Source organism: Lytechinus pictus, chromosome 3 (genome assembly GCF_037042905.1).
Source record: "Lytechinus pictus isolate F3 Inbred chromosome 3, Lp3.0, whole genome shotgun sequence".
NCBI classification, from domain to species: Eukaryota; Metazoa; Echinodermata; class Echinoidea; order Temnopleuroida; family Toxopneustidae; genus Lytechinus; species Lytechinus pictus.
Genome location: NC_087247.1, coordinates 76,391,084 through 76,460,128, shown reverse-complemented (window position 1 = coordinate 76,460,128; position 69,045 = coordinate 76,391,084). Strand labels below are relative to the sequence as shown.

The 69,045-nt window shown below is 36.9% G+C and overlaps 2 long non-coding RNA genes across 3 annotated transcripts; both read left to right on the top strand.

The window, feature by feature from the left end:
• Window positions 1-6,664: 6,664 nt before the first annotated feature.
• On the top strand, window positions 6,665-15,124 carry LOC135153696 (uncharacterized). 2 transcript variants are annotated; one of them, XR_010293209.1, is made up of 4 exons: window positions 6,665-6,783; window positions 9,192-9,377; window positions 10,718-10,814; window positions 11,446-15,124. It is a non-coding gene; the product is annotated as an uncharacterized LOC135153696 (long non-coding RNA). The 2 variants fall into 2 exon arrangements; XR_010293208.1 differs by having other exon boundaries at window positions 6,666-6,783; window positions 9,192-9,367.
• Window positions 15,125-40,679: 25,555 nt separating this feature from the next.
• On the top strand, window positions 40,680-57,771 carry LOC129256677 (uncharacterized). Its single transcript, XR_010293207.1, has 3 exons — window positions 40,680-41,115; window positions 44,915-45,064; window positions 53,383-57,771. It is a non-coding gene; the product is annotated as an uncharacterized LOC129256677 (long non-coding RNA).
• The last annotated feature ends 11,274 nt before the right edge of the window (window positions 57,772-69,045 follow it).

The window sequence follows — 69,045 nt, the reverse complement described above, 5'->3', positions numbered from 1 at the left end:
TTCAGTAACGACCACCTCCTGCAGCAATAACGGCTTCACAGCGCTGTCTCATGGAGCTGATGAGGCGATTGATGTCTCTGACGTCCAGTGCATCCCATGCAGCCTCCAGAGCCACACCCAGCTGCTGCAGTCCAAGTGGATGGGCTTCGAGCTGCTCGAGACTCCTCCCCATCATGTCCCAGACGTGCTCTATCGGGTTTAAGTCCGGGGACCTCGCTGGCCACTCCATACGCTCAATCCCCTGGCCCTCAAGGAACTCGGTCACCACCCTACCTCGGTGGGCACGGGCATTGTCATCCATGAAAATGATGTTTTGTCCCACATTTTCTGCAAATGGCACCACTATAGGTTCAAGGATCGACCTCATCCCTGTACCTCACTCCTGTCATTGCTCCCCCTGGGACCACGTAGAGACGAGTACGGTTGGCGTAGGTGATGCCTCCCCACACCATGACGCTGCCTCCCCCATAACGGTCATGTTCTGCAATACAGGGGTCTGCAAATCTCTCTCCTGGTCGCCTCCAGACTCTCGAACGTCCATCATTGTGGTCAAGGGAAAATCTGCTCTCATCTGTGAACAGAACTCTACGCCATTGCTGTCTGGTCCATCTGACATGCTCCCGGGTCCAGTTGAGACGAATTCTTCTGTGAGCAGGGGTGAGTGGGACACACTGAGCTGGCCGTCTGGCATGCATATTGGCTCTGTGAAGTCGGTTACGGATTGTTTGAGTGGAAACAATCACTCCAGTTGCTGCAGCGAAGTCATTGTTGAGGCGGCGTGCACTGTGAAAGCGGTTGCGTAGGCTGAGATTCGTCAAGTAGCGATCATCTCTAGGGGTTGTCGAAACTGGTCGGCCACTGCGGGGTCTCTCGGAGTATAGCCCTGTCTCTCGGTGTCTTTGATTTGCTCTGCTAATGACACTGTGTGACACGCCCATCATTCTGGCTACTCTTCGCTGACTGAGGCCAGCTTCCAGCATCCCTAGGGCTCTGGCTACATCTGTTTCACTTAGGTGGTGTCTTGGCATTGCTGTTGTAGGCAAGTTGTTGATTGTACAGACTAAAGACGGAAAATGCTTTGGAAGACACTTGTCTTATGGCCCACTGCAATGATGCCAGAGACATCATGAAAGAACTGCATGTGTGAAATTGATTTCATTGTGTTTGATGGCATCCTGGACAGCTGTATCTTGGCATTGCTGTTGTCAGCAATTTGTTGATTGTAGAGACTAAAGACAGAAAATGCATTTGAATCCACATTTGTACCACTTCACAATGGGCCCACTTTTCAGGATATGCAATAATGCGAGAGACATCATGCAACAACTGAAACCACCCATGTGTGAAATTGTTACAGGGTGTTTGAGGAGATTCAAGACAGCCATATTCGGGTATTTCTAGAAATACAACAACCGGTTTGAAAATTGTATACACACATTAAAAAGTGGTCCTTAACTTTTTTTGAGTAGTGTATATGGCATATAACCCTGTCAATTTAAATGGTCCAATCTATCATTCTTAAGCCTTCCAAATTCAATTTCTAGATATAGGCCTATCAAGTCATCAAAGTATTTGCAAAAGATCCATTGCCATGGTAACGGCTTATCTTTCCCGCATAAAGTACAATTGTCTTGATTGCCTGCAGAGACAGGACGCCGCTTTTTCCGACGGCGCCGCGCGGGCGGCGTCGTAAACATTGAAATCTTAAAACAGGATAAGTTTGTGAAATGTAATCATAAGTTTGAAATAGGCCTATAGGTTTTTATAGCTATCATGAAACTTATAAATAAGGGAGTCAGTGAAAATCCTATAGTGAGTTTCAGGTCATGCCACGGTCAAAGGTAATTTAAGGTCAATGAACTTTGGCCATGTACGTTGGGGGCATTAATTGAATTGCCATCATAATTCAACATTATGGTGGGAAAAGATGAATGGTGGAAAATGACAATGAAAATGCCAAAATCTATATAGGTTCGACCAACTCATTTAAATTAAATTTCGAAAACAACAGAGTGTTCTGCATGGATAAGTTCATTTAAATGCATGTTAATGGTATATTGCCATGGTAACGCCTGATTACTCTACTAATTCAACTCGTGAATTTAATATGAGATGAAAATTAAAAGTAAACAATGTAGGAATGTCTGAATTTATTTCAGGTCATAATTCAGTATAGGCCTACCTCATAACAAACATCGCTTCAATAAGAATAGTGGTAATATTTGCTTGTACCGACAATAAATGAATAAAGGATGAGTAGCCAGTTACAGTAATAATACAGTTTATTAAGCCAACATCATCGGGCTTTACCTCACAGAACAGCGCCGGCCGAACAAGGGGCGACTTAACAACAAACCGTCACAGAGGGCGACATTACACAAACAAACATATTGGCGCAACCACTTTTCTTCTTCCCTCGTCTGGTAACAAAACCTTAAATAAACCGATAACATTCAATTCAATCTATATCCTCAGAACAAACATATCTGACAATATAAAAATCAATAGTAAGCATATAATTAAAACCTTTGTCAAACTAATGCCCTATGAAAGCATAAATTGTACAATTTCACATAACAAGCCATTAGTAAAAAGGCTACTAAAAAAGTAAACTGATAAAGGAGTGCACAAACTTTAACAACCTGCAGTGGATACCAGTGAAAATCAATCACCAAAAGCAAGTAGATTTAAAAATACCCAATAATGAAGTCAAGTAAAAATAAAACAATTGAGCAATAAAAGTCATATATACACAAAATACTGTTAAATGCATAATATCAACTACTTTAAACAGCTGTAGAAAGGTGAATACATCATTACAAAATATCTGACATATAAAGCAATAAGTCATGTATCAGCATAAAGACCATGTATAAAACATAGAAAGGAAAGGAAAAAACGAGGGAGGGTAAAGTAAAGTAAAGTAAAGTAAAGTGAAGGGAAAAGTTGAAAAGACATCGCAAAATACAGCATAATATATTTCGAAAAGCCTGTATTTGGAAAATTAGTGAAAAAGTCAAATTTAGTCACCATGGGCACACAAGCTGTACATGAAGGTGCATGCATTCCACACTAGGCAGATCACTCACAAAAGTGCACATGAATGATAGTCCTTTTTTCTCAGCTTAATAAAACAGTCTGTATCTGCTATAGGGAAGTTCAATAGTACAAGTGAACGATGAAATACAATGTACTAGAAATGAGTCCTTTTTCTCAGTGTAGTCACACAGTCTTTATCTGCTAGTGAAGTGACGTCATCAAGTAAGCATTTCATCCTGATAAGAGAGATGTAACAGTCAGTTTGGTCTGGGGGACGACCTGGAGGCAGTCCAGTGCGATCACCACTAGGATGGAAGGGGCGACTCTGCAAAAGCGGAGAGACAGTCAACCTCGAAGGGGAATCATGTGACAAGCTCTGATGACTGGTAGGAGTCCCGAGAGATGATTCCGGGGGTCGACAAGGGGGGTCTTCAATCTTCAGGGTGTAAGGGTGGTGAGCCACATCATAAAACAGGATATCTTCAGTGGAGCTGTTGGGACTGGTACAGCCAGCACCAGTCATGGGAGGTGCAACTGGGAGAGCATCACGAGAGCACTTGGTGTTCTCAAACACAGAAGAAATGGGTGGCCTATGCAAAGACTGATGTGACTGAGACTGAAGATGAAGCGGGGGATTGCTGTCCTCAACGTGGCTGACAGGATGTCTCTCTAGACTGAGAAACTGGCTTTGCTGAGACTCAAGCACGTCCTCATTGTCCAAGGGATACAGCTCCGAGCATGTAGCAAGTGTGGTGTTGTCGCCAGGGCATTCGACCGCAGATGTTCGTAGGCTCGAGACTGTCGAAGGATGGCCCGATGTACCTAAGTCTGGGGATGCCGGGGTGTAAGGTTCCTGTTTTAAGACACAGTTAGACAAATTAGGCGAGCATGCAGCAGGCGTGTTAACGGTCGTAGGGTTAGAGCGAACCGAAGGACCAAGTACGGACGATGGTCCATCACTGAACGTGGCGTGCTCTGGAGACGTAGCAGGGTGAGGCTGCTGTTCAACGATTTCGGAAAACGAGGCAGGCGAACGTGCAGCAGGTGCGTTGACAATGGGAGGACTAATCTGAAGCGAAGGACCGTATACGTACGATGGTCCATCACTAAACGTGACGACGCGCCTAGCGGGACGAACGAACACATCGTACAATTCCATGAATGGAATACCAGCTCGCACACTGAGGCTCGAAGACTCGACAACAAATCCTTTAAAAAGAAAGTCCCTGCCATCTCGAGAAAATGTGAGACAAGTCTCGCCTACAATGACAAAAGGTGACGTTGAATGGCCGGTTGGGTAAGCAGAGTGGGAAGTGGCAATAATGTCACCTCTAAGACACTTAACCAATGAATGACTGATCAAATTCTCTGCAGACCCACTGTCGAGATCAACATGGACACAGTGGTCACCATGGAAAAGGTCTACATAAGGAGTTAGGGCCTGATTAGGCACAACAGATTCACTAGCCACAGCACAATGTGGCGTATTATCTTGGGTCTCATCTGACTCTGATGAGCTTTCATAACAGAAAGTATCTTCATGAATAACTGACTCTGACTCCGAGTCATCAAAACAACCAAAACTCACACTAGGATCGTCAGAGGAGCGATCCACAGCACTTGACGCATGGTTAACACACTCCGCAGGAATACGACCGGGAACCATATCATGACCAAGGTCATGATAGACAAAATCATCACAAGAATCACTGCAACTCTCGAAAACATTAGCATAGCCAAGAATGTTAGCGGCATTTCGAGCTTGGGATATAATGCGTTTCTCATGTATGGGAAGGAAGGGGCAATCGCCTATATGGTGATAACTACTGCGACAAGCCTCAAGACATAGAGGGCACTCACGATCTAAACTCTTATGTTGGAATAAAGGGGGTTCAGACTGTCTACTATAAATAGTGGGACTATCAATAGACCTATGCTTATAGTCAGGTGATAATATGGTAGCGTGTAATGCCTGAATAGGCCTGTCGTGAGACTGATCAAATGAATCTAGCTGTGCATCTTTCTTTGGATGAACTTTTGATGCATCATTACAACACTCATACTCGTCTTCTGAAACATAACCCTCACATTTATCATGTCTAAGTCTTGTAATTGTATTGTCATGTTGCATATGTTCTACACCTACATGTAAGATGGGCCTACTATATCTATGCAAGATTCTACTTGGGATCTGACTCTGGGGACATACATGTATTTTGTGAGGCATATCCTTTCCCACATGTTCACACTGGTCAAAATCAAAACCATCTTCATGATTCCAATCAACACCGGCACTGATTGATTCATCATTTTCATTCCTTCCAAGAACATGACATCGATAAACATCTTCATTATAATTACAATCAATATCTAACAACTCACAGTCATCATTATCACAATTATATTCATCAAAATTCTCATCCTCACAGGAGTTACAATCAAAACTGGCACTGGTTGATTCATCTATCTTATAAATGCCGGTCATACTGTGATTCAATGTCAAATGATTATGTGAATTAAAAATTTGATTTGAACAAGTAGCATGCGATTCTGAAAACGACGAACATGTCTTTTCTGTACTTAGTCTAAGGTGGCCTCTCTCTCGGGCCTGGGGGCGAGGATGGGAATTGCCCTTACGAAAATGTCGTGTGGTATATATGTGTGGTACCCGGCTTTACCACACGAATTACCACATGAATGTAGGTTACCACATGGTTACCACATGAACATCTGTGGTAATTTTCCATATCCTTGTGTGGTAACGTCAGCTGGTAGCTGTGGTAATTTGTTGTCTATGTGGTACTTCTGTGGTAAATCAAAATTACCACATGAATGCATGTTACCTCATGATGCCATTGTGGTAATGTAAATTCAAATATGTGGTATTTGTGTGGTATTGTTATATTTCTGTGGTAAATCAAAATTACCACAGGAATGCATGTTACCTCATGATGCCATTGTGTGGTAATGTAAATTCAAATATGTGGTATTTGTGTGGTATTGTATACTTCTGTGGTAAATCAAAATTACCACACGAATGCATTTACCTCACGATGCCATTGTGTGGTAATGTAAATTCAAATATGTGGTATTTGTGTGGTATTGTATACTTCTGTGGTAAATCAAAATTACCACACGAATGCATTTACCTCATGATGCCATTGTGTGGTAATTAATGTAAATTCAAATATGTGGTATTTGTGTGGTATTGTTATACTTCTGTGGTAAATCAAACTTACCGCATGAATGCAATACCACATGATGCCATTGTGTGGTAATGTCAATTCAAATATGTGGTATTTGTGCAAGTGGTATTGTTATACTGCTGTACGTGGTAAATCAAAATTACCACATGGAAGCATGCATGTTACCACATTAGCCCATTGTGTAGTAATGTCAATTCAAATATGTGGTATTTGTGTGTTATTGCCCTTCTGTTGAAAATCAGAAATACCACACAAAAAAAGTTATCACACCCCATAACTTAGACCCCCCTCAGCTCACCCCCTATATATCAAAATTAAAAATTGATTCGCCGGGGAGAAGGGGGGGGGGTGGGCGGCGACAGGCTTGCGCATGCGCACTTACCGCCAACATTTGAAAAGAATTCCGTTTGCGTTGCGTTGCAGTTTATTGAGCTCGATCGAGAAGTGTGACGAAGAAGGCCGTTAATAATTCAACTACTTAAAGAATACGGGTTAGATATGGACAACGACTTCGAAGACATTTGCAGTAGGCTAAACAGTAAGTTAGATAACCATTTTCTATGATTTTCTTTTCGTAGTTTGTTAAATGCCCCGGCTTGCAACTAGCTAAAGATTTCGTTAATGAAAATGACATGACACTGGCAATCCCATCCTGTCTAACCGGGCGCTCGCCCGGCCCCGAGCGCCTGCTCGCCGCTGTGATGTGGACCACTGGCTGGTGGTCTCAAGTCTGCACACAGCACACCTAAAGGCTAAACGATTTGAGTTTAGATTTAACGTGAATTTCCTGTTATTTTACAAAATCTTTCAATTGATGATGTTCCTTGTATTCTTATGAGTAAGTGTGCAAAAAGTCTCATAAAAAAATTAAGAGAAATAATTGATTTTCTTGGGAAAATATCTCGGCCAGTCATGCCTCATGGTCATGATGCCTATGATGGTGGGCCCCAAGTCTGCGCACCTAACAATTTGAGTTAAGATTTAACATGAATTTCGTCTTATTTCACAAAATCTTTTGGTTAATAGTGTTCCTTATATTATTAAGAGTAAGTGTACCAAATTTCTCATTAAAAATGAAAGAAAATATAAGATTTTCTTGAAAAAACCTCGGGCAGTCATTCTCAATCTCAGATTGAAAAAAAAAATGGTATCCCATGTCTGCGCACTCATTCACTTTGCACACGATTCGGGGATTTTGATGACAAAGGCTGCATTTTGAGGCCGTCACATGAAATGCCCTGAATTCATTATTTTTCCACCATTTTGAGTCAGATTTTTTTATGAATACCTGTCTATGTATTGCATGTGTAAAGTTTGTGCTCGTTGCGTATCTTCTTTTACTAGAATCGCGCAGATACGCGGGTGCGCAGACTTGGGAGACCGCGCAGACATGGGGGAACTGACCATACTTACATTTTAATTGAACAAAATTATTAAGTTAGTGGTACTGGTAGGATGGGGGTCGGGTGTCCGGACAGTTTATCTTTTTGAAGCCTTCTTTTTATCTTTGGATTACACTAAAAATGTGAATTCAATACTTGTTATCATCTTCTATTTTGTTCTTTATAATATTTCCTAATATTTTGTACTAAAAATTGATGGAACTTTGCTTGTAATTTTTTTCCAAATGACTTTCTAAAATTGATCGTCCGGACACACAACAACTGGGTAATACTAATAGTGGCCGATGTCTGCGCACCTATTCACTTTACACAGACCTATTACACATGATGCGAAGATTTCGATAAGAAAGCACAGTCACAGAGGCTGCATTTTGAGGACGTCACATGAAATGCCCTGGAAAGAGTTCCATATGCCATTCCAATGTACCCCCCACCAACATGATAAAAAATAAGATTGTTGAGACTTAATTCCATTCCAGTTCGTTCACTTCAGATTTTTCTATAATTTTTTTACCCTTGTGCTTGTGTTGGCACCTTAGTTGGGACTTGAGATCACCTCGTTTTATTTGCAGTCAAGACCTGTTCCTGCTATGCTAGCGAGAAGTGCTGATGCTGGAAGGGGTATTTTAACGATTATCAGCCAATAATTCGACTAGACTTGACTCACAGACCCTTGAGTAAATAAACCGATGTCTATGGACAATTCCCGGGGGGGGGGGCCACTTACATTGACGAGTGGATACCATGCGCGACCAAGAAAACACGTAAAAAGGATGTCTTTTTCAAGATAGGGCACGTTACGTACGTAACGTGATAAGGGTGTCAAAAACAAAAAAATAATGAAAAAAGGGTATCTATTTCGCTAGGAAAGCTACGTGTTTAGGGTCACATTTGCGGGGATGATAAAACAAAATTAAAATGTTGTATAAAGGATGTCCTTTTTGCCCCAACACTCCGTGTTTAGAGTCCGATTTGCGCGAGGTGAGGAAGGTGGGACCTTACTAAACCAAATGGTGTGTAAATTAGGTAAAACCGACGACCGACGGACCCGTGACACAACAATAAAATATACTTGTTTAGGGGTTCATTTCAAGGAATACTTGCCAAGAGTATAGTTTTGTTTCCAATACTTGTTAAGGGTAGGGTTTCAGACGCCAATACTTGTTAAGGGGTGCATTTTCAGAACATGGAAAATACGTGTTTAGGGTGCTTTTCGAGACCCCGTGGTCGCGCATGGTATCCACTCGTCAATGGAAGTGGCCCCCCCGGGGGACAATTACACACACTAGATACATCCATACATGCTCGAAATTTGACGGAATAAAGCCATATTTTAGTATGTATTTCCACTCCTAGTACTATCCACTCCCCCATCATATATGTTCTATGTTGTGCTAGATATATTATTCTGAACCTTCTTCATGTTTTTATTTTCAATTTTAGTGGGGGTGCATATGGAACTCTTGCCAATGCCCTAAATTCATTATTTTCCCACCATTTTAAGTCAGATTTTTGATGAATAGATCTGTTTATGACATTTCAGGAGAAAGAGAGGGAGACCCAAAACTACCTGTCCTGGCATCACATTTGAGGAGGAGATGAAGTCGGTGAATATGACCTAGCCCGGGGGAGTTTCCAGGAGACGGCCCAGAACCACTGGCCGCCAGGAGTGGAGGTCCTTTGTTGTTGCTCTACATGTCAGGAGGCATCGGGCAGTAGGTAAGACTAAGTAAGTACAGTAGGCTCTTTCAGGTGTAAAGTTTATTTTTTGTTTGGAGTCATTGCGTATCTTCCATTATCAGAATCGCGCAGATTCGGATGTGCGCAATATTGGGGCACCTTATCTGTCAATGGTCCTAACTGTACTTAGAGGACTCTGTGATGATATTTTTATCATTTTTACATTGTACAAAGGGTATTTTCATTCACGGAGCCTAGACAAGTCTCTGTTGCCTGTAGAACTTGGTACACAAAGATGGATTTCCCTTAAAAAATCCACCTTTCCCACAATAATTTTTGGGCAAACATTTAATTTTTCCAATTTGTAAGCCTTTGTAATCTAAATATACAAAATTAAGGCTTAAGAAATGTTAATTTTAAGCAGGTAAACATTTCGAAGGATCACTTGCTTGCAATTTCCAAGCTATATAACACAATGACATGACCTTTAAGTCGAGAGACGTCCATATGCAAGAAAATACAGAGGGAATTGGTGCAAATGCATAGCTGATTGTGCTAGTACTAGATTCCAGGCCGACGTGTATCGGTTTGGACGTTCTAATGACAAGTTTAGAGTGTAATTTGGCGCTAATAGAGTTTCACAACGGTTGATCTGGCGATTCCAGAAAACTAATTTTACCTAAAAATTTGTTAGATTTTTTTGTCAAATATCTATTCAATTTAATGTGTTCTAAAACTGCTAAAGATAAAGTATAAGAATAATAATATATTCATAGGCCTACGCCCTACCGATAGTAAAATAAAATAAAAATAATGTAAGGCCTAAACTTAACCACATTTAGGGCCTATTACTATTGAATATTTAAAGCTTTTATACAGATTGTCTTTAATTTGTGGAAGTTAAAAATCAAGATGATGATTAGATATAGAATTCTCAGATCTGAAAGTTAGACCATAACTTACCTGAAAAATCCTACAGAGTTTTCTAAATGCCTCATTTTGCCAGCCATATTTGAAAGGGTTCCTGCCCATTAGGAAAGCTATGCACTTTAAAAGATTCATATTATTATTGTTAAAAAGACAAAAATTGAAGTGACATAAAGTAAGCTGCAGACAGTTGCTGGATACTCTTTGCATTAATATGTTCCTCACACTGACACTGCTGTCACAGTTCCATGTAAAAATTGAACATTGAAATTGCATGCACATTAATGAGTGGCACATGCAAAAAATTATTTGTAGGACCCTTAGGGCTTAGGCTTACTTCACCATATATTTTACGCCTTACCTACTGTGCATGTGCCATGGCTGGGACATGTACTTGTACATTTTGCAATTTCTTGGCATGATTGAGGTTAACATTTTATTATTTTTTTCTCTCTTTTGCAGCCCTGGTAGAAGCACCATCTTGATACCATCATTCAAACTCTCATCAGCTGTATCATTATAGGTGGACTAAAAGAACAATATTCATGCAGATATAATGGTGAGTACAAATTTATCCTTTTTGGAAGGTATTTTTTCATAATTATTGTGTTATTTTGATTATTTACATGAACATGAGATGCAGTTGAATAATTTTGATTTTGTAACCACTCTGATACAAAGCTTGTCTAATAATTAATGCTCTTACAAGGTTCATGCTGTTGTCAATTCAAACGTAATAGATAGGCATAAGTGAAACATCAACACCTAACATGCATTTATTATCACATCAGAATTGATCTTCGTTATGTGAAATTGGCAACTTGTAATTTCTTATTCAAACTGATGGAATTATCCCATAACCATTTAAAACACATTTAAAAAAAGCATGAATTAAAATCATGTTTAATTAATATAAATATTAAAAATAAAAAAGTTTCTTTAAAATGTCCTTCCCTATACAGAGATGGTTTGGAGGTGCAGCAGATCTTGAGGGCATCAAGCCCCCATCCCCCGACTTGAATTTACATGTTAATATTTGAAGTATAAATATGTAGCAAACCCCACATTGTTTTTTAATCATTTTTTAAAAAAGTTTGGAAATTGATATTGAAACATGTAGTTTTTAATGAATATTAAATAGTTAATGCAGGAAAGGCTTTTATGTTGATCTTCTTCTGTTATTTTTGCAGATGCCTTAAGTTGAAATGGAAGGTGTCCTGAATCTGCACCCATTCATCTGGTTTCGTAACTCCTTTCATAGTGCTATTGGAACCTGCTCCCTACCAGTATAACATCAAACAGATTGGAAGAATAAAGGCCAATGGGAAGTGCCTTTTATATTTCTACTTGCCACAAAGCAGTCCATGGTTTAGCGCAATCTAAACTGGACTATTGTAATGCTCTTCGTGCTTGAATTAGGGCGATCTGGACTGACTGCAGATAGTACAGAATGCTGCATCTATTGTGCCATTTGCCATACGCCAACTTCGCTGGCTGCAAGTCAAGGAAAGGATATACATGTACATGAACATCAGTGTCCGTCTCCTGATTTTCAAAGTCAATGACAGAGATCCAGATTACATGTATTATAAGGAATCCCTTGTGGGTCATTTTCATTCTAGGCGCACTTGCCTTTTTATTTTTGTGATCATTACGCACCTACAAATTAGCTACTGGTGATGCAACTTTCTCCACTACTGCTCCAAGGCCATGGAATTAGCTCCTTCCTCTCCTCCAGTTGTCAACAACCTTGGATCAATCCAAATACAATTTGAGAAGACCTACCATATTCCTGATCTTTGCTCTGTACTTACAACAATACTGTCACTGCCTGGTAATTTGAATTTTTTAAAATCTCACGGATGGCATCTCAAAGTGCTTTGTATCTCGCAAAATAATGTGTTGTGTAAAAGCGAACACGCATTGAGGTCAAGCATAAGGGTAACCATGGATATTGCCTTTTATTACTTTTCAACAAAAGTGAAAAATTCATCCAAATTAGACAAGGGATAATAAAGTAATGTATGACATTCTAACCTCTGCATTATTTTGGTGAAAGAGCTCTAAGCATATGCAAGTAGCAAGCTGATGATGTCATACTGACGTACATTTTACGTGTACACGTATCCCCAGCTTATTATTTTGTATATAAAATTGTGCATTTAATTTTGTTTACCAAGAATGAAACAAATCGGATTGTAAACTGTATTGATGTGACTTACCTGTATTGATTATTGCTGGAAGTTCTTTTGCTACATGGGATTGGAAGACATACTTATTACACACATGAAGTAAATAATTATTTTATCTGGTAACATGAGAACAATAAAAATGTGGGCATGATATCATAAACTTACATGTATCTACTTGCATGTGTTGATGACCAATATTTTTGTAAATATTATTTTTTTAATATTATCTGATTTTGATAAAATTTTCACTATTTTGCATGGTAAAAATTACTTTATTTTAGATTATGTTGAGCCCGTATCATATACAAGTACACCTTTAAAGATAAATTACCAGTTGTAGTAACAATCTTAAAATGAGTTCGAACAGAATCCAATAGAATTACCAGCAAAATATAAAAGATATGTGCCATAATTATAGCTCGGGAAGAAAATGTGTAATTGCTGAGAAATGAGCAAAATAAGCATGTAATTCTATCAAATGTCAGGTATTTTTCAAATCAATCATAATACACTGTCCTGTCCCACATATGCTTTTCTGTGTTAGTGATCATCAGAATAATTGATTTTAAGTTCAAAATTAGTGATTTTACAAAGATACAAGTTTACATTAATGTACCAGATCTAGAGATTATGTACAATATTTTGACAATTTCTCATGAAATAATTGTTTGCTGCAACTGCTGTCTTTTTAATACCTCTAAGTGATAGTGTAATACAACCACAAACTTTTCTTAAGAATTAATGTACATGTATGATTCTTTCACCCAAATTTACATGCATTGATACTGTTGACTACTTGCCAAAAGTTCCTGCCAAAAGCCTTTTTTTTAACGATGTACATGCTTTTAGAGACGACCTGCCAAAACATTGTTTTGTATATATATTCAAGGACCAACCAAAAAGAGATGAATAAAATGTTTGAAGGAAATTGAAATTAACTTTAAAAATGATAGCTGTCAATGCAGTATTATTACAGGGTTCCCACAGTCATGGAAAATCCTGGAAAAAATAGGTCATGGAAAGTCAGGGATATGTGAAAAGTCTTGGAATTGCGTTTACCTCTTGGCTATGACAGCTTTCTAGTTTTTTATGTCTCACAACTCTCATACTCTGTGATTGTACTCTTCTAATATAATTGGTGTTCATGATCATAACATGTCTGATTTTGTAAACTGTGCCAGAAAGGAATTAAGTCATGGAAAGCAGCAATTTAGTCATGGAGAGGTCATGGAATTCTGTTTTCAAATTTCTGTGGGAACCCTGAATAGGTTTGTGCACTTGACACAGTGTGCACCACAGATGAACTTTGTAATGCCATGATATAAACCAGTACAATATCTTAAAGGAAAATAAAACCCAAAATATAATACCACATGATACCATTGATAAATACAGGACAATGACAATGAATCCACTCATATACCCTCAATCCGATTTCCCAGTATGGAGTACCACCTTTTCAAAGTTGGCATCTTCTGGTTCGAAGTCTATGGATGGAGATTATTCCGTCAGCGACGAACTACATCTCTAAACGTTTGAGCATTATATATTCTATTTCATCGATAATAAATCAAATGTACAGATAAAACTCATAAAATATTAATTAAAATTTGTTTAATATTATATGATAGGTTCAAATTACGACTTGATGAGTTTTAATGATAAAAATTACACCCTAATCTACGATTTACAAATTGGTAGCGGAAATTGGGGTGTAAATCTTATCATAAAAACTCATCAAATTGTATTTTGAACCTACCATATATTAAACAAATTTTAACTAATATTTTTATGAGTTTTATCTGTACATTTGATTTGTTATTGATAAAATAGAATATATAATGCCTAAACGTTTAGAGATGTAGTTCGTCGCTGATGTAATAATTTTCTAACTAACCCCGCGAAAATGGCGACCTCCATCCAAAAACTTTGAACCACACTGTAAGAGGCCAACTTTGAAAAGGTGGTACTCCGTAATTGGATTAGGGTATGAGTGGATTCATTTTGATTGTCCTGAATTTATCAATGGGATCATGTGGTATTATGTTTTGGGTGTTATTTTCCTTTAATTCAGATATTACATGCCAGGGTATTGTCCTAGTTTTCATTTTTGGTGCGTAAATTGATCAAATTATTCGTTCCTTTGAACACTATTCTAAACTGAGTGGACTCCAAATACATATTATCATCTCTCGTCTATTTCTACTTGCCCTTCGGCCTTGAAGTAAACTTGGGATAATTATGCATTTTGTTATACGCAATTTTGAGTACAGTGCACTTTGACGCAGCTACTGATATTACCTATTGTAGACACATCCTTATGTTTTGTTCATTTTCTTAAAAACGATTACGAGTTAAATCATTTTTGTCTTTAAGCATAAAACAAAGAGTAATCAGTCCATTCTGTATGTGTGACCTGCAAAAAAAACTACAATGGTCGTTAATTTTGTTTGCTGAAAAGCCTGATAGCCTTTGAGGTAACTTTTTAAAGTATTTAGAAGAAATGTATCTTTTTTTTTTTAGTATTTATATGCACTGTAATTTCTTTGATAGTTACTGTTATGTTACACTGTTTGTACAGTAAAGCAGCTGTTATACATTTTTTGTCAATAGCAAATGTAAACCAGTATTGTAAATTGATGACTCTATGAGCTAAATACCAGTACTTTCTATATCACTTGTAAAATAATTTGTTGTTTGTTCATTGAAGGTGTTGTATTTTCTTAATCTTATAAAAGTCCATAGGGTCATAAACACATTCTACTGCTACCAAAATCATACCCATGATCTGTGATGTATCTAACCAGTTACCACACACATTGCAACACACCAGTTGCTACATACATTATCATGCATCAGTTATCACACATACCATCACACTAGTTACCACACACATTTTGTGGTAACGTGTGTGGTGATTGTAATGCATGTGGTAACTGGTGAGTGTTTACCACACACCATTTACCACATGAATTACCTCATATTTTACCACACACCAGTTACCACATGCATTACCACACACCAGTTACGTAACTGGTGTGTGGTAGTGTATGTGGTAACGCGTGTGGTAAATCGTGTGTAGTAATGCATGTGGTAACCGGTGTGTGGTAAAATGTGACGTAATTTGTGTGGTAAGGCGTGTGGTAAAATGTGAGGTAATTCGTGTGGTAAATGATGTGTGGTAACGCGTGTGGTAACTGGTGTGTGGTTAAAAGGTGAGGTAATTTGTGTGGTAAATGGTGTGTGGTAATGCATGTGGTAACTGGTGTGTGGTAAATGGTGTGGTAACTGTCGTGTGGTAATCTATGTGGTAAATGGTGTGTGGTAATCTATGTGGTAAATGGTGTGTGGTAATGCATGTGGTATCTGGTGTGTGGTAAATGGTGTGGTAACCGGTATGTGGTAAAAATTGTTACCGTAAATTAATCCCTTGTGTGGTAAATGTTACCGTATATTAATCCATTCATGTGGTATTCCTGTGGTAATGTTGTGTGGTAAATGTTCCAATTTACCACAGGACAATACCACACGACATTACCACACATTACCACACAATACCACAGGACATTAAGACATAGCATTACCACACAACAATATATGTGGTAATCGTGTGGTAAAGTCCTATGGTAAATATATGGTATTACCACAGGACATTTTTGTAAGGGTGATCCTCAACAATGGGGAAGTAGCCATGAATGGCTATACGTGGGACTAGTTACGACACTGTGAGTGTGACTGTGGGCAAACTTATTATACCTATCACGGCAAAGGATTTGCCGACCAACTGGCTGCAAGGATTGCATGAAACTCATAGTTGTGTGGGGGTATAGGCAAAGGTCCGAATCCAAGCTGTCACCACGACAATAAATGAATAAAGGATGAGTAGCCAGTTACAGTAATAATACAGTTTATTAAGCCAACATCATCGGGCTTTACCTCACAGAACAGCGCCGGCCGAACAAGGGGCGACTTAATTAACAACAAACCGTCACAGAGGGCGACATTACACAAACAAACATATTGGCGTACAACTTTCTAAGAGAAATCAACTCGATTGATCAGCCTATAATATTATGCAGATTATAACTGTAATGCATGAATAATAAAGTAAGTCTTAAAAGAGATCGAAAAGAGATCGAGTGTCATATGAATTCATGAACCAAATTTTTTTGCTTGTCAAATTTTCCAGCCCCTTGCCCCCCCCCCCTACTTTTTGGGAAAGATTTCCGCCCCTGATTCAGAGAAAAAACGAGACATTTTAAGCACTTTTGTAATGATGTTTTTTATATCTCACAAACCGAGAATGACTTGAAAACAAGACATGAATAATGAAACAAACGGGCAATGCGGGCGCGAAGCGCAGGCTGAATAGTTATTTTGTTCTAAATGAAGGGTACAGGTATTTGTCGGTCCCCCAACTCTCATTTTCGTCTTGTCTTCTTCCTTTTATTTTACTTCCTCTTAATCTTTTTTTTTTCATTTCATTATTTTCCTATTCCGGCCTTGATTGATACCTCTTCCGTTGTTGTCTTTTTTGCGACGCGGCCATTTTTTCTTCTTTATACTCTTTTACATTTTTCTCTCTCACTTCTCTTTCGATTTCTTCTCTATCTCCCCCTCTCTCTCCCGCTCTCCCTTTAGCTGAGGGTGACGGCAAATAAAAGCACCTCGGTCGTCAACGATTTATCATGGAGCAGCAGATAAGCTGACGTTCACAGAAATGTTGAAAGATGATCAAAAGAGTTTGTCACTGTTCACCAGAAATATTTCGAGATTTAATTGTTATCATTGTCCCGGGCCAAAGTGTTTGGGAAAAAGTTTTACAAAAATTATCTTGCTCTATAACGAATTGTAGGGTCATCAATGCTAAAAAATGAGACTTCGATGTTTATCAATACCGACGTACAAACAACTTGGAGATATAGGGATAGTTTTTTTTTGTTCTGGGGTGAAGCCCCTCCCCCGGTTCCGCGGCCCCTGACATGTCTTCTAGGCTATTATCGATCGTATATGCTGGTTTTTTTTTATGTTGCCTATTCATATTTTGATGATTACCAATATTATTTACTCTGAGTATGAAATTTAGGGATAATTTAATTGGAATGAAACAAGGATTTTATACACGTCACCTCAAATAGATGTGTAATTAGGCCTAGATAACTTATGAGCCTAATAATACATATATTTTATGTTAGGCCCATATGCATTATCTGCATGCCTATCTGATTCATATCTATTAATCTAAATAAAATAAAGAATTTGAATAAATAAATAAGAAAAAAAATCCCACTTATGGGCCTATATAGGCCTTTCGAACTTTGTCATGTTCTGGAGATTTCCTTTTTTTAATTATGTTTTGTTTGAAAACGGAACAGGATATGAATTGACCAATTTATTTTGAACAAATATAATTTTCTTGAGTGCCTTTTTCCCTCTCCTGTTATTGACGGGAGTTCGAATATGAACTTAAACCAGCGAGGTGATCAAATATTTATTGTTGTTTTTCAAGATGAGCTTTTTTTCATGAAAGTCAATATAAGGAAATCCCCCCAAAAAATATTATCGGAGTTCAGGGTTCAAGGTTTATTCACATCAACATTTCACATTTTCAAAAAATCAACAATACAATACAAACAATAATATAATACAATACAAGTTTTCATAGATAAGCATAAATAAACATCGTAAAAATATGAAATGTATACATAATATAACAATAGATAAAAGCACTAGAATGTATTCTTGTAATTGGTTCTAGAATAATGACAAAGAAAGAAAATGAGAGATGTGGATGAGGGAGCTAAAAGTAAAAGCAAAGCTTGTTGGTTGAAGGCTCCAAAGAATATGCAGTGAGAGTTCCATAAAATATCAATACGACAAGAAAAAGTAGGGGAATAAATAAAGAGTAAACGAAAAAGTAAAAAAAAAGTGGGATACACGAATACATACTTGTAAGTAATGAGTCAAGACAGTGTAAAAGCACTGAACAAATTTGAATAAGAACCTGAAGGAGGATGCAAATAATTATTTCTAAAAAAAAAAAATAATAATGGAAATCAATGGTCAATGGCATCAGGGGGCAATGAGCGGAGGGACGACAAGGGGGGGGGGCACTCAAGTTGGATGAGTGGCGAAAATGATTACTTTGAATGGCGAATGTGCTAAAAGAGCTTTATAGCGTTTTATTTATAAGATGTAAATTCATCAATATTGATATTTTAAGTTAATTAAGTTAACTTAACTATATCAAGCATGTTATTCTATTATATATATTGTTATTTAAACCTTTTTGTTCATGCTGACTCTTTTATCCGCTTCCGATTTTATAGCAATGGTTAGGGTCATGGTCTTTATTGACAACAGTAATTCATTTGACCCAGTGGGTGCTCAATCTATACTCTGTTAATGTTGTATTATACATTGTTCCAATTTCATATACTTAATATATGAATAAATAAATAAATAATAATAATACACTCATAAAATTCATGAATGGATTAGTTTAAAAGTTTTCGGGAAAGGTTTTTTGAAAATATGTATTTTATAACAAATACGGAATAAAGTTTGGAGGATAAAAAAAATGATATAGGCGTAGATCAGTAACAAAAAGTTTGAGGCCCTAAAAATAATTGCACTTGGCGAAAGGAACATTTTATACAGTGTATAGTACTATAAAACTTGTAAACAATACATTTAATAAAAACCAAGTTACACACTTTCTCACTCAGAAGTGCAAGAAAAAAGGGTAGAAAGTTAGGCAGTATCAGGCCTTATAAACTACATGTATGAATGCGCGCGCTAAGTGAGCGGAGTTAGGGCAGTGGTGAGCGGCGAATGGGACAGGCGCAAGGGGTGCCGAAAACGGCGAAGACATATAATTATTATCCTATGAAACAATTTTCCAGTATTTTCTCTTTCAGGTGACATATAGAAGTAAGGGTGTCATAGCTAATTGAATGAAACATAAAGGAAAATACGTAAACTGAGCGACGATTGGGCAGCGTACGGTACATTGGGACTATTTACAAGGACAGCCAGTGGTCTGATGTGTCCAAAACCCTCAGATGGCTTCCAAAAATGGAGTTTGAAATATGGCTGTTGATATATAAATGGACATAGCTCATTTCGTATCTGTCTGGGATATATGATTTTGGTGTCTAGACCATGGTTCCAATGGCAAGTAATACACTATATGGCAACTTACACAGACAGTCAGTTGTCCAGTATATTAAAAAAATCCAAGATGGCTTCCAAAATGGAGTCTAAAATTGCTGTTGCTGCATTAAAAAAAACGTAGTTTGTTTAATATCCTGGAATATGTTTGTGCCATGGGTCAAATAATACATTAGGACAAGTTACAAGGACAGTCAGTGGTCAAGTATGTCCAAGAATCCAAGGTGGCTTCCAAAAATGGAATATATTTAGCCCATGTTACTACCCAGGACCAAAATCCAGTTGAAACCAATTAGAGCAAAACCAATTTAAACCAGTTGGCCAACTGGTTTCAATAGGGAAATTGGAACAACTGGAACCAATTGAAACCAGTTGCCAACTGGTTCCAGTTAAAACCAATTGGGCAACTGGAACCAGTTGGCAATTGGTTCCAGTTGAAACCAATTAAGCAACCAGTTGGCAACTGGTTTCAATTGGTTCCAGTTGTTCCAATTTCCCTATTAAAACCAGTTGAATCCAATTGGAGGTAACTGGTTTCAATTGGTTCCAGTTGAAACCAATTGGAGGCAACTGGTTTCAACTGGAACCAGTTGAAACTAATTGGTTTCCAACTGGATCCAATTGGAACTTCCAGTTGGAATGACTTAATTAGTTACATATTAATTAGATTTTGCACTATAACTATTGCTCATGCCAACAAAGAAGCAGTGCTATATGTCTATAATACCATTGTAAAGTGCATTGATAAAATAGACTTTCATAATGTATATATATTTACATGAAAGGTCTTCAAATATATGTATTTGTATTTGATGTAATTTGGTAACAGTTAGTGGTGTACTAATTATCTTATAATCTGTTTTAATTATAATCTATGACATTTATGAACATGGTTTTCACTGCTAAGCATTCTAAACACTTATCTGAAACAAGTATGGTACTTGAAATAGAAAAGAATTAAATAGATACATTTTAAATGATGATGAATCACATAAAACATTAATCTGTGCACGTACTGGCAGATAATATGCAAATTAACTGGTTTCAATTGGAACCACTTGGGTAACTGGAAAATTTCTCATTGGAAACCAATTGGAAGTCATTTCCAGTTACCCAACTGGATCCAGTTAGGATTTCCAGTTACCCAACTGGTTCCAGTTAGGATTTCCAGTTACCCAACTGGTTCCAGATATAAATCATTTCCAGTTGGAAGTCATTTCCAGTTACCCAACTGGTTCAAGTTAGGATTTCCAGTTACCCAACTGGTTCCAGTTAGGATTTCAAGTTACCCAACTGGTTCCAGTTAGGATTTCCAGTTACTCAACTGGTTCCAGTTAGAAATCATTTCCAGTTGGATGTCATTTCCAGTTACCCAACTGGTTCCAGTTAGGATTTCCAGCATATCGAAAACTTGTATGCAGTGTACCGGACATGTAAAAACATAGCAGACGACGTTTGCAGACCTCGCGATCATCGTATGACTAGTGGTGCGGAATGTTCCATTGCGGCTTTATGGGGGAAATAGCATTACAGAGGGATAAAATGTATACACAGATAATGTTTCAGCGTTGATTCGCAATATTTTGAGTCAATTTTCATGAATTATCGTTGTTTGAACATTTAAACATCATTATAAAATGAAAGAAATAAGCAAAACTTAATTTTCAGACTTAGCTATGCAGTGGTAAGCTAGGATGCACCCCTCGTATACATAATGGACCCGTCACGAGTGTAGGTTTGCTCTTCGGACATCACTATCACAAAGAAAATCTCCTCTGATTTGATGATAAAAGTGCCCTATTTCCTTATTAACCAATCTCCATGGTTCTTTCATGAGTATTTGCCTTACAATGTGCCCTTTATTATAATCTGGGCGGAAATTCATGATACCACCACCCACCGATGTGACGACGGATATAATCCACCCGGGTACTATAAAAATGTCCCCCAAACCCATTATCCCAATACATTTTAGGAAATTGGCAAAGCCGATCGATCGCGATCTCCTAATATTTATATAAAAGTTAGGTCCTACCTTAAAGTGATCATTTCACTTTGTTCTGATTTAAAAAATTCTCCTTTTGGTTCCTGAAAATGGGCTAAACATTAGGCTTATAGTGTAAAAATACCATCCCAAAAGTTTCAAAGAATTATATTTACAGGATCAATTTTAAAACCTTGGAGATGTAAACCAAAGTTTGAAATAATTGGGAGTTGGTTTCAATGACTATGTGTATACAGGGAATCTGTGCACCACAACACATTAATTCTAGATGAACACAGCATGACCTACATACAGTGTGTACAAGGTATACTCTGAATGTACAGTGCAGCTAATAGTGTGTGTATAAGAGATACACACAACAGAAGGCAGTCAAAATAGCCAACGGAATTTTTGAATTGGAGAAAACTGGTCATAAGCTGAACCCGTCTACTAGACGGTTCTCAAAATCAGGCTAATAAATTACTACTTGTATCTAAATTAGAGTTTTTCATCCTATATTGTGGTCTGTTTTAGGGTTTTTGAGGACAAATACAGGCACTCATACGCACGTTTCAACTCAGTTTGAGAATTTTTTTAATCAGCTGCTCACAAAGTTAAACGATCCCTTTAATTCTTGCTCGCCAGAAGATAGAATGGGGTCCAGCCGCTCAGATAAATTGCACAAATCCGTGAATAGAAATATTTATACGTAAAAATTTCAAATAGAGTAGAAGAGATAGATGTCACAATATGTCTCGCGAAGTAATGAGCTCATTAAATATGCAGAGTGAATATAGACTTCGAAGGAGTGGAAGTGACGGTAAGAAGTAAGAATTGGAAAATGTAGAGAAATAAGTATAAGTTGATCCTCCACAAGATTTGATTCGATCCTCACTAGCAGCTGGATGAGATGGTCAGCATGAGTGGACAGGACGAAGGCAGAGAGTAGAGTGATGATGTGATGGAGAAAACAAGTTGTTTTTACCAACATCAGAAAAGGTGAGACAAAGGAATAAGCGCCAAAACTAAAGGGTGGCAAAACACAGTTGAAAAGATCAAAGAAGAGAGCTAGAGGTAGACTGTGAGAAAAGCAAACATGCATGCAAGCATCTCTGTAGTGATGTTGTATACCTGCAAGTTCATTGCAATAAACACGGGACAATGAAAGGATGTTTGCTCCCAAGTCTAGAAACAAAAGAAAGGTTGTTTCTCAATTTAAGAATGTGTTTGCCAAGTAGATTTAGGCAGGAAATGAGTTGCCTTGTTCTGTGCAAGTACAGCTAGTAGTACATTGCATATGGCAGAAACAAGTTAGAATATAGACATGAAATTGGAAATAAAAGAAAGAATTTATATACATGTACAGTATGTTGAAATATAAATGAAAATATATAATAGGAAAGAATATATAGATGTAGATATATAAAAAGATATAGTCAAGTCACTACAACATATTCCTGACTATGGATGGTTTTGAGTGATTTTAGTGTAGTAAAGTGCCATATTTCCCACCAACTGAATGTAAAAAAAATTATGGTCATCTGATAGAAGAAGTTGTTACCATTCATTTCAGGGGGGCGGAAAATCTATCTGAATCAACGCTTGTCCTTGATACACATTTGTTTGTGAAAAAAGGGTATATGCATTGGAATTCTGCGTGTTATAAGGGTGCGCGCGTGCAGCGAGGACCTTCTGTCCGCTAGTTTTCCATATGTACCCAACTGGTTCCAGTTAGAAATCATTTCCATTTGGAAGTAATTTCCAGTTACCCGGCTGGTTCCAGTTATAGGATTTCCAGTTACCCAACTGGTTCCAGTTAGAAATCATTTCCAGTTGGAAGTCATTACCAGTTACCCAACTGGTTCCAGTTAGGATTTCCAGTTACCCAACGGGGGCCAGTTAGGATTTCCAGTTGCCCAATTGGTTTCAACTGGAAATTGTTATATTCCAGTTAAAACCAATTGAAACCAGTTGAATTAACCAATTGAAACCAATTGAAACCAGTTGGAAATCCAACTGCTTTCAATTGGATTTTGGTCCTGGGTAGCAAATGGACATATTTCGTGTAATATCTGCCAAGGGAATATTATTTTGATATAAAAACCATGGTTTTAAAAGTCAGTAAATACATCATGTACATTGGAACAGGACAGTCAGTAATCCAGTACGTATGTCTAAACATCCAAGATGGCTTCGAACCATTGGAGTCTAATCGGAGTCTGTTACTTGAAAATTGACATAGTTCATTTAAAATCCACCAAGGAAAAATGGTTTTGGTGTTCACACTTTGGTTTCAAGGTTTTAAAAAAAAATACATTCAGACTGGTTACAATATCCAGTTGACCATTTTGCCTAAAAATCCAAGAGGGTTTCAAAATGGCATCTAAAATGACTTCTATCACTCAAAAATTATCAGAGTTCAATTAACATCCACCTGTGAAAAACAATTTGGGTGTCTACACTGTGGTATGAAGGGTCCACTATTACATTAGGACAATTAAGTCACAAGGATGGTTAGTTTTTCGATCAATTTTGTCCAAAATCCAAGGTAGATTCTAAAATTACATCAAAATGGGTGCCGTTACCAACTCTTAATTATATCTGCTTGCATTTTGAATGTAGGCACCAAAATAATTTCTCACAATTGGATATTATATCCACTTCAAAGTAACTGTCGTCATTTTAGAACCCATTTATGGAAGCCATCTTGGATTCTCAGGCAAAATGGACAACTATAAATCATTGAAACCAGTCCCACAGTATCATTTGATCATTGAAACCCTAGTGTAGACACCAAAATAACATCCCCAGGTGTATCTTTAATGTACTATGTCCTTTTTTAAGTAACATTAAAACACCCATGGAACTATCTTGGAGATCTTGAATATTTATAAATTTCATATGTATTCAATTGGGAGCCTGAAAATTAGCATTTTGGTCATCTATATCATGTTTAGTTACCATTTACATGGGAATGTATGTTAGTTTGGAGAAATTAATCTGTTGCCATGGCAACGGCCGAAAATGGCATTTATAAATTTACCTCCCATCTTTAAAATAAATCTTACGGCATATACAACGCATATATATACTAATACCGGACCCAGTGGCGTAGCTACGGGGGGGCATGGGGGGGCACGTGCCCCCCCCTGAGATTTGATGTGCCCCCCCAGGTGCCCCCCCTGAAAAAAATTGGCAGAGCAAAAAAAAAAAGGGAGAAAGAAGAAAAGAAAAAAAGAAGAAAGACTGAAGAAAAAAGAAGAAGAGGAAAATAAGAGGAGGAAGACGAGTGAATGATATAATGTGAGGGGAAGACTTGCAAAAAAAAAATCTTTCATGTTACCATATAAAATTTTTGCTTGCGCTTCGCGCCAGAATTGCCTGTTCGATGAGATTCATATCTTGCTCAATAGGCTGATATGGAGCAAGTTTTGTAGTCTATATACAAAACATATTTTAGCTCGGACATCGAGCTTTCATTATTTTTTTTTCATTTACAAATTTAAGTGCTCTGTAAAATGTTTGTTTTTATGGTCTACATATCAGCATTTTAAGCTCACGCTGCGTGGTCACATTGTTTGATTTGCCAATTTTATATTGTCTAGGTGTATTCCATAATGTTCCATTAAACAAATGTATTCAGAATGCCCAGATTCTAGGTCTAAATCTAAAACATGCGCGATAGCCTGCATGTTCTTTATTTAAAATGTACTTAAATTATCCAGTTTCACATCAGAATATCAATAATTGTCTGCTCAAGCTTCATGATCGCATTATTAATGATACCCAATTAACTATATGATTTACAAAATATGAATAGAGTGTCCCGCTTTTAGGTCTGAAATCTCAATTTTCTACCTCTCGCGCTTCGCGCTCGCATCAATTGATTGTTACATACCTATCCCATTTATTAATACAAAAACTGCTTAGAATGACCATTTTTAAGTCGGAATGTCAAAAAAATTTGCTCGAGCTTCGCGCTCGCATTATTGAAATAATTATTGAAACAGGTCCCTTTTCGATAATGCTAGAACAGTTAATAAAAAAATTATGCTCGCGCTTGGCGTTCGCAGTAACCATCTAGTTACATACGAATCTTGTTCAGGATCATCCATAACATTGCCCAGAATATTAAATTTTCAGGACAAAATACATGAAAGTAAACAAAATATTCGCGCTCGCACTTTTTATAAGGCTTATGAGATTATTTCATGTTAATGTTGTTTTATAAGAATAACTAAGAAGTAACTGATCGGGGAAAATATAGGTGAAGATAATTTCGGGCACCGTCCCCTATTGGCGAAAGTCGGATCCGCCCTTGTGACACATACACACACACCGAAAAAATGGTGCCCCCCCCCCTGAAAAAGCAAGGACCCCCCAGTGCCCCCCCAGGAAAAAAATCCTAGCTACGCCACTGAGTCCGGACCGGACGGACGTACTTGTGAAAGTTTCATGCTTTAGTCATAATTTGCACAATTGTTCGGCTTATCCGCTCTACTAATAGTGGAATTTGATGTAAATGATTTGTATGTAAATCATGATTTATCAATAAAAACATTTAAAAAAAATAAAAATAAAAAAATCGTTATTTTTTCTGGCTCTGTAATAGCTCCATGCTCTGTGCGTGTGTTTCGTCCTACCATGGCCTGGACATATTACCGACTGGACATACGGTATGTCCCGCGTCCGATCCCGCGAGCCTAGCGCCTCCGGCCGGCGCGGCGACCCCCCGGCCGAGGCCAGCCGGCCGGGGCAGCCCACTGCGTCGCGTCCAGCCAGCTGAGTTGACAATCAGCGATGGAAACAGAAGATGTGAAACCCACTTTGACTGCCGACGCCCCATTTATGACAGATGCCGACAGGCGAGGTGGAAGAATATTGATCCACAGAGGATATAGGTAAGTACGGTACGTTTGGTCGATATTAAAAGGTCGAAATATGCCACTATCACCATTCAATACGGTACAGTTTCCCAAGTTTATTCTAAATTAGTTTCTTTGTGTAGTGCCTACCGGTAGTGGTACTGTACTGCCTTGGTAGCTAGACGGTCTGGCTAGTATGATTATTGTGGCAGGGAGCTCCGGCTCGCGAAGCGGGCCGGAGCCTAGACAGCTGGCAGCCGTCTGTTTTGAGGAGTTTTTTAACATTTTTTTTTTAAAGTTCTCCTCATACACAGACGGCTCGCTAGCGTGCAGCCACCATTAGGGGACTTGCAATGCAAAATCCCCCCGTCGGGGCTCTTCAATTTTTGTCTTTAATCAATAAAAATTTTGAAAATTAATGCGACCAAAATGCAAATTGATATTCCCTCTTGGCATTAATTGCCAAGAAACAGAGAAAAATCGAGTTAAAAGGAACAAAAACAGTGACTTACCTCGGCTGTCGTGCAAATTCACTTCCCCGTTTTATCCGATCTTAAGTACATAAACATATGGCCATTGAGTCCCCTGTACAGATCGCGCTAGAACTTCGTCTTCGGTCTCTGTATTTGGTGAGTGAAGCCAACGGAGTTCAGCTGAACAACCAACATAACAGAGACCGAAGCTTTTGGTCTAGCCGGAGCCCACCCAAGGGTTCATTACATGCCGCCGCGCACAGAAAAATCAAGCCATAGAAGTCGTGTGTTGTGGACCCAAGAAGTGAGATCCCAGCACGCGCGACCCACTAGTTAGAAATCCACTGCCAAACGCGGTTCGTGGTGCGAGGTTAGTATACTAATACTAACCTCGCAATACGTGTGAGTGGCCTGAGCCCAGCCCCAGGCAGGGTCAGTAGTCGTCCGTGTATAACTAGTCAAACATATATACTCTCCAAAATGGGGTAGAATTAGCCTTGAGGACTCCGTGATCATATTTTTTTATGATTATGACATTGTCATTTGATCACAAGCCTTGAACTTCGAACCGCCTCCCATATGATCAGATGATATAGGACTCTAGCCTAGGAGTCTAGGACTAGGACTCTAGTCTTAGGAGACACATGGTAAACAAAGATGGATTTCCCTGGGGCTGGGCCTAGCCTAACCCAGGGAGGGCTTACCGTGTAATTCACCATACCCACGGAAGTAGTGTGAAGTATGCCTGTATGGTCTAACTCTAAATAATTTTAAGAATAAATAGTTAAAACAGAAATTAAGCACTTACCACGATTATATGGATGAAGGTCTAACGAGTGGCAGCTTCCTGACATCGAGGCACAGACTGGAAGTGATGGAACCTCAAAAAACGAAAAGTTCTGTCGCGGTAGCTCTCCTTCTTTCAGAATTCATAGCAAAATGGCCGTTCGAGACCGGTACCGAGGGTGTAGGGCGCATGCGCGAATTTTACAAAGTCTATGTGCGCACGTGCTATATAGCCTCGGTCTCGATCGATCGGCCATTTTGTTTTGAATTCTGAAAGAAGGAGAGCTACCGCGACAGAACTTTTCGTTTTTTGAGGTTCCAGTCTGTGCCTCGATGTCAGGAAGCTGCCACTCGTTAGACCTTCATCCATATAATCGTGGTAAGTGCTTAATTTCTGTTTAAACTATTTATTCTTAAAATTATTTAGACCATACTTCACGCTACTACCGTGGGTATGGTGAATTACACGGTAAGCCCCTGGGGCCGATTGCACGAAAGGGTCCTTGCAAGGACCGTCTTTCGTGTCGCCCATCTTATATGATACGCCATGTGAAACGCATTTCAAATAAATTATCTGCAAATATATTTTATTTGTCCGTTAGAATAAACAAAAATATTTTTTTATAAAATGATGTGATATCTCATGAAATTGTATAAAATTTGATTTAAAAGCTAGCTTACGATTTTTATTTGTTTATCGTAAATTTCAGAAACACCCCGCTTTTAGCGCATCATAAAAGATGGGCGACACGAAAGACGGTCCTTGGAAAGACCCTTTCGTGCAATCGGCCCCTGGGCTCCCTGGGTTAGGCCTAGCCCAGTATACTAATACTAGTACTAACCTCGCAATACGTGTGGTGTGAGTGGGCCTAGCCTAGACAGCTGGCAGTCGTCTGTTTCGAGGAGCTTTTTAACATTTTCTTATTTTTTTAATTTCTCCTCATACACAGACGGCTCGCTATCGTGCAGCCACCATTAGGGGACTTACATTGCAAAATCCCCCCGTCGGGGCTCTTCAATTTTTGTCTTTAATGAATCAAACTTTTGAAAATTAACGCGACCGAAATGCAAATTATTCCCTCTTGGCATTAATTGCCAAAAAACAGGGAAAATCAAGTAAAAAGGAACAAAAACAGTGACTTACCTCGGCTGTCGCGCAACTTCACTGCCCTGTTTTATCCAAACTTAATACACATAAACATATGGCCATTGAGTCCCCTGTACAGATCGCGCTAGAACTTCGGTCTCTGTATTTGGTGAGTGAAGCCAACGGAGTTCAGCTTGGTGAGTGAAGCCAACGGAGTTCAGCTGAACAACCAACATAACAGAGACCGAAGCTTTTGGTCTAGGCCTAGCCTAGGTCTAATACTAATAGGAAATCCATCTTTGCTTTTGAAGATACAAATCACTTTTTAAATGTTAGTGATTTTAAAATTGGTTAATAAAAAGGTGAAAAATTGAAGGTTTCTTACCAGACCGATCTCGTGTAAATCCCTCGATCCGTTTGTCAACAAAGCAAATACACTGTGACTATACAGTTGGTCTGAAAATTAGTATTTAACAAATAATGAAATTTTAAACTTAACTATACATTATTTTAATAATAATTATAATATTTAGAATCAAGTTTTTAATTTTATTATTTGTTAAATAATAAAGCAATATTGACTGGCCTCGGGGCGATACGACATATATCGCCCAAACTAGATTTATATCGCCCGAGTCATAGACGAGGGTGATATCAATTTAGCGAGGGCGATATATGTCCTTTCGCCCCCAGGCCAGTCAATATTGCTATTATTAACCAAATCAGACATCTAGAGCGAAAATCGTTAAAATTTAGATATTTTAAATTTTTAGAATGAGAATCTAGTTCATCATGTTGAGCAGACTGGGCCTCTGAACTTTACCATTGTGACGTAATTGAAATGACGCGTCCCTGGCCTAGGGACGCAGTATCCAGCGTTGTCTTAACTTGATTACCATTATGACGTATAGCACTGCGCGGTTCAAGGACGCGTGCAAAAACGCGTAGAATACCCGGATATTAGCGCTGCCTTTTATTGCCCGCTACATTTCCACGCATTTTCTCATTGACTTTCCTGAGCGGGCAATAAATTGGGCCCGTGGATAAACAATTGGAATTTTATTGACCGGCCATTTGATCCCAGTCTTAAGCAGGCAACAATGTTTCAAAGTTGCCCTGCTCAGATGTCTGATACGGTTAATAATAATTTTTATCTATAAATTGTTCTTCAAAACGGCATTTTGTAACATTGCTTATCAGAGCTACATGTATGTACTTGTACGTCATAACGAAGCGGTTCAAGGGTCAAGCCTATTCTATTTGCTTTGTTGACAAAGGGATCAAGGGATCTACACGAGATCGGTCTGGTAAGAAACCTTCAATTTTTCTCCTTTTTATTAACCAATTTTTGAAACCTTCATACGCATTAGGCGTATGAATTGAAGGTGTAAAAATAAATAAAATCACTAACATTTACGTGATTTCTATCTTCAAAGATGGATTTCCTAGGGAAATCCATCTTTAAACATACATGTGTCTCTTATATGTATACGGGAGGCGGTTCAAGGCTCCGTGATCAAACGACAATATCATAATCATAAAAAAATATGATCAAGGCTAGGCTAGAATGGGGTTGGAAAAGCACTTCAAATAAAAAAATAAATTATGCACTTACCTCAATTATATGGATGAAGGTCTATCGTGACAGCTATCCAGATATAGAGGCACAAACTGGAACCCAACAAAAAGGAAAAGTTAGACGTCTGTCACGTTCGTTATGGTATCGATCGGCCATTTTGTTTTTAATTTTGACAGAAGGAAAACGAGCGAGACAGAACTCCCTGGGTTAGGCTATGATGAGAGACGGGCTAGGCACACACTAGCCCAAAAGCTTCAGTCTCTGTAGTTTGGTTGTTCCGCTTGACTGCGTTGGCTCTAGTCTTGAGGACTCCGTGAGCATATTTGTTATGATTTTGATATTGTCATAACTCACGGAGTCTTGACAAGCCATCCTATCTCAGTGTGGAGAAGATACTAGTAGAGAAGGGAATTCCCTTCATATTTAACATTAGAACTAGTGGTCCATTTATAGACCAAAATTTTATTAAATTGCATACCCTTATTCTCATAATGCGTGTAAAGGGATCATAGTTTCCCCCCCAAAAAAAATAAGAAAAATTAGAGTTTTCTTACCAGACCGATGTCATGTATCCATATTGTAAACACTGCGATACAATAGCCTGACCCTTGAACCCGCTTTGATATGACGTACACGTACGTACCACATACGTAGCGGCACTAGGAAGTGCCGTTTTGAAAAAAAATTCATAGATTAAAAATGTTTTTTATTGAATCATAAAATGTAAATATTGATTGTAAATATTTTTATTATAAGAATAATTATTTACAATTAATATTTACATTTTATGATTCAATAAAAAACATTTTTTTAGGTATGTTGCAAAAAAAAAAAATTGAGAAATGAGGTGTTTGCTTCAAAGCATCATTTAGAGCTCATCAAGACCTTTCATTTGATACCTCATTCATTTCAATAGCCCCAGTAACAAAAAAGTTATGGTAGTTTTAATTTCGTACAAATCGCCTCTTCAATTCTTCAATTCTTACAACAAGGTGCACTTATGGAAAACAACAATGCGCATACATTGGCATATAGAAGTGCCCAACAACACCAGGGACTCGATTTTAAGGCGCGCGAGAGCGATCGCGCGCTACATGCGCGCCTTAATCCATTTTTGGTAGCGCGATTTATAGCGCGCCTCGCGATAGCTGACCTGCGCGAAAATGCCTAAAGTCGCCCTCGAAATCACCCAAAATCATGCTTTCGGGGGCGACATAAAATCTGAATGTCGCCCCCGAAATTATTGCCGAGTGATAACAACTCAACCGCCCACTAGTGCCATATGCTCGAGCTCCGCTTACCATTTAAAAACCATCCAAAGTCCACACTCAAAATCACGAATAAGCCTTAAAAGTAGCGAGTAGCGCAGTTTCAAATTCCGAAGTTGCGTTATTTTTTCTGTACCACGTATTTCCATACACATGGCACCAGGTATGGAAAAAAAAATCAACGCAACGGTCGGGAAAGAGTTGCATGTATAGGGGTCCATTATGACTACCACCGTGTGCCATTTCGAATGCACATGTTTCCCCTACAGATATCACAATTCTGTGATAAAATAATTCGAATTACACAGGAAATAAATCCCAGAGTCTAGTAACCTAGCATTGGTGAGTTGTCATTCGGCTTTGCTTTTCAAAACGGCTTATTAACTTCCAAAATAAGTTATCTAATTTATCAATTATAACTAAAAAATCATTTGTTTTCTTTTTCTAGGGGGTGAGGTATTATATCAGACAATAAATCATCAAACAAAGCTCCATCTTTTTTACAAGGACGGCGGCAGGCTCACGCATTGGCGCTTTTACTAGCTAGCCAGTTGGAGCTCTATCTCTCTGCCAGAGCTCTGGGGGACAATTCGCTCAGTAAATGCCTCAATGATGGTGATTTTCTGTTTCAGACAGAGTTTACATTTCAGGAATGTTATTCAAAACTGCCAATAAAGTTTGATGATTTCTTAATTGTCATGTATATTTAAGTTCTTAATGAATACATTCTCACCAAATTTAGACTCCCCCATAGAGAAATTAAATTTTCATGGAGATCTGCGTTTTCAAAGAACTTCAGGAAAAGTTAGGGTATGTGATGGGCCTTTTACATGTACATGGCTGACTAGGGTATTGTACTGGAATAAATGGAGTAGAAATTAGATATTGAATTCATTTATATCCAAGTCCAACTCACAGTCACACACACCCACACACACCCACCCATCCACACACACCCACATCCAAGATTCTAAACATGATAAACAACTTTAAAAATCATACAATATTTAATATTAAACAAAAAGTAATAATTCCTTAATAAGTGAACAGGTATTCCTCAAAATACAAAAAAGTAGCATTTAAAAAGAGCCCCCGAAATTTGACAAAAAAATTAAAATGGAGCCCCCGAAAAAAAAAAAAAAAAATTGTCAGTGACTTAACTTTTAGCCAAAGTCAAAACCTAATTAAAACAGGTTTTACAACACACAATCTAATTACAATACATTGTAAAACAATTATAAATACTTCCTTTGGTTGTTGATTGTAATTTTATAGTATGGTTGGAACTACCCCTTATCGACCACCTAATCTTCTAAGCATCGTATCTGCGAAAATATTCATCAATTTTACCCAGTTTTCGTCTCATTTGAGCAGAAAATTGAGCAGATCAGATTCCCATGTTTCGCTCGGCGACTCCGATTCAATACGCGTATATATCGACGAACAACGAATACGACGATTTTACATTTGCTCATTTGCACCCGTCTTTTGAAACCGACCACCCGCGATACACTAAGTTTACGGCCGATTCTTGTCGCGGTGGCGAAATATTTTTATTCTTTCAAATCAGTTCTATGATGTCAACATGCTAAATGATCGTCTCACTACTTCCACTGCGAGCTCCGGCACATGATTCGACGATTGACGACGGATATTTGTTCTAAAGCCGTTTCCTATCGGATTTCTTGGTTTTTCAGCGGGGTTTGGGTCTGGTCAATACAATTTTGATTAATTCTACTAAATGTTTACTTTTGTTGCTTCTTTTTTTCTCGTAAAATAGATTCTTACCGTTTCTATGGACACTGCGCCTACTCTCCCGCGCGTATCGTTTGTAATACGCAATAATTTTAACGCGCGCAAGGTGGTCGGTTTCAAAAGAGGTGGTCGATATGTGGTAGTCTCACCATACATACATTTCCTCCATCCATTTTGTTAATTGGGCAAAAAGCTCCCCTTGTATGTTGAAGAAGAGCTTTTTGAAGTGCTCCTCTACCGCTCTCCTTAAAAGTTCTAGGAGAGCTTTTTATTGCTCCCCTTATAATTATAAAACCGAGTCCCTGCAACACTCCCAAAAATTACAGACATCGCAGAAACGGACATAAAAAACACACTTAGTGTCAGTAGATTTCTTTCAAATTTCACCACAATGTAGTTGAAATGTTCTATTTCATTGTCTATCGCCAAGCGAAAGACAATGAAATCAAGATGGCGACGTAAACATGGTGGCAAGTTTTCCCCATCTTTTCTTAACATTTTTCTTGTTTTTTTAATAAATTCTTGTTTAAAAATGAAATCAGTATCGTACAAATGTCGGAAATGAAGTTGTATCCCATCATGTACATGATTTAGGGCTAGATCTTTTAGAAGGAAAGTAGAAATCTCAGGAGCGAAAGTTTCAGGTTTTTTGGCGGTACATGCAGATGAATGGGAAGGAATTCCTGGCTCCATTGAGTAACTCTCAACTTGAGAGTAAGCATACATTAGTAAATGATTTTACTCTCTAGGAGCCTCCCGGCTAGGTGCACGGTGGCCGTTCATTGCCGATGTCTGACAATGGGTGATTTCAAGTCCGATGTTGGCCTTGGTGTTGATGTTGCAATTTTGATTTCTTCCTCTAGCTCCAAAACTTATTCAGAGTTTGTAAAACTGATCCAGATCACATTATTGACATATCTCAACAATAAGTGAGTGACTTTTCAGGACCATGTTCATTTTATGTTGAGTGTTAAAATCGTGTAAAAATTTACCCAAAACTAAAGGCCACCGCACACCTTACGACCCGACTGGTCTGCGACTGGCTTGCGACTGGGTGAGGGGAAATGTGACATCACAGCTCTTGTCAGCTTGAGAGTAGCAGACCGGTCAGAGACAAGTCGCAAGGAAAATCGTAAGGATTTGACATGTCGAATCCTTATGACTGGATCGCAAGATCAATCCAACTTCCAGCCAATCAGACAGCAGAGTTGCACGATGCGTATACAACGCACATACGCAGTAGTAAGCGCATTTTCTCAGTTGCTATGGCAAAAAGCAAAAGGCGCATGCGTGAGTCGCAGATACAGTAGCAAGGTAGTCGAATCGCAAGGTGTGCGGTGTCGAGGCTTATGACCACCTTGCGATTCATCTCCCCTCACTCAGTCGCAGACTAGTCGGGTCGTAAGGTGTGCGGTGGCCTTAACACTTAAAGGAATGATCCGGGCTGAAAATATATCTAAATGAATAGAGTAAAATTCACAGAGAAAAATGCCGAAAATTTCATCAAAATCGCATGACAAATTACAAAGTTATTGAATTTTAAAATTTATCAATATTTTTTGTGAAAAAGGTTATATGCACATCGTCGTGAATATTCATTAGGTGGGCTGATGATGTTTTTTTTATTATGTTATTAGATGAAATCATAAATGTTTAATTTTTTCATACATGTGTAAATGATGTGTCCCCCTTGTGATGAAATAAGTTGCGGCAATGATTAACTAATGCACTTAATAAGTTGTCAATACAATTGTTTAAGTTCTTGGTAGAAAAATTTTGAACAAACCTAATTTCCTACATGTATAATAAAATACAAAAGAACAAGTGGGGATGTGACATCATCAGCCCACCTAATGAATACTGCGTACTCATAAAGACATGCCTAGAACTGTTTCACCGGAATAATGCAAAGCTTTAAAATTCAATAACTTTGTTATTTGTTATCCGATTTTGATCAAATTTTCAGCATTTTGGTTTGTGAATTTGACTCTATTTATTGAGATATAAATATTTCCAGCCTGGACCTTCCCTTTAAAGGTCAACCCTGAACTTGATTTCAAGTTCAGTGTTGACCTTTTCATGTTGGTGTTGGTCAATTTTTACACGATAACACCATCACCAAGTTCTTAAAATGAAGATTGTCCTACTCATTCAATGAACAAGGTTATGATATAACCTTGTTCTCTGTTACTACTCCCTGTGTGGTGAAATAAAGTTGGCAATGTTTGGCTTATTTTCTCTTTGGGGGGGGGGGGGGGGCAAATACTTGATTTTGTGACACTGTCAGTTTCCATTACAGCTATTTATCATATAACTTGGCTCTTAAGTAATCCTTGATTCTTCTTGTTAATTTTTCTGAATTAAAAACAGATTGAAAAATGACAATTTTTTTGCCATATTACTTTCCACCAATAGCGGGCGTACACAAAATATGCCAAAAATTCAAGTTTTTGAGCGCTCTGGTGAATACAAAAATTATTCCCAATAGTGACTAATGAAAAACATTGCAACTGTATGGGAATTAGTATTTTTGGTCACAAAAGTGATATCTTAATGATTGTTTGAAGTGTGTGCTGTGTACTGCATTGGCATACCATAGTCATACCTGTAGATTCCCCACAGGCAGGATGGTTGCAGTGAGCAAGTGGATGGTCCCAAAAAGTCACTCACTACACTAACCGTTAGTAAGTTGTTGAGATGTCAATAATGTGATCTAGATCAGTTTTTAGTTTTGGAGCTAGGGGAAGCAATCCAAATTTCATCACCAACACCGGACTTGAAATCACCCATTGTGGTCTTTCACACTACACCTAGATAGATCCTTGTCATTTGATTGGTTGTTTGATATCGATTAGACTGATAAATAGTATACAGTAGGTTGAAGGTAGGTAGTGTATCCCATTGCTGGACACCTTTATTTCAGTGCACTTTAAAAATGACAATTTTTTTAGAATTTACATGTATTCTAGAGGAAATACAATCAATACATATTCGCACTTGCTTTTCCAAATATTATTAAAATGAGGAATAGGGTAGAATTATTTGATACTACATAATTGGTAATTACCATTTACCAACTGTTTTCTTTGCATCTCACTTGCGCATACCCCTCCACGAAAAACAAATATTTTTGTGTGACAAATTACATCATGATTCCGGACAGGTGAAGATATTCTTGATTATAATGACGTAAGAAAGGATTTTGTGATTTTTTCTTCAAAAAGACTTCATATATCATATATGCGTAAATTCAAAATTTTGTTTGCTTTTGTTGATATCGAATCTTAAACCAAAAAGCTTCAGTCTCTGTATTTTGGTTGTTCAGCTGAACTGCGTTGGCTCCACTCACCAATACATGGACTGAAGAGATGTTGGCCCGTACGTAAAGACAATGTATTAGCAGTAACGTTAGATCTAACATTCCGCAGAAACCCGATCTTCGGATCGTTTTTTTTTTTCATACAATGTCACATTATAAAAAAAATTACATCCAACTTGACAATAAAATATATGAAATTGAAAAATATTGTACCTTAGACTGCAGTTACCGCTAATTCCTTTCAAATGATGATCAAAACAGTGTAGGATTGTTATTTTGTCATTTTCCTATTTATATTTCCTCTGACTTTTGCTTTCTTCATCTGTTTTACATTTCTGTTACGTCTAGACTTGAGTTGCATTTCTTTTCAGCACTGCCCTTTCAGTCTGATATTCAGTTTTCATTCATCCTTCTCGACATTGGATTCTTTTCCTCTGATTCTCTTTTGTCATTAAGGACTTCTCTAGTCAGGTGTTCCACTCATTCCATCCCTCACCTGACTCCTTAGTTTCTTTAATTTTATGCTATCATTACATGTAATCACCCAGACATCTTTTATCGCCTTCATCTTTTTTGTTTATATTATGAATTGGATTACTACATTTTAGTTGGGCTCTCCTATTTTATTTAATTTCATTGGTTAGCTGTAAGTTAATTCCTTAGTTTCTATAGCTACAAATTTGATGTCAGTTTCAGGTTACATGACCAAGGTCAAAGGTCATTTAGGGTCAATGAACTTAGACCTGTTGGGGGAATCAACCTCAAAATCTTAACCCAAGGTTAAGTTTTTGAAATGTCATCATAACTTCGAAAGTATATGGACCTAGTTCACAAAACGTCGATGCAAGGGTAATAGTGTAACACTGAAGATCCTGCCTGAGTCTCAGGTCACAGGATTAAGGTAAAAGGTCACTTATGGTCAACGAACTTTGGCCATGTTAGGGTTATTTGAGGAATTGTCATGATGATTTTAAAATTTTATGGATCTAGTTCATGAAACTTGGACATAAGAGCAACCATGTATCCCTGAATATCATGTGCGAGTTTCAGGTCACATTATCAAGGTCAAAGGTCACTTGAGAGTCGACGAACTTTGGCCATGTTGGGGTTGTTTTAGGAATTGTCATCATAACTTTGAATCTAGTTCATGAAACATGGACATATTAAAGAGCAATCAAGTTTCCTTGAACATCCTGTGCGAGTTTCAGGTCACATGACCAAGGTAAAAGGTCATTTAGGGTCAACAAACTTTGGTAATGTTGGGGGTATTTGTGGAATTGTCATCATAACTTTAACAGTCTATGGATCTAGTTCATGAAACTTGAACATGAGAGCAGCAGTGTATCCCTGAATACCCTGTATGCATTTCTGGAACATGGCCAAGGTCAATGAACTCTGGCCGTGTTGGGAGTATGTGTTGAATTGGCAAATAAAGGAAGTTTATGGATCTACATGTAGCTCATGAAACATCGACATAAGGATAATCAAGTATGAATGATTGTTTTGCACATGTCCTAGGTCACATGATCATGGTCAAAGGTAATTTTGGGTCAATTGGGCATAATATTTTATTATCATATTAGTGTTTTCTTCTGTGAATAATATTCATTAGCTTTTTGTCTCACCTTCATAGCAGAGTGAGACTATAGGCGCCGCTTTTCCGACTGCGGCGGCGACGTCAACACCAAATCTTAACCGAAGGTTAAGTTTTTGAAATGACAGCATAACTTAGAAAGTATATGGACCTAGTTCATGAAACTTGGCCATAAGGTTAATCAAGTATTACTGAACATCCTGCTTGAGTTTCATGTCACATGACCAATGTCAAAGGTCATTTAGGGTCAATGAACTTAGACCATGTTGGGGGAATCAACATCAAAATCTTAACCTAAGGTTAAGTTTTTGAAATGTCATAACTTAGAAAATATATGGACCTAGTTCATGAAACGTGGACATATGGTTAATCAAGTATCACTGAACATCCTGAATGAGTTTCACATCACATGACCAAGGTCAAAGGTCATTTAGGGTCAATGAACTTTGGCCAAATGGGGGTATCTGTTGAATTACCATCATAACTTTGAAAGTTTATGGATCTGATTCATGAAACTTGGACATAATAGTAATCAAGTATCACTGAAGATCTTGTGCAAGTTTCAGGTCACATGATTAAGGTCATTTAGGGTCAATGAACTTTGGCCAAATTGGGGGTATTTGTTGAATTACCATCATAACTTTGAAAGTATATTGGTCTAGTTTATAAAACTTGGACATAAGAGTAATCAAGTATCATTGAACATCATGTGCACATTTCAGGTCACATGACCAAGGTCAAAGGTCAATGAACTTTGGCCATAATGGGGGTATCTGTTGAATTACCATCATAACTTTGAAAGTTTATGGATCTGACTCATGAAACTTGGACATAAGAGTAATCAAGTATCACTGAACATCCTGTGCAAGTTTTAGGTCACATGTTCAAGGTCAAAGGTCATGTAAGGTCAATGAAGTTTGGCCATGTTGGGGGTATTTGTTGAATTACCATCATATCTCTGTAAGTGTATTGGTCTAGTTCATAAAACGTGGACATAAGAATAACCAAGTATCACTGAACATCTTGTGCGAGTTATAGTAGTTTTCAAAGTCAGCACTGCTGCTATATTGAATCGTGTGATGCAGGTGAGACCGCCAGAGGCATTCCACTTGTTTCAATGGAAGCACTGCTGCTATATCGCAATGCAGGCGAGACTGCCAGAGGCGTTCCACTTCTTTTTTGTCTCGCCTCCATAGCAGAGCGAGACTATAGGTGCCGCTTTTGCGGAGGCGGCGGCGGCGTCAACATCAAATCTTAACCTAAGGTTAAGTTTTGAAATTACATCATAACTTAGAAAGTATATGGACCTAGTTCATAAAACTTGGACATAAGGTTAATCAAGTATTACTGAACATCCTGCCTGAGTTTCAGGTCACATGACCAAGTTCTCATAATATGTTTGTCTGCATTCGTCAGTGGAAAATTTTCAGCTTGGCATATTGAATATGCAATGGGAAACTTTTCCATATTTCAGTTTTCATCAATTGGAGAATATTTCATATAAGTTACATGATAAAGGACATTGATTTGATGAAGTTTTTGTAAATTTACTTACCGATCATAAAAAAATCATATTTATTCGTTGTGAAAAGTTGAAACTTTAGTTTTGATCATTTTCTTATCATTTCTCCATTATGTTTTTTTTTTCTTTAAAAGTGGTATTTGAGCAATTCAGATTCTACTGAGTGGAATTAAATGAATTTAAGCTATACAGACAAAGATCAAATTCAGAGATCTCAAACTCATGACATGATTGAAAAGTACTTTTATTTAGAAATTCTTGTATTTATTCAAGATTTTTTTATTAAAGGGGAATCCAGCCTTGGTCATTGAGTGTTGTGTTGGAAAGTAGAAAAATAAATAAAATAGAATGGTGAAAGTTTAAAAGAAATCGGACAAGCAATAAGAACGTTATGGCTACTTTAAAATTGAGATCCCTAAGACTACATGTATGTAGATTTCAATTCGGCATCTGGGTAAGTAAATTATGACAAGGGGCAAGGACAACTTTCCCATACATTGTAAGCCATAATTATCAGGGATTCGTGTTTTTTAACTTCGTACCAACGACAGGAAATGCTTCTCTTGGCACATCTGTAAAACACTAAAACCTGGGAGCTTCTTGGGGCCCGTCCCCTGGACCCCTGCCAGGGCTTTACCCCTGGATTCCACCAGGGGCCCTAAAACAGGCCTCTAGACTTAACCCGTTGTGCAGCATTGTGGCCAGCCGCTTGCTAGAAATTTCAGATTGCATTTCGGATTTTTTCAGATATTGGAATCTTTACTAGTAGCATACAAAGTACTATTACTACTGCTATGGCCCTTTCTCTCTTGTTCTCTCTTGTAGATATGTCCGCAGCAACACTTCACGCTTTAGGATATATTGGCGATGTGCAAGACCTAGCTGTGGTGAAACAATAATTACAAATCGGTTTGACATTAATCATTCAAATCCTGATATTGATATTCAAAGACAACCTCTTGGGGATCACACACATGAATCCGATGATAACCAAATTAGTCGCCGACAATTTGTTGATGAAACTACTGCATTGATTAGAAGTGATCCAACTCTTACTATAAGGAGAGCATATGACATTGTTTCAGACAGACACCACCATTCACCAGATATACATGTACATGTACCTGCATTTAAAAGCATCAGAAGCCGGCTTCGACGAGCCCGTTTGGCACACCCATTTAGAATTTATCAACCAATACCTATGGCTAGTCAAATTACTGATGATCAAGGTGAAATAGAAAGCAGCGAACAAGTTGAGATTAGGTGAATATAGTTGAATGTAGGTGAATGTAGTTTGAGAATTGATGTTGAATGTTCTACATTTTTGTATTTAAAGAAGAAAGCCCAGCATTTTATTTGTGTTTACATGCAGCTGGATATTCTTGGATGTTTCTTTCACTCACACATAACCACATCAGTGTCATTAGGAAAAGAGATCTATTTTGAAGATAATGTAATGGTTTAAGGATGTTCCACAGTTATGTTTGTGCGCATCATATTTTACACTCTGTTCGCTGTCGTCACAATGGATGAACAGGTGTTTAATCAGCTGTAGGTACAAGCTGATTTTTCTCCTTATCTGCACCAATTGCAGATCCGATGTGTTATTTTATAAAGCCAATAAACTGGATTTATTCCATGGACCATTTCTTTTTTTAATTCAATTTCAAAATACTTTACTCTGTAGTGCTGCAAATTAAAGTATAATGTGCATGACCCCGTGTATGAATAAAAGGTAGAGTGGTTTGGAATTTTTCCTCACAATGAGAGAAAGCTTTTGGCATGTTTTGGGATGTTTTAAAAGGCACATATGCCCCCATAAAAAAGCTAATAGTTTGGAAACAAGCACATGAACCCATATTTATTAATGTTTTCACCTCTTAGGTAATCCTTGCTCTACAACTTTTGTCAAAGTTTGGTGAAAATGACATGGGTTTTGAATAAAGTGCAGCATTTCTTGTACTTTTCAAGTTTGTTATTGAAATTTCACATTTTTTTAGGTTGGGTTTTTGTTATCTTTTGTGCAATTTTTAAGAACTGAGAGTGCAGTTAGACTTAAAAGAGCAAACAAATGGCAATATGAATAGATTATCCATCTTTAGGATACAATTATTAATTATATTGCAAAATTTGATGAAATTTTCATGGATTTTGACTGAGTAATAGAGCTTTTGTCAGGTCTAAAAATGCCAAATTCTTTTGATTGCGCAAGTCTTAAGAACATTCATTTGGGTGAACTTTTGAAGCTCTACAGCAGAAAATCAAGTACATGGACCCATGTTATTTTGCATATTTGGAAGATTCAGACCTGTGCTATTATGTGCAAAGTATGAAATGACATGGATTTTCAGTGTTTGGGAGCAGAACTACGGAACCATTCACATTTTAGACGGTAATATACATGTAATATCAGACTTTTTCTTGTTTTCGGCACATTTGGGGCTGTTTCAGGCCAACTTGCAACACTTGAGACACTGATAGTTTGAAAACTAGCACATGCACCACAAATTTTTAGTGTTTTAACGTCTTTTATAAATTCCTCTGCAAATCCAGAGAGTATGATGAAAATGACATGGATTTTGAATGTTTGGGAGCAGAACTACGGAACCATTCTCATTTAGGACGGTATTATCAGACTTTTTTAATGTTTTCAACTCATAATAGGTGATTTTCAAGCCAACTCGCAACACTTTGGACACTGATAGTTAAAAAATGAGAACATGGACCCCATATTTTTTACTTCCCTACACCTTTCCAATGCATTCCTCTACAATTTGCCAAATTTGATGAAAATTACATGGATTTTGAATAAAGTGCAGCTTAAACTACTTTTTTAATTTTCGAGTTGATTCACGTCTTTTGAAGATTTTTTTTTTTAAGTTTATGCAGCATTTTTGTCAAACGAGGGTGTTGCTGACTCCAAAGAGATAAAGTTTTGCCAATTAAAATATATAATATCCTAGTTTGGTATCCAAAAATATTTACATATCCTGAAAGTTTGATAAAGTTTGATGCGATATCGACAGAGTAAAGATGATTTAAACTCATTTCGTGAATTTGTGGGATCTCATATGCTTTTCACATTGCATTTCTTTAACCCCATACTATCCTTAACCCCGGACTGTCCTTAACCCCATACTATATTTTTTTTTATTCACACTCATTTTTAAACCCCATACTATCTGCTTAGCCGGGGTTAACGCCTTAACTCCGGACTATCCCACAGCTCATGAATATTGATTATTTTACCATACACAATTACAGAGCGCGATTAACGTGCAATTTCGACTTCTGTGATTTGCTAATGCTTAGCCCCACTTTTCCTTAGCCCTGTTTCGTTTCACACTGCATCTCTTAGCACCGCTATTGTGGTGCTAGCACCACAATAATATGCTTTTCACACTGTACTTTTTTCCCTTAACCCCAGGAAATTGGTGGGGCTAAGGGGGGGCCTTAGCCCCACCAATTTCCCGGGGTTAAGCTTAGCCCACTTCGTTTTCACACTACGTTTTAGCAAAGTGGGCTAGCACGTTAAATAGTACGGTACTATCTGGCCCTGCAAAAAAGCAGGGTTAGCCGGCTTATTGTGGTGCTAGCACCACAATTGCGCTGCTAAGAGATGCAGTGTCAAACGAAACTGGTCTAAGGAAAAGTGGGGCTAAGCAATAGCCAATCACAGAAGTCGAAATTGCACGTTAATCACGCTCTGTATGGTAAAATAATCAATATTCATGAGCTGTGGGATAGTCCGGAGTTAAGGCGTTAACCCTGACTAAGCAGATAGTATGGGGTTAAGAAAGACAGTGTGAATAAAAAAAAAGATAGTATGGGGTTAAGGATAGTCCAGGGTTAAAAATAGTATGGGGTTAAGGAAATGCGATGTGAAAAGCATATTAGCTGGCTAACCCTGCTTTTTTGCAGGGCCAGATAGTACCGTACTATTTACCGTGCTAGCCCACTTTGCTAAAACGTAGTGTGAAAACGAAGTGGGCTTAGCTTAACCCCGGGAAATTGGTGGGGCTAAGACCCCCCCTTAGCCCCACCAATTTACTGGGGTTAAGGGAAAAAAGTGCAGTGTGAAAAGCATAAGAGAGGCATAATTCTCTTGATTGCGCAACATTTCATATCATTCAAATACGGCGACTTTGAAGCTTATAGAAAAAAAAATAAGCACATGAACCAATATTATTTTTTGCATTTTCATTATGCATAGATACCAAAATCACTCTCTGCAAAATTTGGTGAAAATGACAATATTATGACATGTACTTCATGTTAGCTGTGGAACATCCTTTAAGGGATGCTCCAGGCTGAAGATATTTATATTTTAATGAATAGAGTAAAATTAACAAAGCAATATGCTGAGAATTTGATAACGAGCTTATTGAAGTTTAAAGATTTGCAATTTTGCATCATTCCTTTGAAACAGTTCTTGGCATGTCTTCATGAATATTCATTAGGTGGGCTGATGATGTCATATCCCCATATTTTCTTTTGTACTTTATTATATGAAATTAGGTTTATTCAATATTTTTCTACCAAGAACTAAAACAATTGGATTGACAACTGATTTTGCATTAGTCATTTCTTGTTGGAACTTATTTCATCATGATGGAGACATACATGTATAATTTACACATAATTATAAAAAGTGAAACAATTATGATTTCATGTAATAACATAAGAAAAAAGAAATTGGGGATGTGATATCATCAGCCCACCTAATGAATATTCATGACGTCTGTTTTCACAAATTCAATAACTTTGTTATTTGTTATCCGATTTTGATGAAGTTTTCAGCATATTTAGATATAAATATCCTCAGCCCGGAGCATCCCTTTAATCAAATCAGAATTTATTTCAAGTATATCTCAAAAATCTACTTGTTCTTAACGTTTATGTTCCTCATTGGTTATGTCAATGGAGACATAGTCCCACAAACTACCACATAAACCATGCACTGATATGAAACTGCTCTTTTGTTATTTACCAATACAGTATAATCAAAATAATGTTTAGATAATTCATATTTCTTCTTTTTGTTTAACACTTCTTGAGACAGAATGGATAGTTTGAAGTTACTTGTGATGAATGCAAGACAAGTGGTTCAGGTTTGTAATGATGGAGAGACATGCCTTACTGGAGATAACATGAAAAGCCTGGCCATAATACAACAGAATGACACAGATGGTGTTGACATCGTAGTTGGAAGGTGATTAATGATAAACAGTATTAATCTTTAATTCAGCTAACAAATTCGTGTAGCCAGCAAATCTAGCAGAAAAAAGGCGTTGTTTTGGGATGATAATGTTAATCAGTTATTGTATAGCACAAATACATGACAAAATACCACTTTTCAGATTTAATTAAGTACATTTACATACTTATAAGCTATTACATTTCTGTCCTTATGAAAAACAACCCATTTTCAAAAATAATTTTCCAATTTTTAGCTCATCCGGCCCGAAGGGCCAGGCGAGCTTATGCCTCGGCGTCCGTCGTCCGTCCACAATTTCAAAATGCTTCTTCTTCGTCATTTCAAGTCCGATTTCAATTCTGTTTGCTTTATATAATAATAATAATATAGGGTATTTATATTGCGCACATATCCACCTTGTTAGGTGCTCAAGGCGCTCCTATATTACCCGGCTAAGCTAGGCGTTCATAGCGCACACAGCTTTTTAAGGAATTACTTCCTACCGGTACCCATTTACCTCACCTGGGTTGAGTGCAGCACATTGTGGATCAGTTTCTTGCCGAAGGAAATTACGCCATGGCTGGGATTCGAACCCACGACCTTCTGTTTCAAAGTCCGAAGACTAATCCACTGGGCCACAACGCTCCAGTTATTGTATAGCACAATTATATGATAGCACTAGGTGGGGGATTCAAAACTTCTACACAGAATTTTGAAACTCATTAAATATGCTAATTTATGCGCATTTTTTTAATTCACAAAAAATTCTTCTTTATTTGTTGACAGAGTTTGATTTTTTGCTTCCATCTGATATAGCATTATGAGGTTCACCAAACTTTTACACAGAATTTTGAAATTTTAACTAAAAAAAATTTCATGCTAATTTATGCAAAATAAATTTATTCGTATTTTTTCACATAAAATGCTTCTTTCTTTGCTGACTGATTTTGATTTGCTTTCTTCAATCTGATAGAGCTTCATTGGGTTCACCAAACTTCTACACAGAAGAGTAGAAAATTATTTATGCTAATTTATGCGAAATTTATACATCACAGAAAATGCCTCTTTATTTGTTGACCGAATTTCACAATGCTTCTTCTTCGTCATTTTAAGTCTGATTTCAATTCTGTTTGCTTTATATGATAGCATTAGGTGGGGAATACAAAACTTCTACACAGAATTTTGAAACTCATTAAAGGTCAAGACCACCCCAGAAAAATGTTAATTTGAATAAATAGGGAAAAATCAAACAAGCATTATGTTGAAAATTTCATTAAAATTTGATGTAAAATAAGAAAGTTATGACATTTTAAAGTTTCACGTATTTTTCACGAAACGGTGATATGCACAACTCAGTGACATGCAAATGAGACAGTCAATGATGTCCCTCACTCACTATTTCTTTTGTTTTTTATTGTTTGAATTATACAATATTTCATTTTTTACAGATTTGACAATAAGGACCAACTTGATTGAACCATATAGTATAAAACAATGCTAATTGCACATGTTCAGGGAGAAATCAATCATTGTTTCACACGACAACAGGGAGAAAATTTGAATATTTCATATAATAAAGTACATAAGAAATATTGAGTGAGTGTAGTCATCAGTTTCCTCATTTGCATGCCGACAAGGATGTGAATATAACTGTTTTGTGAAACTAAGCGAAACTTTAAAATGTCATAACTTTCTCATTTTACATCCGATTTTGATGAAGTTTCAGTGTTATGCTTGCTGGATTTTTCTCTTTTTATTTGAATCAACTTTTGTTGGGGTGGACTTGTTCTTTAAATATGCTAATTTATGCACATTTTCAAAATTCACAAATATTTGTTCTCCTTCGTTATTTGTTGACCAGTTTTGATTTTTTGCTTCCTTCTGGTAGCACTTCATGAGGTTCATCAAAGTTTTACACAGAATTTTGAACTTTTCACTAGAAAATTTTTTTTTGGTAATTTATGCGTATTTTAAAAATTCTCATAAAATGCTTCTTAAATTGATGACCGATTTTGATTTTATTTCTTCCATCTGGTAGAACTTCATGCATGAACTTCTACACAGAATTTTGAAATTTTCAGTAGAAAAATATTTATGCTAATTTATGCAAAATTTATTCATAAATCACAGAAAATGTCTCTTTTTTATTTGTTGACCGGTTTTGATTTTTGTACGCCTGCATAGCAGACATAGACGGCGGAAGCAGGGGGACTGTTGCACCCACAAATGTAATAACGCCCACAAATGTAATAACACTTTACCCACAAATGTAATAACGCCCACAAATGTAATAACACTTTACCCACAAATGTAATAATTTCACCCACAAATGTAATAATGCACTTTACCCACAAATGTAATAATTTTTGATCGCCCACAAATGTAATAATGACTTTACCCACAAATGTAATAAATTTGAAGGGATTTTTGGCGAATCCGTTCTAAACTAAAATCCTGTAGTAATGCGTTCATATAGCACAAAAGTGCAGTCTTTTTCCAGACCCGGTTAATTAAACATTATAGTACAAGTCCAAAGTCTTTTTCCAGACCCGGTTGTTTCAAAATTATAATATACGTCCAAAGTCTTTTTTCCAGACCCGGTTGTTTCAAAAATTGTAATATAAATCCAAAGTCTTTTTTCCAGACCAGGTTGTTTCAAAAATTATAATATAAGTCCAAAGTCTTTTTTCAGACCCGGTTGTTTCAAAAATTATAATATAAGTCCAAAGTCTTTTTTCCAGACCCGGTTGTTTAAAAAATTATAATATATGTCCAAAGTCTTTTTTCCAGACCCAGTTGTTTAAAAAATTATAATATAAGTCCAAAGTCTTTTTTCCAGACCCGGTTGATTCAAAAATTATAATATAAGTCCAAAGTCTTTTTTTCAGACCCGGTTAATTCAAAAGTTATAATGCAGGTCCAAAGTCTTCCAGACTCGGTTGTTTCAAAAATTATAATATAAGTCCATACTAAGATGCGATAATGATATTCCAGTGGAATAAAAATGAGAATCGAGCTTAGTCTTTTCTCCAGACCCACTTAATTAAAACTAGTGGAATTAATGTCTTTGTTGTTGTTTCAACTTATACGGCGTATATTGTGAATATATGCACTAAGAGTAAATTGAGAATCAAGCGTAGTCTTTTCTCCAGACCTGGTTACTTAAAACTAGAAACTAAACCCTATAGCAATGCGTTCATATAGCACAAAAGTGCAAAGTCTTTTTTCCAGACCCGGATAATTAAACAATTACAATATAAGTCCAAAGTCTTTTTTTCAGACCCGGTTAATTCAAAAATTATAATGCAAGTCCAAAGTCTTTTTTCCAGACCCGGTTGTTTCAAAAATTTTAATATAAGTCCAAAGTCTTTTTCCAGACCCGGTTATTTCAAAAATTATAATATAAGTACAAACTAAGTTACGTTAATGGTATTCCAGAAAAAAAATAGAATCGAGCTTAGTCTTTTCTCCAGACCCAGTTAATTAAAACTGGTGGAATTAATGTCTTTGTTGTTGTTTCAACTTATACGGTGTATATTGTGAATATATGCGCTAAGAGTAAATTGAGAATCAAGCATAGTCTTTTCTCCAGACCCGGTTACTTAAAACTAAAAACTAAACCCTATAGCAATGCGTTCATATAGCACAAAAGTGCAAAGTCTTTTTTCCAGACCCGGATAATTAAACAATTATAATATAAGTCCAAAGTCTTTCCTCCAGACTCGGCTATTAAAAAATGAATAAAAAACTTCAAATCTAAGACCAATTTTCCAAAGTTTCACCCAGTGAAAAATATATGTCTTTACCCCACACCCAGTTTTTTTAATAATACTACGACCCCTACAAAACATTGTAATAATGCATGGGTAAAGCAAACATCCTTCCTCCAGACTTAGTTATTTCTTGAAAAAATAAAATAGTTTTTACAAATATTCTAAAACGAATACCCAATAATCTAATTACTGTGGAATAACGTGAAGACCGATTGTCGAAGATCGACTTTTTTCCAGACACAATTACTTCAAGAATAAAAAATCAATAAAACCCAACCCCCAAAAACGATTCTTAGAACCAACAATCCTCAAATTAAGACCATGCATGTAGAAAAGAACATGTTTAGAGCGTTGTCTTTATTCCAGACCCAGTTATCTAAAAATGATTTAAACAATCTTAAAAACAAAACACTTTGTCATATTCTTATTCTTGTGGAATAACACGAGTATTATGCTTAGTCTTTCGTCTAGACCCGGTTATTTAAAAGATAAAACAAATATTGATAAAAAAATCACAGCTAATTATAAGGCCAGTCTTCAAAATTAAACCCACTTAAAATGCTTGGGCTTAGAGTGTTGTCTTTACCCCTCACCCAGTTCTCTTTAAAATACAAATTAAGCGAAACATTAATCTTAAAACGTAGACCCCAGCATCTTCCAAACTATAAAACCCTTGTGATAACGCATACTTAATTTGACCAGACCAGTTTATTAAAAAAAAACAGAACAAAAAAAATTAACCCTCTTCCAGCCTAACATCCTGTAATAAATGATGTAATTAAACATTCATTTTTTCTCCCAGGCAAAGAAATTTATAATAAAAAAACAACATCAAAACTTAGGACCCGGGGAGCATTTCATGAAAGGAGTTGTTGACTGACGTTTTATCCGACACTGGTAGCACTGCTTTTTAGCCAATCAACATCAAGAACAGTTGTCAGATCTGACAACTTGTCGGACATAAATGTTGATGAAATACTCCCCCAATCATCTTATTCATGTTGAACAGGCACAAGAATATGATTGAGTCTTAGTTATGAGGATTTCATTTATCTTATTTTTGAAATGACAAGGTCTGGAATAAAGAAAACTTTTATTTATTGAAGGTTCTCAATTTGAAGGATAGTTGGGCCTTAGATTCTGTTATTCTTTTTTAATGATTTTGGTTATTTTGAAATAATTGGGTCTGGAGGAAAGACTACACCATATTTATTTATTTTATAACCACAAAACGACAAATTGATCATAGGCGTAAATATTCATATCTGAATGACACGCGCCTCAAAACCCAAGATAACAACAACAACAACAACAGTTATTCAATGTTAATAATTGCAGGGTCTTTGTTTTGTTGTTGTTGTTGTGTTTTGAATGATTTTTATAACTGAGTCTGGGGGGAAAACTACGCTATATTTCCATGTTTTTCAACATAAAGAGGATCGTGGGTCTTTGTTTGCTTTTTTATTATTACTAATATATTATTAACATTATTCATTTGTTATTTGAAAGATCTGGGTCTGGAGGAAAGACTACGCTATATTTCCATTTTATTCAACATAAATAGGATCGTGGGTCTTTGTTTGCTTTTTTATTATTACTAATATATTATTAACATTATTCATTTGTTATTTGAAAGATCTGGGTCTGGAGGAAAGACTACGCTATATTTCCATTTTATTCAACATAAATAGGATCGTGGGTCTTTGTTTGCTTTTTTATTATTACTAATATATTATTATTATTATTATTCATTTGTTATTTGAAAGATCTGGGTCTGGAGGAAAGACAACGCTATATTTCCATGTTATTCAACATAAATACGATCGTGGGTCTTTGTTTTTTTTTCATTATTACTAATTTATTATTATTATCATTATTATTATTCATATGTTATTTGAAAGATCTGGGTCTGGATGAAAGACTACGCTATATTTCCATGTTATTTAACATTTACAAGAGAGTTGGGGTCTTTGTTACTTTTCCACCAGTTTTAATTAACTGGGTCTGGAGAAAAGACTAAGCTCGATTCTCATTTTATTTTATATACTAGAATATCATTATTGTATCTTAGTTTGGAAAATACCGGGTCTGGAAAAAGACTTTGGACGTATATTATAATTTTTGAAACAACCGGGTCTGGAAAAAGACTTTGGACTTATATTTTAATTTTTTAATCAACCGGGTCTGAAGAAAAAGACTTTGGACTTGCATTATAATTTTTTAATTAACCGGGTCTGGAAAAAAGACTTTAGATGTATATTATAATTTTTGAAACAACCGGGTCTGGAAAAGACTTTGGACTTATATTGTAATTTTTTAATCAACCGGGTCTGAAAAAAAAGACTTTGGACTTGCATTATAATTTTTTAATTAACCGGGTCAGGAAAAAAGACTTTGGACTTATATTATAATTTTTGAAACAACTGGGTCTGGAAAAAAAACTTTAGACGTATATTATAATTTTTGAAACAACCGGGTCTGGAAAAAAGACTTTGGATTTGCATTATAATTTTTGAATTAACCGGGTCTGGAAAAAAGACTTTGGACGTATATTATAATTTTGAAACAACCGGGTCTGGAAAAAGACTTTGGAATTGTACTATAATGTTTTATTAACCGGGTCTGGAAAAAAGACTTTGCACTTTTGTGCTATATGAACGCATTACTATAGGATTTTAGTTTAGAACAGATTCGCCAAAAATCCCTTCAAATTTATTACATTTGTGGGTAAAGTCATTATTACATTTGTGGGCGATCAAAAATTATTACATTTGTGGGTAAAGTGCATTATTACATTTGTGGGTGAAATTATTACATTTGTGGGTAAAGTGTTATTACATTTGTGGGCGTTATTACATTTGTGGGTAAAGTGTTATTACATTTGTGGGCGTTATTACATTTGTGGGCGATTATTACATTTGTGGGTGTAACAGGGACGAGGGGGGGTGATAACCTTTTTTTTTTCCTTGTCAATTTTGTTTCCTACTTCCCCCAGCTAAATTCAGGTGGACCCCCCCTAAATTTTTTGGCTTCCGCCGCCAATAATAGCAGAGCAAGACTAAAGGCGCCGCTTTTCCGACGGCGGAGTCGTCAAAATTGAAATCTTAACCAAGGTTGAATTTTTGAAATGTCAACTTCTAAAGTACATGGACCTAGTTCATGAAACTTTGACATAAGCTTGATAGTGTATCACTGAAGATTCTGTTAGAGTTTCAGGTCACATGACCAAGGTCAAAGGTCACTTACGGTCAACAAACTGTGACCGTGTTGGGGATATTTGTGGAATTGTCATAACTTTGACATTTTATGGATTTAGTTCATGAAACTTGGACATAAAGAGCAATTAAGTATCCCTGAACATCCTGTGAAAGTTTCAGGTCACCTGACCTAGGTCAAATGTCATTTAGGGTCAGCAAATTTCGATAATGTTGGGGGTATTTGTGGAAATGTCATAACTTTAAAGTTTATAGATCTAGTTCATGAAACTTGGAACATAAGAGTAACCATGTATCCCTGAATATCTTGAGCTTCTTTCTGGTCACATGACCAAAATCAAAGGTCATTTAGGGTCAGTGAAATTTGGCCGTGTTGGGGGTATTTGTTGCATTGGCATCATAACTTAAAAATTTATGGATCTTCACATATAGTTCATGAAACATAGACATAAGGGTAATCAAGTATGAACGATTGTTTTGCACATGCCTTAGGCCACATGATCATGGTCAAAGGTCATGTTGGGTCAATGGACATAGTATTTTATTATCATATGAGTACTTTCTTTTGTGAATAATTATTTAATAGCTGTTTTCAAAGTCAGCACTGCTGCTATATCGAATCGCGTAATGCAGGCGAGACTGCCAGAGGCGTTCCACTTGTTTTTTTCTTCCATCTGGTAGAGCTGCATGATGTTCACCAAACTTGTTCACAAAATTTTGAAATTTTTTTTTCTCCTTATTTGTTGATCAATTTCAACACAGATTTTGAAACTCATTAAATATGCTAATTTATTCATATATTTTCAAATCTCACAAAAAATGCTTATTTATGTGTTGATTGATGTGATTATTTTTGTTCCTTCCGAGAGCTACATGAGGTTCACCAAGGTTCTGCACAGAGTTTAGAAATTTTGACAAGAAAATGATTTTTGCTAATTTATACGAAATTTATTCATAGATCACAAAAAACGGTTCTATGTCATTTCTTCATCAATTTCAATTCTGTTTCCCCTATCTATGTCACCAATTCACTACAATGTCAACTGGACTAATTTTCGTTGCGAGATGATTAATCCGATTAATGGAGGAAAGTGTCTCAAAGCGATTGTTATTGGCTTTTTATAATGCACCTAAGAACTGATGATTGATGAAAAGCAATCAATTGCCCCCAAAATAATAATTTATCATTACTAGGATTGATTTTTTTTCATACCTCCACACACAATATGTGCACCATCTCCCTAGCACTTAATTTTTATTTAACAACACTGTAATGTATGGCAATTATGTTTGATCAAATTAACTCTAACCTAAGTATTTTTTTTTGCCATTCTTTTGGTAACAGAGATGGGAATATCATAGCAATTGATCACAGCAGTGTTATCCAGAGTCAATATGGAACATGTGAATTTGATGAGGTTCTTGATGCTACTAATATGTGTGTAATTCCAGGTGAGTTACGGTGGATGGATCCAGCATAGTTGTGCAGGTGTAGCGGTGACACGACATTTGCTCCTGTGACAATAGCTCCGGTCTTAATATCTCAGGGGGCATAGGGTTAGAGTTAGGATTGTGATAGAGTTTTTGGGTCAGAATAATGTTAAGATAAGGATTAGGGTTTATTTAGTTTTGGAAGTAAGGTTTTAAGTTTGACTTTATGTGCAGATTTTCTATCGGAGCAATTGTCGTTGGAGAAAATGTCATGAAACCGGTGTAGCAGGATTTCATTTGGCTAGGGAGTGTCACAGGCCCAATTCATAAGCAAACAACAAAATACTATAGGAGAAAAGGTGATTGCCTGAGTAGGGAAGGCGGGTTAGTTGAGCATAGGGGCAAGTTAAGCCACCTGCCCCAGGACAATAATGAATGAGTCAGACATTGTGGTGGTGTCATGTATTGATGACCCATTGCATAACCCCTAACCCCACCACATTGTTTTCAACTTTGAAGCAAAAAGTACTTTTTTAGAGGGAAAAATACAAATTTCAGCCAAAAAAGTAAAAAAGGGTGTGAAATAAATAAGTGCTTTTTATCCACACACGTCTTTAAATATAATAAAGACATAAGAACAACATTGTTAGTCCAGGTATGGATTTCATTCTTGTCATAGTCTTTTACATGATGGATCCATAAGAAATGTGTGAATGCAAAATTACATTTAGTTTGGACTGGGGTAAGTTGAGCCAGCCAACATGGGGCAAGTTGAGCCATGGTAATTCTTATGGTAATGTTTCTATTAAAAAAAAAAAAATTAATAAGCCATCGATATGCATGCAGAAAGGAGCAAATTTACATTACTGATCTTTTCCTTTAAGAGGATGTATTTATAGATATATTTGTAGATAATTAGCAAGTGAAAAGACTTTAAATAAAAAATTGACATGCTGGTTCTTCCCCCATACATTTTGTACATAGTTTTTGTGGCTCAACTTACCCCACAGATGGGGAAAGTTGAGCCATTTGACATCTCTTTTTTCAAAGGTGACAATGACTTTCAGTGTGGGGGTAGGAAGTTATACATAGGTGAAAAATATTTCAGAAGAATTAAATTTTAGGGCAAGATTATTTATCATATCAATTTTAACATGCAAAAAGCAAAAAGTGTCACAACTTACCCTGCCTTCCCTTACTGTTCACACAACAAATTATGATGTAGAAAATGGACTGGAATTGCTTCAATATTTTCAATTCAATTCAATTTATTAATTAGATTAAAATCATGTGAGTAGATATATACAATGTGAGGATCAAACACCCTGGAAAGGCAGTTGCTTAAAAAAAGGGGATCCATTTTAGTGATACAAATGCAAATACAGTTTTAATGAAAACAACGAGTTATAGTGGGTATATTACTCAAAACAAGTTACGATACTTACAGTACATGACAAAACAAAAAATATTACAACTCAATTGAATGATTACAAATCGTTTATAATAATTTCAACATAGTTCATATCCATGAATAATATAAATATTTTTTCAGGAAAAAAAATAATTCAAAAAAAATTAAAGTTCTTAGCTGGTTTCAATCGATTGGAGCCCATTCAAGAATACGACTTGCTCAGAGAATGCAAACAAATTGGCCCAAATTCACAAAGGTGGTTTTGAAAACCCACGGTTGAGTCCATGGTTTATGCAGATTTCCTGTATAAATTACGCTTATTTTACCGCGTATGATGAAAAATGTCCAATGCTGATGCGCGCTTTTGCCACAGTGCGCCAAATTGACACCTGTTGCCGTGGTTATCCATGCTATTTTATTAATGAGTCCACTGTTTTTCGGGCCAATGGCTCATCGTGGTGACGTCACAATGGAGGACGATTCCCAAAACTTCTGCCTGTCCATAGTTCTGGCAAGCACCCTCAGTACAGCTTTTCTGTTTCCTCTTCAGAGTTATAATCTCTAAACACCCTACAACAAAAATTAACCTGAAACCACACTTCTCCTATACTGATCCAATTAAGAATTTAAGGAATGAATTTTTGTCTCATCTGCATAGCAGAGTGAGATTATAGGCGCCGCTTTTCTGGCAGCGACGGCGTCAACACCAAATCTTAACCGAAGGTCAATTTTTGTCTCGCCTGCATAGCAGAGCGAGACTATAGGCGCCGCTTTTCCGACGGCGGCGGCGGCGGCGTCAACATCAAATCTTAACCTAAGGTTAAGTTTTTTAAATGACATCATAACTTAGAAAGTATATGGACCTAGATCATGAAACTTGGACATAAGGTTAATAAAGTATTACTGAACATCCTGCCTGAGTTTCAGGTCACATGACCAAGGTCAAAGGTCATTTAGGGTCAATGAACTTAGACCATGTTGGGAAAATTATTTTCAAAATCTTAACCGAAGGTTAAGTTTTTGAAATGACATCATAACTTAGAAAGTATATGGACCTAGTTCATGAAACTTGGGCATAAGGTTAATCAAGTATTAGTGGACATCCTGCTCGAGTTTCAGGTCACGTGACCAAGGTCAAAGGTCATTTAGGGTCAATGAACTTTGGTCAAGTTGGGGGTATTTGTTGAATTACTATCATAACTTTGAAAATATATGGATCTAGTCCATGAAACTTGGACATAAGGTTAATCAAGTATTAGTGAACATCCTGCTTGAGTTTCAGGTCACATGACCAAGGTCAAAGGTCATTTAGGGTCAATGAACTTTGGCCAAGTTGGGGGTATTTGTTGAATTACCATCATAACTTTGAAAATTTATGGATCTAGTTTATGAAACTTGGACATTAGGTTAATCAAGTACCACTGAATATCCTGTGCGAGTTTCAGGTCACATGACTATGGTCAATGGTCATTTAAGGTCAATGAACTTTGGCCGTGTTGGGGGTATTTGTTAAATTACCATCCTAACTGAAAGTTTATGGATCTAGTTCATAAAACTTGGACATAAGAGTAATCAAGTATCACTGAACATCCTGTACGAGTTTCAGGTCACATGACTATGGTCAAAGGTCATTAAAGGTCAATGAACTTTGGCCGTGTTGGGGGTATTTGTTGAATTACCATCCTAACTCTGAAAGTTTATGGATCTAGTTCATAAAACTTGGGATATAAGAGTAATCAAGCATCACTGAGCATCCCCTGTGAGTTTCAGGTCACAAAACCAAGTCAAAGGTCAGTTAAGGTCAATAAACTTAGGCCATGTTGGGGTAATTGTTGAAGTGCCATCATAACTTTGAAAGTTTATGGATAGAGTGAATGAAATGTGGACATGGGTGTAGTTGACAGTCTTAAGTCTCTGTTCAAATGTAATTTATGGTCAATGAACGTGGTATTATGTCATTATATGAATGATGTTTTTTTTAATGATTATTTTATAGTAGTTTTCAAAGTTAGCACTGCTGCTATATTAAATTGCGTAATGCAGGCGAGACTGCCAGAGGCGTTCCACTTGTTTGAAATGATAGCATAACTTAGTATATGGACCTAGTTCATGAAACTTGGACATAAGGTTAATCAAGTATTACTGAACATCCTGCCCGAGTTTCAAGTCACATGACCAAGGTCAAAGGTCATTTAGGGTCAATGAACTTTGGCTAAGTTTGGGGTTGAATTACCATCATAACTTTGAAAGTTTATGGATCTGATTCATGAAACTTGGACATGAGTAATCCAGTATCATTAACATCCTGTGCGAGTTTCAGGTCACATGACCAATGTCAAAGGTCAATGGACTTTGGCCATGTTGGGGGTATTTGTTGAATAACCATCTGTCAGAAGCTTATTCAAACTCCCCTTAGCCTATTTGGTTGAGTAACTCCTTAATTTGTTTATGAATAGACCAAACCTAACTGATAGAGTAGGCAACCCCTCACTGAGTTTGATAGCTATTGTGTGTGTGCAGTGCATAGGGCAATGCACATGAGGGTGACCAGATTTCACAAAATGAAATACGGGACAATCAACAAAAAACAGATCAACAAAGAAGGCTACACAGTGTTAGACTTGTGAAAAAAAATATAAAGAATTGGAAGGGAGGGTGAACGAAAGAATGAAGGAAAGAAAAAAAAGACGAAAGAAAATATATGAATGAGAAGAAAGAAAAAAATGAAGGAGAAATGAAGGAAAAAATAGAATACAAGAAATTTAGAATAAAAAAGGATGAAAGAAAGAATAAAAGAGAGAAAAAAAGTTTCCGTTATTCTTTGAATTGAATATAGAAAGAAAGAAAAAAAAGGAAGGGAAGATGAATAAATGTGTGAAAGACAAAATAAAGGTGAGAAAGAAAAAAAAAATAAAAAGGGGGAGGAAAGAAAGACTGACGGAAAGAAAAATGTATCCTTCATTCTTTGAAGAAAGAAACAAACAAAGAAAGAAGAAAAACAGGAAGGGATGAAGGAAGGAAGGGAGGGAGGATGGGAGGGAGGGAAAGAAAGAAAGAATAAGGGAAAAGAATTAGAAGGAAAATAATATAAAAAATAAAAAAAGAATGGAAAGAGAGAAAGAACGAAAAGAAAAAGGAAAGGAAGGGAGAAGGAAGCAAAAAAAAATTAAGGAAAGAAAGATTGAAGGAAATAAAAATAAGGAAATTTGATAAAGAAGGCAGGTAAAAGACAGAAGGAAAAGAAGAAAAATGAACAGAGAGAGAAAGAGCATCAGGAAAGAGAGATAGGAAATAAAGATAGATGGAACAAAAAAGGCAAGCAGGAAGCATAGAAGGATGAAGAAAGAAAGGATTGAAAAAAGTTCAAACTTCAAGCAAACAAAAACAATCCAATCATCTAGCAAAAATCATAATGATATTTGGTGTTTTTAAAATATATTCTTAGAGTTTAAAAAACTAAAACGTTTTAGAAATGAATAAAATTTTAAAGTGAAACATTGTCAACTTAAAAATTAGATGAAACATCGCGGCATCATACACAACAAGACTCAAAACGAAAGGTGAAACAACTAGATTTAGTTATGAAAACTCAATAACTTGTTCCTCCAATTACATCTCCAAATCAGTAATCTGAGAATCCATAATTATAATTATACAAATTTCCTGCCGATTTTGTCATTATTTTGGTGGAAATACTGTTTATCATGTCATTGTTTGCACCATTGAGAATCTGCTCCAATCCTACATGCCTAGCTAGTAGCCTGCCACACACAGCAAGAAAATCACTGCAGAACTTGCAAAAGTTTAGTTATTGATTTTATTGTTGTCTCTGCTTTGTCATCTGTTGTTTATTTGATGAAAATTCATCACTTTTAAATGTATTAACTATATTTTGTTCAATATTCTGAAATACGAAACAAATGGGCATCTCGGGAAGGGTTTGTCGGGATGCCGGGCGGCCGTCAGATGGTAAAACGGTCGAACTCGAAAATTTGACTTTTTGAGGTAAATTCACTTTCCTTGTAATGTGAGGGTGCTCTTTCCAATGGTGTTATCGAGAAAATCCCATCATGTCTTGATTTAGAGATAAATTCTGCTACATGTATCTTGGTACTTTTTGTCTCGCCCACCAGAGGTGAAGGCGAGACTTAGGGATCCAAATGTCGTCCGTCGTCCGTCCGTCACAAACCTGTAATGACACCTAACTCCGCAACCGTAAGTCACTTTTCAACCAAACTTGGATGGTAGATGGACTTGGGGGACCTGCATGTTATGCTGCAGTCGGAGGTCACATGGTAAGGTCAAAGGTCATTTTCAGGTCAACGTTAAAGTTTACATGCAAGACTCTCTTTATGACACCTAACTCTGCAACCGTAAGTCGCTTTTCAACCAAACTTGGATGGTAGATGGACTTGAGGGACCTGCATGTTATGCTGCAGTCGGAGGTCACATGATAAGGTCAAAGCTCATTTTCAGGTCAACGTTAAAGTTTACATGCAAGACTCTCTTACGACACCTAACTCCGCAACCATTAATCACTTTTCAACCAAACTTGGATGGTAGATGGACTTGGGGGACCTGCATGTTATGCTGCAGTGGGAGGTCACATGGTAAGGTCAAAGGTCATTTCAGGAAATTCAGGTCAACGTTAAAGTTTACATGCAAGAATCTTATGACACCTTACTCTACAACCGTAAGTCACTTTTCAACCAAACTTGGATGGTAGATGGACTTGGGGGACCTGCATGTTATGCTGCAGTCGGAGGTCACATGGTAAGGTCAAAGGTCATTTCAGGAAATTCAGGTCAACGTTAAAGTTTACATGCAAGAATCTTATGACACCTTACTCTACAACCGTAAGTCGCTTTTCAACCAAACTTGGATGGTAGATGGACTTGGGGGACCTGCATGTTATGCTGCAGTCGGAGGTCACATGGTAATGTCAAAGGTTATTTTTAGGTCAGCATTAAAGTTTATGTGCAAGGCTCTTATGACAAGTGTTATTCCATCCCAGTCATTTCACAATGAAGTTTCGATACAATAAGCCAGTTCACGGTTAGCTCATGATCAATTTTTCTCAAATGACCTTTGTGATTTTTCATTAGGATAAGCACTATCATTTTCAAATGTAGATGTTGCGTAAGCTCTACCGGTAGAGTATTCAAATTCTAAGAACAAAAGGCATTGTATAGACCAGGGCCCGTATTCCATAAACGAGATAAGCTTTTTGCTTAAGTCTTAGCATTTTGCTTGTCTAAGAAATCTTCCCTAACGATATTCTATAAACTTTAAGACATTTGTCTCAAGTCAGACGATATGGCTAAGCCAAAGTCTCAAAGTCAAATTCTATGACCATCTAAACTGCTGCACGGATGACTGCAACAAAATAGCAAAAATGTCATTGAAGTTGTTTTTTCTTAACAAGTTTGATTTTATTGAAACTAATTACAACTATTGTAGTAAAAGAAGAGCATTCATCACCCATATATGGTAAGAATTTTTTATTCAGATTATCTATATTTTGTTAATTACCAAAACATTTCAATCCCAAACCGAGTGACTTGCACAGTTTTTTATGTATCAGTCCCATTCATTACTTTTCATGTATTGTTTGTCAAAATCTAAATGGAATAGATTCCTCTCGAAATCTTTATTCTACTTCAGTTGAAGTAGACCTAGGGTCTAAGGGAAAACATTTGTAACTTTTGAGACTAGTCTTGGGTCTAACATTAGGCCTAGATCTAGCCTAGGCCCAAGATCTACAACTAGTATCCGTCTGTTTGGAGGAGAATTGAACATTGTTTTTACTTTTTACTTTCCTGAAGGCTGAAGCAAAACGTAACTTTGTTAGTCTAGTGCCGTAGTGGAGCAACTGAGACTGAAGCTACATAGGCCTAGATCTAACGATAGACCTAGGCCTATATTAGTATTGGTCTAGGCCTAGAACATGCAGGACTTAGCCTGGCTTAGCCTTAAGACAGGGATAGATCTATCTAGATCTACATGTAGGTCTAGAATAGATCTGACTTAGACTTAGTCTTAGACCAAAAGCTTCAGTCTCCGACTGTATTTTGGTTGTTCCGCTATTACGAGTACGACACTAAACAGTCTAACGTTACGTTGCCCTAGTCTTACCAATGTGATATGACAGTAAATGTCAGAAACTTTTTAATAAATCCCCAGAAACGACGGTTATTCCTGTCAACAGTGCTAGATCTATCGCTATGCATTGCTTGCCAACTATGGCTATGCCTAAAGTTAGATCTAGTCCTAGTAGTAGTCTAGACATCTATCTAGATCTACTCCTGCTTTACTTTAGGTCCATCTGTTTGTTTGGAGTTTTTATTTTATACATTTTGAGGACTTGTTTAGATCTAGGTTTCCAGGACTAGAAAACAGGTCTAAACCTAGACCAACACTGGCAACAGCTCAGTCTAGACTAGGGCCTAGATTTATAAAAGAATTTAGATCTAGGGCCTAGGCGGCCTAGCCTGTGCTTCTATTCATTCTAGATTCTATTTCTAGCCTATCCGGTAGCCCTAACGTTAGGACTGGCTGATCTAGTCTACTGTTTGATCTAGAAATATCTAACCTAGGCCTAGATCTAGACTAAATGACTTACTCACTTAGACTAAAAATTAGACCCTATCTAGATCTAGAACTATACCAATCTAGGTGTACATAGGGTCATAGTAATAGGTCTAGATCTAGAGACTTGTAGACTCTATCTCAATGTAGATTCCAGATCTAAAAATAGTAAATGTAGGCTAGATCTAGTCTAGTTCTACTCATCTAACGTTAGACCTGAGAAAGGAAGTAGGCTAGGGATCTAGCATTGGATTATTTCTAGGACTAAAGGATCTTGATCTAGGCTTAGATCTAAACTAGGGGCTGTAGTTTGAAATCTTGAGGTCTAGCCCCCCCCCCAAAAAAAAAAACTAGAACTAAGCCCTCAGCTACATGTAGCCAAACAAAAGTTAGTATTGACCATTGTCTTAATCTTTTTTTGGCGTATACATGTAGTTATCATACAAACACATATTTTGATGAATGAGAAAATGTGTCTTGCAGATTATTTTAGCTCAAATCCTACATTTCATGGACACATAGGCCAATGTCATAAAATGAAGAAGTAGTTCAATACACATCATGCTGTTTACACATTTATTGATCTGATATGCTGTTACCATGGCAACACATTTTCCAATATATGTCTTGCAGATCTACACCTCAAAATCAATGTGTGAGCCAACTTTTATAAGAATTGGTAAAACTAATAAAGGGATTCAAACCACAAGATTTTCAACTAATTTCTTATGTTGTTACCTTGGCAATACGATTTCTGATACAGACAAAAATAGTCTTGCACAACTTCAACTCAAGACTATTGTGTGCGCCAACATTTTAGGAGAATTGACCAGTTGAAAACTGATAAAGTAATTCAAATCACAAGATTTTCATCTAATTTTTGTTATTTTATTTGTTGCCATGGCAACTAGGCCTGGGAGTAAACATCGATTGATCGAATGGTTCGAATGGCTTGCCGCCGATCGCCAATCGATTAGCAAAATTTACACTAATCGAATGTTCGGCAGATCCCGATTATGACTTTGGGATAACTCGAATACCGAAGTAATAATAACAAAATGACAAGAAAACAATGATGAAAACGGTTTTCGAATACTTGATACAGGTTTAAAAAAGATGTTACTGAGGTAAATTGTCAAAAATGATCAATGATTGTATCACATTCACAGTTAAACACCGACCTGAAAGAGCTCCGGAAATGTTAATCCCACCTTGCCCTCGATACACAATATTTTGTCTGCGTGCTCAAAACAGAAAGTAAACACACAACCAGCTCACTTGAGCTGATTGGACCTTCGATAGCCAATGAAACTTTTTGGGGAACAAAGAAGAAGCCATGTGCTTCCCTTATCAGGAAAGGTCATGACTTCAGAAATAAATTGACCCCTCCCCATCTCTGTGTGTGTGTGTGTGAGAGAGAGAGAGAGAGAGAGAGAAAGATAGGGGTGGGAGTCGGAGAATTCCTTTCATGTTTCAAAACAATGCAAACTTTTTTTACATCCCCCTCGCACAATCAAAACAGCATTATATTCCAACACGTGCCCGCGCCGCCGTCACCTACTTTCTCGACTAGTCTCCAAAAGCAGACCCAGTTATACATGTAGGTTTAATTGATAAAAATTTGTAACTTTGAAAGGAATTTCAAATGAAAAATATTTTGCAAAATATTTTTTTGAAATACATGTGTAGCATCATGGGGAATGCCACAAGTGGGGGTGGGGACATGGTGTAGGCAAGGAATGAAATTTTTCAAGAAGTGAAACGCACCACCGGCGTCTCAAAGAATACTTCATGAATGAGATGTTTACCGTCTTTTGACTCGGCTGATCTGGGCTGATTCATTCATATGCAGGAATGTGGCATTTGGAGGGATGCATGCATGATACCAGGGTACCAGCGTTGATTTAGCAAAGATTTTCATTTGAACAATAAACTGAAAGATTTAATCTCATTTCATGTAGTTTCTTTTGATATAAAAATCATGGAGAAGGAGGAAAAACGGCCTACTTTCATTTATGATAAACATGTGACTTTGATGGAGATTTCTTCATTCGGGAGGTCACCAAAAAGTAGGTCAACTATTGTGACTTAAAAGACGTGATTCCCGACGAACAATCGAATCATTCGATTGTTTTTTCAGGAAATAATCGAATGGTAAAAATGACATTCGTCCCAGTCCTAATGGCAACGCAATTTTTTATAAAGGCATAAAATATACTTTGCACATCTTCACATCAAGACTAACGTTTGTGCCACATTTCATGAGAATTGATTAAAAACTGAAGAAGTCGTTGGAACTGCAAGATTTTTACATAATTTTTGCCCTAATATACGGTTACCATGGCAACACAATTTCCGACACATGCGAAAATGTGTCTTGCACATCTTTACCTCAAGACTTATGTCTGTGGCAAACATCATGAGAAGTGGTTGAAATATTATAAACTTGTTTAAACCACAAATTTTTCACCTAATTATGTTATTTAATATGTTGTTACCATGGCAACGCAATTTTTTTATATAGGCATAAAATATGTTTTGCACATCTTCACATCAAGACTAATGTTTGTGCCACATTTCATGAGAATTGGTTAAAAACTGAGGAAGTAGTTGGAATAGCAAGATTTATACATAATTTTTGCCATAATATACTGTTACCATGGCAACACAATTTCCGACACATGCAAAATTGTGTCTTGCACATCTTTTCCTCAAATCCAATGTGTGAGCCAACTTTCATGAGAATTGGTAGAAAACTGATGAAGTAATTTAAATTTTAAATTTTGGCCATAATATACTGTTACCATGGCAACACAATTTCTGAAAAAGCAAAAAAAAAATTCTTACACCTCCTTACCTTAAGACCAATGTGTGTTCCAAATTTCATGAAAATCGGTTAAAAACTGAGGAAGTAGCTCGAAATGCAATATAGGTATAAATTCTTTTAAAAAATTGGCCATGATTTGTTGGATTTAAACCAGGTTGTCTTAAAGCAATTAAGACAACTCCCAACTGTCTTAAAATTAGGGCTAAATTCTTAGCCATGTTGTATTTATGAAATACAGACTCTGCAGTTTTAAGAAAAGTTACTTAGCCATTCATCCTATATCTGTCTTAGGGGGTGTTGCAAGAAAATATTTGCGATCAATTGCAAATATCCTGTTGCAATTTTACAACTGATATATCAATGTTAGTTATAGCAAATCAGATCAAACTTCTTGTTTCAAGGAGCAGATTAGCAATCGATCACTAATTTGAAATTAACTGCAAGACATATGATTAATTTAGAGACCAAAAAATGGACTTGCAATTGATCGCAAGTTTCTTGCAACGCCCCATTAGTCACGCAAAACCTCTTAGCCAAATTCTAAGACAAAATTCTTAGCCAATTCTTTATGGAATATGCGTTTTTGCTAAGAATTTTGTCTTAGACAGAAAATAAGACAAAATGCTTAGATTTTTGACTTAAGCATGCTTATCTCATTTATGGAATACGGGCCCAGGTGACTAGAATAGTACATCAGGGATAAAGTTTGGAAATCTGTTTTATTGTCTGCCTTTGGCACATTTGACTATTGTTTAGGCTACTGTCAAATACCAGTGATTATGAAGGCTCTATTTATTACTCTTCAGCTTGGATGTGATAAATATTTTGAAAGGAATACATGAATAATCATCAAATCACAAATGCCTATGTCAGTGAATTTGAAAGCCACATTCATGGTTGTCTCCAATGACCTTTTTCTGCTCGTGCGCAGTTTACAACCGTGAACAGACTTATTCTGTTGCGTGCCCTCGCAAATCACGATATTTATGGTTATTTTCATAAGTGGGCGAGACACAAAATCGCTTTTGCCTTGTTGGTGTTTATTTTGCTTCTTCTTTTCCCATTGCTAAAAATGCATTATTTCCGTCTCATAAAAAAGCTCAAACCTCTGAACTTTAAAGCCACTTTTCTCAGACCAGCAATTTTCGAGATATACAGTTTTACCATCTGACGGCTGCGGGACAAAGGTGCGAAATACGGGACGATCCCGGGAAATACGGGACATCTGGTCACCCTGCTGCACATATAGTCCAGGATAGGCCCCATAGAAAATTGACCAAACCTTGTTTTTTCATATATACAATATTTTTTCAAGGTTTCTTGTCAATTCAAAATCTGAATGATGCCACTCATGTAACCTTGAGCATTTTCTGCAAATTGGCAAAATCCAATATGGCCGCCAAAATATGCAAATTACCCATGAAAATCATAAAATTGCCTGCACATTGGTTAGAAAATGTATGTATTTGTATTGCAGGAGTAAAATACTCTCTGAAAGAACGATTTTTGACAAAAAAATTATTTTCTAGATATTCAAAATGGCCGCCATAGACCCTTGTATTCTATATTATGTAAAATATGAATGGGGAAAACTAAATTTTACAAAAGTGAGCACTAAATGCAAGTAATTGTGATTTTTAGTGAAATAATGGATGAAAACATGATTGCTCATGGGCGCTGCCATTTTGTATTACCCACTAGACCGTTTGTGCATTGCAGCGGAGGAAACAGCGTGCACTCGGTGTGCGCGCGATGGCTGCATTCAATTTATGCATGCAGGCGCTATCGCTAGGATAACCCAGGGATCTCCGGCCTGCGAAGCGGGCGGGAGCTCCCTGGGTTAGCGCTAGGCATGATTACTGTGATTTGTCAATACGGGAGTTCTTTCGTGCGAGCGAAAAAACAAGAAAAGTTTGTGAAAAATTATGGCTTTTCAACAGAAATTTCTTGATCGAGGTGAAGAGGCGAGGGTGAAAGGGATCGACGCTTCAGTTCGTGAGAAATGGACTTGGAAGTGGGTTGAAAAATCAGTGGATGGAAGGGTGGCAAGTGAGTGCATACGGAAAATTGAGGAACCCGGTAAAGCATACTGTACGTGGTGTAATAAGGAAGTCAAGTATGCGAATGGCGGCTGGAGCATGATCAAGCAGCACATGTATGATGCTCACAAGTTTTACTATAGAATTATTTAATGTACATATTGTGCATAATTTGATTCAGAAATATTGAACTCAAAATCTCATAAAACCTCAAACATGTATAATTGAGAGGTATTGTTGCATGCACTACCAATGAAAGTATATTTCCTGGTGAATTTAAGCACTTTGTGCCTCAGAAACACAATTCTTTCCCTTTTATACAGCAAATTCCAGGTACTTCATGGTGTTGAGGAGATGCCTTCTAGATCCTCTGAAAACCCCCAAATCCATGACCTTTGGGGGGCTTCGCCCCCTCGACCCCCTCTGGTGCGTTGCCCCTGGACCCTCGGCCGTTAGGTGCGAGACTCTGGTCACTTCGCTTCCTACGTTCACAAAATACAGATATTTTTTTTAAGGGCCACTCTCAGGCCTGATATACATGTACATAGGGAATCTACTTTTTACAAGAGTGAGAATCTTAAAATGCCTATGTAACTGCGATGTATGAGTAAAAATATTGTCTTAAACATGATTTCTAAATAAATACAACACATATTGGTCATGGCTCCAGGTATTAAATAAATGCTGTACTTTGACATTCAAAATGGCTGCCATAGGTAATATAAGTATTATGTACATTGTAATTTGGGACATATAATTTTGACAGAATTTGGCTTTGCTTGACTATAATAAGTATTGCATATAATTGTGATGTAAGAGTGAAATATTGTCTATAAAACCATGGTTCCTAACGAGGTATATCATATCTGGTGCATTTAAGGTGATAATGGAAAATGAAAATGGGAAATGGCCACCATGGGCCCTTATTGTATCATGTACAATTTGAATGAGGACAAATGATTTTCACAATAGGGCATATGGTGGCCATTTTGAATTTTGAAATCTAACATTTATCACCTAAATTTTAGATGATATGATATATTTCGTTAGTAATCATGTTTTCAGACAATATTTCACTCATACAACATCATTTAGTCAAGCAAAGCCAAAATCTGTTAAAATCATTTGTCTCCATTCACATTGTACATAATACCGGGCATGTACCAGCCATTTTGACTTTCAAAATACAGTATTTACCACCTACCTGGCAGAAGAACTGACACATCTTGTTAGAAATTATGCATTCAGGCAATATTTTACTCATAGGTCTTTACGTGCATTTATTGTGCTCACTCGTATGAAAATTTATTTCCTAGTTCGCATTGTACATAATACAATCATTGTCTATGACGGCCATTTTGAAAGTTAACATACAGTATTAAACACAAACTTCAAACCTGAATGATATATTTTGTTAAAAATTATGTTTTTTAGACAGTATCCCATTTATTCAGCACAAATAAATGCATTTCAGTGCTCACTCTTGTGATTTCTTTGGTCCTCTTTATCATTGTACATAATACTGTTAGGGCCTCTGGCAGCCATTTTGAATATTGAAATGCAGCATTTATCACATACATGGCATATTAAATAATATATTTTGTTAGCAATTGTGTTTTTAGTCAGCATTCCACTCATTTCTTTTAATAATATGCATTTTAGTTCTCACTCTTGCGACTTTTGTTTCCCTTTTGCCATAAAAAATAATACTATTTGGGCCAGTGGCAGCTATTTTGAATATTAAATGCAACAATTTTCCCATGATAAATGATATATCACGTTAGCATCGATTTTCATATATTACTTCGTCCATAGATCACAATTACTTGCAGTTTAGTGATAATTTTTGTAAAAAATTAATTTTCCCTGTTCATATTGTACATAATAGGGTATTCAGAGGTCTGTGGCGGCCATTTTGAATATCAAGAAATAAATATTTTGTCAAAAAATTGTTTTTTCAGAGACTATTTTACTCCTGCAACACAATTACATACATTTTATAGCCAATTTGCTGGCAATTTTATGATTTTCGTTGGTAATAATGCATATTTTGGCAGCCATATTGGATTTTGCCAATTTGCGGAAAATGCTCAAGGTAACACTAGTGGCATAATTCAGATTCATAATCAGCACCCTCGAATTGACAAGAAACCATCAAAAAATATTGTATATATGAAAAAAAAGGTTATGCCTCTTCTATCCTGGACTAATAAGCAAGCAACTCCTTGGCTGGTAAAGCCAGTACTTTGGTGCCATGCCTTTGATATGTGGAGTGGCATATAAGCCAGCAGTGGTTGGTACACTGGTCGGAATTCAAGGTCCAGACTGTAAGTTGATGTTTTATTTTACCATATAATTATGGAAAGCTTTGATAATAGTTACAAAAACTGTGATGTTAATTAGTATTACGATTGAACATGACGAAGGATATTGAAGTCTAAGAAATAAGACATACATGTAAGATATCGGATATTATCGGATATTATAAGTCATAGACTTTATTAAGAAATTCATTATACATTTATATGTCTAATACACACGTCATGAAATGATTCTTTTAGGAAGTGACTTAACTGTCCAATACTTAAAACTTGAAAGGTATTTCTTTATTTATCAAGACAATTAGTGTATTTATTACAAATGTTGAAGTTTCTGTTCAAACACTTATTAACTAAGGAGAGTGGTGATTTTTATGTGACACTTTTTTAGAAT